At 41.9% G+C, this 55,806-nt stretch overlaps 4 protein-coding genes across 6 annotated transcripts; 1 reads left to right on the plus strand and 3 right to left on the minus strand.

Moving 5' to 3' along the window:
* The first annotated feature begins 2,897 nt into the window (after positions 1-2,897).
* On the plus strand, positions 2,898-18,969 carry vsig10l2 (V-set and immunoglobulin domain containing 10 like 2). The gene is made up of 15 exons (XM_030782995.1): positions 2,898-3,054; positions 8,831-9,057; positions 9,337-9,475; positions 9,816-10,082; positions 12,497-12,850; positions 13,139-13,414; positions 13,830-14,105; positions 15,110-15,367; positions 15,563-15,823; positions 16,056-16,346; positions 16,664-16,978; positions 17,636-17,758; positions 18,365-18,389; positions 18,611-18,717; positions 18,863-18,969. The coding sequence occupies exons 1-15, from the start codon at positions 2,898-2,900 to the stop codon at positions 18,967-18,969; spliced, it is 3,183 nt and encodes a 1,060-aa protein (XP_030638855.1).
* Positions 18,970-20,394: 1,425 nt separating this feature from the next.
* Positions 20,395-26,685, minus strand: chek1 (checkpoint kinase 1). Its single transcript, XM_030782161.1, has 13 exons — positions 26,597-26,685; positions 26,167-26,237; positions 25,668-25,891; positions 25,434-25,498; positions 24,500-24,569; positions 24,221-24,409; positions 23,661-23,765; positions 23,452-23,547; positions 23,060-23,138; positions 22,716-22,869; positions 21,048-21,179; positions 20,803-20,904; positions 20,395-20,584 (listed from the first exon to the last, which is right to left on the minus strand). Exons 2-13 carry the CDS (start codon positions 26,229-26,231, stop codon positions 20,489-20,491), a joined length of 1,377 nt encoding a protein of 458 aa, XP_030638021.1. The 5' UTR covers positions 26,232-26,237; positions 26,597-26,685; the 3' UTR covers positions 20,395-20,488.
* Positions 26,686-27,766: 1,081 nt separating this feature from the next.
* On the minus strand, positions 27,767-41,501 carry zw10 (zw10 kinetochore protein). Of its 3 annotated transcripts, none has more exons than XM_030781755.1 (16): positions 41,296-41,501; positions 39,972-40,106; positions 36,783-36,884; positions 35,003-35,080; positions 34,540-34,699; positions 34,108-34,260; positions 32,532-32,726; positions 32,295-32,431; positions 31,822-32,001; positions 31,040-31,260; positions 30,893-30,964; positions 30,395-30,558; positions 30,123-30,253; positions 28,832-28,963; positions 28,318-28,520; positions 27,767-27,992 (listed from the first exon to the last, which is right to left on the minus strand). In XM_030781755.1, exons 1-16 carry the CDS (start codon positions 41,398-41,400, stop codon positions 27,872-27,874), a joined length of 2,289 nt encoding a protein of 762 aa, XP_030637615.1. In that variant the 5' UTR covers positions 41,401-41,501; the 3' UTR covers positions 27,767-27,871. The 3 variants fall into 3 exon arrangements, with proteins under 3 accessions (XP_030637615.1, XP_030637614.1, XP_030637616.1); XM_030781754.1 differs by having other exon boundaries at positions 32,295-32,407; positions 32,478-32,726; XM_030781756.1 differs by lacking the exon at positions 36,783-36,884.
* A 3,357-nt stretch (positions 41,502-44,858) lies between these two features.
* On the minus strand, positions 44,859-49,732 carry LOC115819487 (G protein-activated inward rectifier potassium channel 3-like). Its single transcript, XM_030782996.1, has 3 exons — positions 49,547-49,732; positions 48,235-49,444; positions 44,859-45,055 (listed from the first exon to the last, which is right to left on the minus strand). Exons 1-3 carry the CDS (start codon positions 49,730-49,732, stop codon positions 44,859-44,861), a joined length of 1,593 nt encoding a protein of 530 aa, XP_030638856.1.
* Positions 49,733-55,806: the final 6,074 nt, after the last annotated feature.

Below are 55,806 nucleotides of genomic sequence, written 5' to 3' on the forward strand. Positions count from 1 at the left end.
TCTGCAGCAGACTTTGATTTCATCGGATAAGCCTGTGCCCATCTGGTGCAATAATCAATTATTACACATATATACTGATTCTGCTGGTCAGATTTGACCAACTTTCCAATTAGGTCCATTCCAACCAGTTCGAATGGAAGCTTGGTCTGTCAAAACAAACAAGAAGTTACAGTTATTAACACACTAATATTTTTACATTTGCAAATTAAATAAATGTATTTTATTATTTTAAAAAAGCCCAAAGTATGTAAGATATTAATAGATCTACAAGCCTGATATATACATTTGGAGTTGGAACCTTGATTGGTCTGTAGTCCGTCTCTTGCTTTATGTCTTTTTTATTTTTCTGACACACTGTACACTGTGATACCTGCAAACGTTTATTAAGTGGATTAATTGTATGTTATACGTTGTGATACGATAAAACTGTATTGAATTCATTAAGTAATTGGCAATGTGCACGGAGTACAAAGAAAGGGGCCATCCATAAATCCATAAATCCATAAACTGATTTTTGAGGATTTTTCGACGCCCCTCCACCCTACCGTGACTTACCGCGACACTTCGAGGGACCCCCCTCCCCCCTCCCCGGAGTCATGCGTTTCCGTAGCCCACTCTCTTTTACAGTATACAGTAGGCTAGTCACCTTATTATTTCGCGTTAATGTATTACTTAAATGTTAATATGTGTGCGAACTTTAGTAACAAAGTAAACACACATATTTCCATCATCCCCTGCGCATAGCACCTCTCTAGATCGTAAAGAGATAACCTTTTTCCCCACTCCCTTTTCGTTTCATTAAAATAACAGAATGTAAAAGACCAAAAGCGTTTAAATACTGCACTAAATACTAGAATTTAATGTGCAACCTATCCTAAAGAGTCGAGCGACCTAGTTAATGACCCCCCCCCCCCCCCCCCCCCCCCCCACCACCACCGTTTTTCAGTCGCGCGATTTATGGATGGGCCAAAATATGAATACAGCACATGAGCTTACATGAGCTTACCCATTTCTCTATATCTGCTGGCAAGCCAGGCCAGTAATAGCGCTGAGAAATGGCATCTCTTGTTTTCAGCTGTCCAAAGTGTGCTCCTATGTCGCTGTAATGAAACTCCTTAAACAGCGCGTCAGCCTCCGCTGCACTGCACACAACTTTGCATTTTCTCTCCTTGTCGGACCCCTTATTTCTAATGTAATACAGGTCGTCATCTGTAAAATATTATATAGAACTGATTATAATCATAAGAACATATTTTAAAACATAAGCAGATAGAAGCTTACGATTAAGCTGTTACGCAATAGTACCGTAAACCGAGCTATGTATTCAACACTATGAAAATTACCTTAGAATTACGTTACTAAATTACTAAATTAATGACGAGTGCGACTGCACAAAAGGTAAACAAGTCACATACTTCGAGTCCAAGTCGAGTCTCAAGTCTCCACTGCCTAAGTCCAAGTCCAAGTTCAAGTCCGTGTCAGTAGCATCCGAGTCCCTGTTGCCAAGTCCAAGCGCGAGTCACAGTATCAGAAATAAATGTTATCAAATTAAATTAATATGGAATAAAGAGAACAGAGAATTTTTTTTTTCAACCTTTTACACCATAAAGATTTTTAACAACTTCAGGCTTTTATTGATGGACTTCACTTTCAATGTATGTAAATACAGCTGTATGTCAATTAAGCAATAACATAACTTGAGAACGTGGTATACACGTATATATACAGGTATATACACTCCCCTCAATCTAACCCTTTTACCGCAAATGATTTTGTTGAATTTTTCTCGCAGAAAATAGACTTGATTCGGGGTGATATTCAAATTAGTCTATGAAATTAGCCTGCCTGCATGCCCTCCGTCACTGCACCAAAGATTAATCAGGATGTGCACCCTTTAACTCAATTTAACCCTGTCTCTCTAGATGTGCTGTCCAAATTGGTGCACTTTGCTAAACCAACCTTTTGCCTACTTGACCTATTACCAGCTTAACTTTAGATAGAGCTTTTCTCGGTCCTTGGCCCAAGAATACTTAACCTTCTAAATATGTCACCTAAATCTGGCGTTTTACCCTCTGCTTTTAAAATGGCTTTTAAAATAAAAATGATACGGCAACAGGGTTGAAATTACAGTAACAGGGTTGCGCAGAGCAAAAGGGTTGAATGGATTCATTACTTTTTATTGCAGATCATGACATAAGTGTGACAAATAAATGCTCAGGACCACAGGAATGTTGTTTAATAATATTTTATATATCTTTTTGATGAAGGATCAACAGGATTGCAAGGGTAACAGTAACAGGATTGCAGTTAAAGTAACAGGGTTACAAATCAATGCTAATGTTAGCTTTTTCTCAAGAGTAGATGCTAGCTGTGGAATGTAACATTACTGTCAAGGTCAAGGACAAACTTAGTTATATAAATAAAGAAAGAAAACTTCGAAATATCACTTCGAAACCTCATACCAGTAAAATTTTACCCTATGCTAATCACTTCTTTCAAGGGAATAAATTTCTCATACGACTTTAAAGATGGGGAATTGATGTGAAGTTTAAACGTTAATTTACATTAAATAGATGGATGGAAACCCAGCTAGTGTTGTGACAGCATTTTATTGTGCGTTTGTTATGACAGGGCATGTGTTTTACGCTACTTCTGGTTAAAGTGTGCTTGATGAATAGAAATGCGGCTGCATTTTGTGGTTTATTACATAATGGAAACAAAGAACGGAAGATTGGACTGGCTTGGTTATTAAGTATGCTACAGTTGCGATACGAGGGGTCTGTCATTCAGTTCAGCAATAGGTTAGAAAGAATGTGCAAGCTAGTGATGGACCGTGAAAGTCGTACCTGCTCACTTTTGCCATGGTCCGTCCGAAAATAAGTTTTTCGACCATAGAGATGCCTGTAAAGATGGATCTGCTCACAGACTCTTGCCCCCAAATGGGGAGTTGGATGCAGGAGTCTGTGACCAGCCGAAATGACACCAAAGCGCACTGCCTTGACGTCATTTTGATGTCTCTTTTGGCGCGCGCCACCATGTGCAAGGGTGGCAACGGCAAGTATAAACTAGGCTTTAGGAGGTGCTCAAGAGCTATTTGGTATTTTAAATATTTTGGGACCACTTTTTTTCTAGAATATACATTTTGTCTCAGGACAAGTATAATTTACACAGCAAGTGCATATTGTGTGAATTATTTGAAATTTCATGGGTGGGACAGAAAATGTCCTCCAGTTCTGGAATGTCCCTTAAACAATTATGTGCCAATCTCCAATTTCCTGTTTCTTTCAAAAATACTTTCAAAAACTGTAGCTGCTCAGCTTATAGTGCATATGTCCCCTAACAGTCTGTTTGAAATGTTTCAGGCAGGCTTCAGGTGTTTTCACTCTACTGAAACCACGCTTACTATAGTAACTAATGATCTTTTATTAGCCATGGACACTGGTGCTACCTCTATTCCTATTCTACTTGATCTGAGTTCAGCATTTTACATGGTCACTATATTGTTAAAGCACCTGAAAAATCAAATTGGCATTTGTGGCCTGGCGTTCTTTGTTTAAATCTTATCTCTCAGGGAGAAAGCATTGTGTCCACTATAATAATGTGACCACTGAGTACCATTAGCTTAACTATAGTGTTCCTCAGGGGTCAGCCCTTGGCTCTCTCCTATTTTTTCTATTTACATGCTCCCTTTGGATGGCATTATTCATAGTTACAACATTACATCTTTGTTACGTCCCAGATAGTGAGTTGGGTCTAGGGGTATGATGCAGGGACGTAGCATAAAGAAACCCACCACTAGTGCCGGGTTGGGACGGTGCGAGGAGGAAAAAACACACGGACACGGGAGCAATGCACAACAAAAAAAAGTGCAATGTATTAAAGATATTTACAAAGTGAACAAAGGGATATTTTCAAGAATATATATATATACACAGGAATATTTACAAACGAATACGGAGAGGGGAGAGAACGATAGACGGTGCCAAAGGAATGAACGAAATAGAACAAAAACCACCCTAAATGCCTACCGGAAACACACACTTAACTACGAAAAACAAAAAGGTGGCAGAGCCAAAATAAACCTAACTACACTCACTGACTACCAAAACAAAACATACAATAGTGGCACCCGCCTCTAACCTAACCCCTATACACAGTTAACTCCTAGCGTGGGGATCCCCCTCTTACCTGTTCCTCTCCCCACGCCAGTCGAAAACAACCAAAGCCAATCCGTAATCCAAAACCGTAGTCAAACAATACCAAAAGTCAAACACGATACACAGCGAGTAGTTACAACACATGAGAGCACAAGAGCGAACGCAACGAGACCGAAAATCTACCAACAGTTAAAAACCGGCATCTTTAAATTTCCGCGCCCCATCTCCGGTTGGCCATCCGACGAGGGGCACTCCATCTTTGGTTGGCTGGCCGGGAACACAGAGGTGGGACGCAACACCAGGCCAGGTGGGGAGTGGCAGCTGTTTCGCGCCTCCGCTGGATCCCTGAGTCAGGTGACAGGGGAGAGGAGAGAGAGAGAGAGAAAAAACAAGACACAGGGCGCAACAAGACGCAAACACACACACACAAATGCGCTGCACATAACAATCTTCCATTGTTGTGCTGACGATACTGAGATTTTCTTACCTGTCCAGCACAATGACTGCCCTAAACTGGCTAACCTTGAGGTGTGTCTTTGTGCTATTAAGGGTTGGATGTCTTCAAATTTCCTGATGCTTAACGCAGGCAAGACTGAATTGCTGGTCCTATGCATAAGCATCTTTTTAGTGATATATTACCCTAAATTTTGACAACTGCATAATTTCTCAAAACTCTACAGCTAAAAACCTTGGTGTTTTTTTACTCCAGTCTGTGGCTAGTCACTCATATCCAAAAACACAGCTAGAATTGCCTTTATCAGTTCCGTAATATCTCTAAAATTTGGCACTTTCTAAGTATGGCTGATGCAGAAACCATTGTTCACACATTTGTCACGTCTCGCCTCGATAACTGCAATGTTCTGTACTCTGGTCCACCTTCCTCTATTACCAAAAGTCTTCTGCTGGTCCAGAATGCTGCTGCCAGAACCCTGACCAAAACAAGGAAGTTTGACCACATTACACCTGTCCTAGCTTCCCTTCATTGGCTGCCAGTTCATGCTCGGGCAGATTTTACGGTCCTCTTATTGACATATAAAATTCTACATGGGTGTGTACCAGCCTACCTATCCGACTTAATTACAACCTTTAACCCCCCTGACTCCATGCGCTCTCAAGATTCTGGACTATTAGTCGTTCCAAGAGTTAAAAAGAAGTCTGCTGGCTACTGAGGCAAACTGTCCTCATACCTTTAAAACTAAACTAAAGACTTATCTATTATGGATAATATCATTTTGATAGAACTTTGTTGTTGACATGTATAGCCCTTTGAGACTGTAAATAGTGATACTGGGCTCTAAATAAACTTGTATTATTATTATTATTATTATTATTATTATTATTAAAACAAGTGGCATGGCAACATAATAAACAATAAAGTTGTTTTAATTTTTTTTATGGAAATAATGCAGTACAATACAAATATGATGAGAGCTTATACTGTGGTTATATATAAAGCTTAGAATGTCTCTTGGTACAATGAACAGTCATGTCAAACTGTTGTATAAAACAAAATGGAGGGAATCGCCTCAAACTTAATAACCATATCTATAACTTTTCACTCTTCTTGAAAACTTAAAAATGATTGAAAACATTAAGATATTGGTTTGTCAATCCTTAATACTTGCTCCTGCCTGCAACTGTTGCAGCTGCATTTGCACATTCCATTTAAAAAAAATTAGGTTAGACAGCATTGCACTGCATAGCCGTGCTCTGTGTGGTCTCACGAGAATGCCACCTTGACTAAATACTCTCTCTATGGGAGCACTGGAGAAAGGGACTGCAAGTGCCCTTGTGGCTACTTCATACAGTGAGGGGAACCTTTCTTTGTAATGGTACCAGAATGGAAGACAGTCATGATGATTTTTCTCTGCTTGAAATGATGTCCAGATATTTTGCAAACTGACTTTGGACTGATGTCTTCTGGCTTGTGTAGATGTTTTTTGATAAGGTGCAAACATTTTCATTTGTTTGCCTGGAGGAGAGTTTTGGACATCGCCCTCACTGCTTTCAGCATCAGGCAAGGCCTTTTCTTGCTTGTCTCTTTCAAATTCTGTCTTGTTGCACTCTGAAAAACAGAAACAGTGAAACTTTTAATGAACTGCACAAATGTTTAGCCACTGTGGCCCTTAGGATTCCACTTACAACATTCTTATTTAGTCCTCAAATTTCAAACCAGCCATTAACCAGCCCTCACATCTAATTTCAGCCTTTGCATACTCACATCATGTTCGAACCACTGGAACCCAAAGGTAGGGTCTAGAACTGATGCCATCAGATAAGCAGGACAGAAAGGGAAAATGATAATCCTCCTTCCTGTTGTGGACACTGATGTACCCATTTTCACAGCACAGAATACTTCTGAAAATCTTGTTCTCTAGGAGTTCTCTAATGCTTGTACAAGAGGCTGGCAGTAAGTTGCTGTTCTTCTCTCACTCTGAACATGACTGAGCAGGGTAGGTATTGAAGGCAGAACAATGCTGATTGTTAAACTTTGTCTCCCTGAGTGAGATCTTCAAAGGCATCTTTAAATGCACTGCTACTATGAAGGATTGAGGGTGTATGGGAGAGTTTGGTGAGTGTATTTGGATTCTTTGATACCATCTACAATGACAAGTTGCAAAGCATGTGAGAAGCAGGAGAGATGTTGATGTCTGAGGTTTGCATTTAGAGTTGAATTAACAATCTGGTTCTCCTCTTCAGGCAGATTTTCCCAAATCTGATCATCATCCAAGTCACAAGAGGCATTATGATCCTCAAAACTGTCTTCCCCATCTTCTGCAGGAAAAGAAGTGGTGAACACTTTTTTTCATGTTCTTTGCATTATCAGTTAAGATGAAGCAGTACTCATCAGTAGTGCCTTCAAACACTGCTCTGTTTTTTTCACTAGAGTGCTTTCCCTGGATCCTCTGGCAATAGAGATGGGAATCCAAAGCCATCGTTTGATTTTTTTTCATCAACTTGTGTAGCAGATTAATGTATCATTCCACTTGCCATGTAGTGTTTTTCTCTTTGAGCCTGAGACCCCGCCCCTCCTGCCTATGCAGACTTGGGAAGTAAAACCCCGCCCCTTCTTCCCAACCTGTAAACGATGTCACGGGGTAGGTTGAAAAGTTTAATCACCTGTTAATTTATTCAATCTAATGTGTCAAAGATCATATTTAAGTTATTTTCTTTATTATTCATAATACCTTATGTACTACCAAAGAACACGCTGATGAAGTGTAACGGTTTTTATCGAGTTTTCAATCTTCATTCAGCAGCGCATTTATACGTGAAGTGATTAGCATATTCATATCAGCTGTTTGACCAACTGTCACTAGGCAACGCAGCAAGCTTTTATAGTGTTTTCGTATGGTGTTTCAGTGTTACTAGTGAGCGAAGGTCCTGAAAATGTTTTTGTTATTGTCAGGGGAAACTGTAAATAAACGGCAGTGATCACAATTTTATCGACTCAGAGAGATTATTCAAAGAAAAAAATTCACAACGCAGAAATAGAAGTAGTAGAATTAAGACCGTTACAACTGGTGCACGTGACCCTCCTTCACTCGCTGGATGGACTACTAGAGGAGCGCTATCGCCTGTCTCCGAGTGCAAGTGGAGGTAGACTGGGTTGCTCTCTACTACTAGAGTTGGTATGACATCGCCGCATCCTGCAGAGACCGACGGAATGAATATGGTTGCATGATTAAACTGGTTTTGAGAAATAATACTGATAATATATAGAGTTTGTATAAATAGTAGAATAAGTTATTTACCTTTTTGAGTGTCATTTAAGTTCAAGTAAATTACACGATTGGCCTTGGTTGGAAATCATTTTGGTGATGTATTCAGTATTTTAATTTTGTTTTTGAGAGTCATATATATAACTCCAAGTAATTTACATGCACTAGTTTGATATACAGTGTTGCTATTGACTATACTGAGTTACTTTAATTCATTTTTGGTGAGAGTTACATCTAAGTATATATATATTTTTTTTCTTTCATTGATTTTTGATATTTCTATAACTGAGATCTAATCAGCTCTAGCTTCCCTTATGGTGTTGGTAGAGGGAGGGGTGTGCACATATTTACTCCTATGCCTTCTGTCAGTGGGTTTACTAGGGATGGGCCCATTACCTCCACACCCGTTGCTGAGTATGGGGGAGATACACAAACACACATTGTGAATCAGCCACATAATGCCACTGTAGATTCTGTGAGCTCTCCAGCCCATAACAATGTGACAATCGAACTGTGACATAGTGAAACAGATAGGGAGCAGTATTAGTGAAAATATTGTCAGTTGTCTCAAATCCAGAGGTTTGGGTGGTTCCAGTCAGAGTGAGCCAACGGTCAATGTGAATAACCTCAGACCTGTTGACCTGTCCAGAGTTTACCCCATAGATAAACCTGAAGTGAGAGAGCCAGTAGTCTTCAGAGGGGATGGCATGGAGGGGATATCCATATATGAGTGGGAGGAGTCTGTCAGAGGCTACCTGAGAAAGAGAGAGGTAATTCTACAAGACCAAGCTGATGAACTACTGAGCAGATTACAGGGGAGAGCCCGTGATGTTGTTAGAATTGGACTGAGAAGCAACCCCTTAGTTGTCCTTAGTGAAGGCCCCAGACCAATATTTGACATTCTCAAACAGCATTTTGGTGAGATAGTGTCCTCCTGCATGCCCCTGGCAGACTTCTACGCTACCCTTCCCTTTCACAACGAGCTCCCTTTTGACTACTGGATCCGGCTTAACAAAGCCATTGATACGGCAGAGGGAGCTTTGAAGAGGCAGGGTAAAATCCTCGACAACCCAGCTCGAGAGGTAACGGTGATGTTCATTCGCCATTGTCCTGACCCTTGGCTCGCCCTGGTGTTCAAGTGTAAGCCATTAGAAGAGTGGACTACAGGTGAAGTACAGGTGAGACTTGATGAATGTCAGAGAGAACATAGGCTCAAGCAGCATCAGCTCACACGACACTGGTAGTGTAACGTCTCCTGTTAGGCACACAGAGGTGTTGCACTCACATGCTCAGGCTGCAGAGCAACGGAATGGTCCACCACGTAGGCCCCAACAGAGGCCACGAGACGCTGATATATCACAAGGCCCATGTCAAATCTGTGGAGAAGCAAACCACAGCACAGTTGACCATTGTCACATCAATCGTCTGTGTTTTGTCTGTCATGCACCTGGCCACAGAGCTTCAGCATGTACAGCGACCCCTCAGCCCAGCTCACGGTCTGCTCAGCTGAGCAGCAGCATTCCTGGTCAGCAGTGAATCTAGATGGCCCACATGAGGAGGGGACAAGTGGAGGGCCGGAGAAAATGTCCCCAGAGTGTGATGATATTGATTTGGAATCTGTGTACTCTCAGTTTTGCGACTCAGTTAAAGATAAGTCTCAAATAATATTTCAGAACGCACAGAGGCTCGCATGACAACTTGTTCTACACTAACGTATTGGTACAGGGCATTGTAGAACTTAAAGACATGGTTGATAGTGGATCCATGGCCTGCACTTTAAGCTCACATGCACTGTCCTTGTTTGAAAAAGCTGATGTACTTACCCCTGATGCATTGTCTCCTACATCAGTCACCTTGGTTGGTTGCGGTGGATTGAAGACGAGCCCTGTTGGAGTGTGTGTTCTCCAGATGAAAGTGTTTGACTGCTGTGTCTCAGTTCCGACTCTTATTGTTGATGGACAAGGTGATGACCTTAAATTAGGTAGTAATGTCATCAAGCATCTAATTCATGTAAAAAAAGCGTCGGGAGACTACTCGGAAAAGATGCTGACCACAGACCAGAAACATACAGATGAGGAAAACCTACTGCAGCTATTGTCATGTGTAGAGAAGTGGAAAGGAGGAGCCATGCCTGAGAAGATGGGACCTGTCAAGGTCAAACATGCTGTCATGCTGGAGCCCATGCATGAGCATTTGGTGTGGGGTAAGCTATCCAGGGGCACGTACCTCTCTGCTGGTAACACAGTTATAGTCGAGCCAAGTAAAGCATGCACAGTGCCGAGAACTGTATTGGTAGGGAGAATTGCATATCATCATCATCTTCGTCATCATCATCATGGTCGTCTTTGTTGTCATCTCTATGAGAATTCTGTGCAGGGAGTGCTGTGGTGCATACACCTCTTTTTCTTAGCACTTGAGGCATCTGTGAGGGCGTTAAAACTCTTTTGTTTTAATTTCTTGTCCTTTCGCTCTTGAGAGTTAACATTGACACAGGACCACTAAATTTCATATGTGGTGGGCCAGAGAACTAGTTTCTCTGTAACCAGACTGGAGGCAAAACAACAACAAACATTAACAAAATATTTTAACACCCCTCCCCAGGGATCAGACTGCCCCACAACTTTATCAAAATACTTGAATCAAAATACAAATTCCTTGAGATTCCTGAAGAATCTTGTCTGAGAACTGCGGTCGGGTACAATGCCAGATATATTGCATCTGATTCATACATAAATGAGACTTTATTTCATTGGTCAGCAAATGCGCTAATTCACACCTCTCAAAATTACTGGGGAAGCACACTAGTGATTCAGAAAATAAAAATATGAGAAACATTTCACCAAGTGCAAATGAAGCTATATTAATAAAACGTTTAATTACTGTACAGTTGCAGTGCATTATATCTTTGATAAGGCAGGTAAAACCATGTTTCTGCCTCACTGTATATGCATTGTTCAGTATGACAGAGGTTACTACATTCAATTTACAGAAACCTGTGTGCGTGCGTGTGTGTGTGTGTGTGTGTACGTGAGTATGTCTGTGAGTGTGCTTGCATCATGGAGTATGTTTGCACACACTTCAGAGATGTGTAATACGAGAAAACTCATGAATGAATGTAGGGAATCTGCTCGGTTTTCTTTCCTTGGCAGAGCTGGTGAGTGCAGCCAATGGACACGATTCACACGCAGCCATTAAAACAACATTGGTACCTGCCACAAGGATCAGAGAACATGTAATTGTTTCAAGCTTTGAGTAACATCCAAAGCAGGTCATTCTGCACATGTATATTTAAAAATGTCTCCTATGAGTATTCTGCTCCTCAGGAGCAGTGTCAAATTGGGTGTCTTGGTTCTGAGCTGCAAAACATACTGTTGATTTTGGAGACAAGTACTAGAGAGCATTGGCCAAGCTGCCAACACCTGAACACCTTCAGGATCTTAAATATAGATGGGAATAATTAGTCTTCAAGTTATTCTAAACTGAAGGATCTCTCTTTGCTGCACAAACAGAACTAACTGCAAGGAATTCATTATTGTTTTGCAAGTCCTGTGAACTGAAGTATTTGAGGGTGTTTCTCTCCCAGCATGCACTTCCTGCTTGCCCAGTGATGGAATGTTTGATTGGTTCTCTTAGTCCTCCAGCGCTCAATAATAGATGAGGCACAGGTATCATTGTGTCATCCTAAACCACATCTCTGTGCTCTACTCTCCTGTGTCTCTGTGGACCTGTAAATAATTCAGGCCAAATCAGTTTTCAGGAACTCTACAAACTAGCCTTCTCACTTATCTACTGCCAAACGTGCTGTCTAAACGCAGACTGTTTTCTAGGATACACTCTGTGGTATTTTCTCCCTTTTTGGCTTTTCTGGTGATTTTCTCACTCCTGGGCTAGGCTATGGACATGTAAGTGTCATGGTACCATGGTCTGCAGATCTGTAGGGTTGCCTCACGTCTGCTTGATTTTTTTCACACTACCTGTCCTCCTGAACAGTAAGTTAAACATGACTATTTCATTAAGTCTCTGCTCTTTTAAATACATCTGTACTATTCACAGCTAGTTTACTAAAGTTGTTTGAATTACATGTTGTCCTGAAAATGAATCTGTCTTCCATGGTTCTATCACTGGTAATCGCTCCTCACAGATACTGGAATAGGACAGACTTTAGCACTCACTCACACTGCACAGGGACAAACATGCATGTAAGGAGATGATAACTAATTGATAACTAATAGTTTTGAGATTCTTTTGGATCTTACTTCGCTGATGTATAAGAAATCTCTTAAACAACACTAATTCATAAAACAGGTCCTTATTCCTGATGAGAGTCCAGTACTGTAAAGGGCCAGTTACATGTGAGCTAGTTACAGACTAATTTGCTCAGACTCAGTGGAAAATGAGGTCATTCTGATCTTAGCATGTATGCAGAAAACATCCATCCCTAATTCTGACCTCCAGGAAGACTCTGTAACCCACAGTAATCATAGTTGGGGATACTGATACTCCACTGTTTTAGGCCAAGGTGTGTCCATGGTGTGTGCACTTGTGTGTGTGTGTGTGTGTGTGTGTGTGTGAGGTGTATGCATGTTTCTTGGGTAAAGTTTACCCTTGTGTCCTCAGGTGTGGAGATCCTGGACCCTGGTGAGGTGGTCTATACAGAAACCAGGACTAATGGAGTAGTGGGGCGTGGTGTCATATTGGAGTGTGGCCCGACCCTTCCAGACGTCTATATCTGGGGTTTCACCCGCCCACGCACAGACACCATCCGAGCCATTGTCTATAACTTTGGCAAAGGACCCAAGCTACAGAAACTGGCTCAGGAACTGGGTGAACTGAGTGTCATTACCAACAGCGCGTCTCTGTCCATCGAGAAGCTTCCCCTGGTGGCTGAGGGGGTCTACACCTGCCAGGCTCTGTATGACACTGCTGAAGGAGCCAAGCTTTACTACTACTATGTTTATCTATCTGTTTTAGGTCAGTGGAAACAGCTGTGTTCATTCTCTAAGTGTAAAAACCACATACCTGCAACATACATTTTTCAGGTCTCAAGACATGATTACAGCCACTTTTGTGTAAGACAAGAGTGATAGATTTTTTTCACAAATATAGTAGATTTTTCACAAATGACATTCAGAGATAACTTACAAGAAGCTGCTGAGGGAGACAAAATGATCCACAACCAAAAACGTCAGCCTACAAACAAACAAACATTTAGGAAATGCAGAGAATATACCTAATACCTTTGTCTGTCCTTCCTTATAGTGCCAGTGTCCAAGCCCTACATCTTGATGAGTGACTCCTCTCCAGTAGAGGGCTCCACCCTATGGATGCGTTGTGGCTTGGAAAATGGCACCGGCCCCATTAAGTACATTTGGGAGCAGGAGAGCAGAAGCGGCATGCTAACCATGCTGGCAGAGGGTAACAGCAGCCTGGTCAACGTAACTGATATCAGCCGCAACCACACAGGCTGGTACCGCTGTCTCGCCAGTAATCAGGTTAATCAGCAACGCAGTGACCGCATCTGGCTGGACATAATCTGTGAGTGGGCAGCTGTCAATTTATTTTCATTTTCTGTTTACATTATCATGGGTTCACAACCGTATGAGTTTTACAGCTGTATATGCTCTTTTTATTCCTTAAATTGATATGCAGATGAAAACTCAGGAAAGGTTAAACAAAGTATACAGTAGCTGATGATGCATTTCTCATATTTCTACTTGTCTTTTGTTTATAAAGTTTCTGTTTTTTTTTAAGTGATTTTTACTGCAGCTGCTCTCCTGCCCAGGTCTCTAAGTGGGCCTTCCTAGTTAAATAAAACAAATCAAAGAATAAAACATTTGTTGATGTTGTCATTATTATATATCATTGGATCTAATGGACTTGTAGTCCATTGTTTTGTAATTGTTTGCATTTTCTAAAAATATGTTGTTGTTTTTTTTCTTTTTTGGTTCAGATGGTCCAGACCTGCCTCAGATTGATGTGACGCCCTACTCTGTGACTGAGCGGGGCTACTCAGCCCTAGAGAGAGAGACCGTTTCACTCCTCTGTCAGGCCTCCTCTAATCCTCCCAGCCAGTACGTCTGGTTCTACAACAACTCCCAGGTGTACAGTGGGCCTCAGTATACCATCACAAGAATTCTGCGTATGCATACTGGTCACTATGCGTGTCTGGCCCTGAACACATACCTCAACACCCGCTCCAAGAAAACCATCACCCTCACCGTCTACTGTGAGTCCTCTCAGAATACACGCCTACGGAAACAAAGCGCTCTGCTAGATTAGCTGTTCTCTCTCACTCTCGCTTGCTCGCTCATACTAACGTTGTCTTGTAGATCCTCTTTCCTGCATGTTTTTTTTTCCTTCAGTTTTCCTTGTGCCTGCACCCAATGAAATTCCACCTTCACTTCTCCCTACACTATTCCTCTTCTCATTCACCAACACACAAACACTTAGAAACACACAGTGAAAACTATCAGATCTCCTGTGTGGCCTGGACTTGAGGAGTGTGTCAAAATGTCGTCCACTCCCTTTCACGGATCATCTGGAGGAAGGGGGACGCCTGAACAGTTCTGAGTGAAGGTACACAGTGTGACTGCACCCCTGTGTCATGACAAACTCTGATTGGCCAAGATGCCTGCTCGACATGTCACCTTCCTCTTTTTTCATGCCTCAGATATGTGTCAACTCTATATTTTTTTAGTGTCTCTATCCTAGTTTACTTGCTGTGATATTCCACTACAGTACATATACTGAAGAATAGCAACCATGTCACAAATAACCTAGTATAAATACATCCACCATTAATACATATATATTTGTATATGTATAAACATATATATGATAAACATATGAACATATGTGTATGCGTGTGTGTGTGTGTATATATATATATAAATGTTTGTATGTATACACGCATACACATTTATATATGTATAAAGATTGACAACATTTGCAGTTTATTCCAAGATAATTAATAATTAATTAATAAGGTCTGATCCTCATCTGAGCCCCCAGCCCATAGGCTGTATAAATGCACAGAAAACTAGTGGTGTGGTGAGATATCCAGGAAACCTTGGTTCATCCTTCACAGCCTGTCAGCCTGATTTCTTTGCTTGGATCAGACTCAGTAGACTGACTATCGCTGCTGAGCTCCATCTTTTCTTTGGTTTGATTATAATTACCATGGCTCTGTTTCTCTGCTCAGTGGTTACACAGTGGTTTTCTTCCCCACAGATCCTCCTGATGGCAATCCCTCCTGTACCATCCTTCCGGCCAACAACCACACCGACCTGGCCCTATGGTGTCATTGGGCTGGGGGCTACCCTCCAGCCTCTCTACACTGGAATCCATTTGTATTTGGGGAAGAGGTAGAGAGTGGCTCCAACATCACCCAGATCCAGCCTGGCCCAGAAACAGCAAACAACTCTGTGTTCGTCTGCCAGGGCTCCCATGTGGCACTCAACATCACCAGACAGTGCAGCACACGCACCTGTGAGCGTCAGCTTTTTAGCAACCTATTCCAATGATACTTCACAGCAAGGTTCTTCTGAGTGTATTTTAAAAAAAACATCACTGGTTATACCATGTGAACTCAGAGAAACATTGCAAATACAGTTGTAAATGATTACAGTGTTATAAGTATGAACTGAAAGTCTCAGTGTATGATCATAAAGCTGTGGTTCCCAGGGCTGCCTGTCGGTGAACCCCAGTGCTCTGCCTATGCCACACGGAATAATGAGTACCTGATGCTGTCCTGCTCTTGGGAGGGGGGTTTTCCTCGAGCCCTGCTGTGGTGGGCATCTAGTTCTGGAGCATCACAAGGCACATCTGAGGAGAATGCCAACATCCTGGTCCTCCGCTCCAGTTACACCTACAGTGGGAAAGCTTTCGTGTGCCATGCCAAGCATCCCCTGGCAGGAGAGAGCAAGCAGTGTGTGCTCCGATTAGGTATGGAATGTATATTCACTAACAGTGATATTTGGTTGATACACTGACCCAAATCCTCAGTATAAAAGGGTCATTTATCATGGGCCAAATATCTTCTATGGTTCATCAAAGACATATCAAGGATTATCACATGCATAATACAAATTACATTTCTCCTGAAAACAAAAAGAACTTGAAAAAAAGCACAACAGTCGTGCTTTAAACATGAGTCTTGGTCCCATCTCTCCAATAGAGGCTCCAGTGCTGGTGGCACACCGTAGCCTGGTGACTGTCTATGAGGGCAGCGATGTCCAGCTCACCTGCGTAATGAGCGCCAACTACCCTGTAACGGAGATCACCTGGTACAACAACCTGAAGCAGCATGTAGACAACACACCCAAGAAGTACGTCCTGCAACGGGCGGCCAGCTGGTCCAATCTAACAGTGAGAGAGACGGATTGTGCCAGGGACAGTGGGCAGTACTGGTGCTCAGCCACAAACGCAGTGGGCGGTGCTGAGATTCCCATCACACTGCTGGTGAAGAGTGAGTATCAGATCAGCTGGGTGCAGCTCAGTCAGTGACTTCACATAACAGTTAAGACATCCAGCTATGCATACATACTCTTTTAGATTTGTACATTGTTGATAGGAACTGTACCCTTTTAAGCTCTCCCAGAATAAAACATTGTTTCATAAAATGACAGTAATGTGTCAATGAAGGACCAGCCCTTATACTTGTGGTCCAGTGAGTTGACCATTACCTAGACTTGTTGTTGCAGTCATTATTTAAACAGATTAGTACTCATGATTTGTTGGGTGTGGAGGTGTATGAAGCCTAATAGTGTAAATTGTCTAAACCAGGGTATCCCATGCCACCCAATGTGACAATCAACAAGATCGTCTACAGCAGCCATGTGCGCACAGACGTGGATATGGAGTGGTCCATCAGGACTGAACTGGACCTCACCAGCTTCTTCATTGAACGGCAGCTGCTCCCTGAACCTGTGGGGAAAAGGGCCAGCAACGTCTCCCTCTGGTACAAAGTCATAGTGGACCTGGAGTCTGATGTGCGCAGTTGTAAGATCAGTGGTCTGGATCCCACCCGAAACTACGCATTTCGCATTACAGCTGTCAATCATCGCACCATTGGACACCCCTCAGAGGTGAAGAGCCCAGGTGAGGACAGAGACAGCCAGTGATGCCAGTGAGACTGAGTGGACAGTGACGGGAAGAGGTGCTAGCATAGGAAAGATTAAAAGTTATGTGTAATTATGAGTGGTTTTGAGTTTAAAGATCTTTGAAATTACATGAGAGGGGCTAGCATGTTTGGGTGTGTGAGAGTGTGAATATTGGCAGTCACCGGGGAACCTAATCATATTTCTTTGTTTTGTCTTCCATTCAGCTGAACTGCACAAACACCATCCCAGTCCCCTGACAAACACACAAAATCTCTGTTCTACCTCTACCCCTGCACCCACTCCCTCCCTATCTTACTGTCAACTCAACTGCTTTTCAGCTCTGACCTCTCTTCCTTTTCCTGTTGACCTCTAAAACAGTTCTGTATGATGCTGAGCGATGACTGTATACATATTGTTATGCAATCATAACACAGAGTCTCTCCTCAAATAGACACCTTCTATATGAGATTATAAACATTCACCGTACAGGTGTATCAGAGGTTCTGTAATACACTAGTAGAAGTCATTTTGCAAAGACATTGCAAAATAATTAAAGCGCGCAAACACACACACACAATGTCTCATTAATTCAACAATACTGTTGAGAAGAAAAGTAATTTGAAGTGATTTACAAGACAGCTATGTCATCTTCCAGCGGATCCGCCCTTCAATGCTTACCCTGCTGTGATTGGATCTGCCATTGGAGGCATGATTTTGGCTACTGTGGCAACTGTCCTGTTCTTCCTGTATGTGGTGAGGAACAGACGCAGCAACCCACGTGAGTGATCCTTTACACACCCACATTAACACAGAATAGTGTTTTTTTTTTTCCAACACCACACCCACATTAACGCAGAATAGTGTTTTTTTCCAACACCACACCCACTTTAACACAGAATAGTGTTTTTTTCCAACACCACACTCACATTAACACAGAATAGTGTTTTTTCCCTAACACCACAGACACATTGACATAGAATAGTGTTTTCTTTTCTACACCCACATTAACAGAGAATACTCACTCACTCACTTTCAAAGCCACTTATCCTAACTAGGGTTGCAGGGGATGCTGGAGCCTATCCCAGCGTTCACTGGGCAGATAACACAGAATAGTGTTTTTTTTTTCCAACACCACATACACACATTGGTACTCGTTTACACAACACCATAAACACGCAACATTAATTTCCAAAACACCATAATCACACAACGAAATTCATTACACAACACTATGAACTAACAGAATGGGAACAGAATGGTGTAAAATGCCATAATGTTGTATGTGCTCTGTGTGTTAGTATGTCATCACAATCAGAACAGACATGTGTTATTTGTGTAACAGTGTGATAATCCTCATCTCATTTTCTCATGCTTGACTCTACAGGACTTCATGACTTGATATTTGGCTTGTAAGTATAGCAAACAGAAATGTCCTCTGTAAACACGTGACATGCTCAAGAGTGCAAAAATGATGTATTTCACAGACCACAGACTTTTATTCAGAGTGTGTGTGTGTGTATTTCAGTTGAGTAGCTTTCTGTAAAGATAGATTTTATTCTGTGTGTGTGTATTTCAGTTAAGTAGCTCTTTCTAAAGATAGATTTTATTTTGTGTATGTGTGTTCTTTAAGGCAGCACAGTCAGTCCAGAGAGAACATTAATTTTCCTGAGGATGAGGTTGTTGGAGGACTAGAGGACGAGGCAGGAGGAAGAGCGCCCAGTCGGTCGCCGAGTCCAGGTACTGTAGTCTCATTCACTACACCCTTACACATCACAGTGAAAACTTACACTGCACTCTACTGTAAGACCACTTAAATATTACCTGTAAACCCTTCAAATAACAGCAACATGGACAATATGAAAATAATCTGGTTCTTTATCAGGACCGTCCATGACATTGCCAAGACCCACAGCGGCTCCCAAAGGCTCGCCCATAGGAGAAGACAACGAACCTGTCAACGTCACCATCACTGTCATGGCAACAAGCTGAGGAGGGAGCACAGCTGAACAAAACGCTGGAATTTCACCCAAATTCTCTTTCAATGGATAGATGTTTTACAACTGCTTTTAACCACACATCACTTACACAGTGAAGAGCAAACAAAGTGACATTTAGACTTGCACTGTGCTGTTAATTTGCAGAAAAATTAGGGATCTGTCTAGTAATCTGTCTCACTTCCTCAAATTACATCAAATGCTATTACAACGCTAACTCAGTTGTCCCACAGTAAACTATTCACTTACATAATCACTCATTTTTATATTTACTTACATATTCCTTCATGTTTTTGTATTTATAGACAGGTCTGTAAACATTTTTAAATGCTCGTCAGTGACAGTGAGTTTGTCAGCCATTTCAGTTTGTAACACTAGGATAAATGTGTGTCCAGAAAAAGGGTTTTCAGAGACCTGGGCAAACTTTGGTCAGAACTGTCAGTCTTCTGTTTTTACATGATGTTCTCTTGTGTTGTCTTGTCGTATAGAAAACTGAGAAATGTAATAAACATATTGAGCGCACTGATCCATAAAAGACTGCGTCCTGATAATCACAGGCATGTGACCAACACCTCATTATATCGAAATGTCAAAGAGAAAAGTGAAGCATAAATCATGGTACAGGAAATCTTTTTTTTTTTAGACATTTATTTTACATTTATGATGCCACAACCCACTCCTTCACAAACAAGTCATGTTCATATTCAATTACAGCACTGCCACACTGGATGTCTTCTCTTCTCTCTCTCCTCTTTAAAATCATTCACTCAACTCAGAGTACTGTATGATGAAGGCATTCATCTGTGAGAGGAATGCAACCCAAATGTGTGATTACACACTGTCTAATAGAAAAAAGTCTGTGAGTCTGACTTAACTAACCAAACAACCAAACACTACCAAGTGTTCTGCAAAAAAGCACAGTTTTTGAGACCACTAACCAAACATTGCCAAGGGTTCTGCAAAACAGAGCTTTTTCAGTACGTAAACCCTGATAATGTAAACATTCAGTATGGAAACCCTGATAATGTAAACGTTCAGTACTGTAACTCTGATAATGTACACATTCAGTATGGTGACCTCCTGAACATTTTTGGGCAGTATTCACTGGGCATAACCCTCTAAGGCTGATTGTCAAACAAGCGCTCAGAACAGGGTGCACAGCAAATGACTCATGTGTGTGCATTTGTAGTGTGTGTGTGTGTGTGTGTGTGTGTGAATGGAAGCATATTTATGTTTGTGTGTCTGCGTGTTTGTATGTTGTGTCGGTGGCTGTAGTAGTAGCTGATGTCTTATCTCATGTGAGAAGCAGGGTGTGTGTGAGTGTGTGTGTGTGTGTCATGCGAAAGGCAGAGTGTGTGTGAGTCATGTGAAAGGCAGAGAGTGTGTGTGTGCATGTGTGTGTGTGTGTGTCATGCGAAAGGCAGAGAGAGCGCGAGTGTGTGTCATGCGAAAGGCAGAGAGAGCATGTGTGTGTGTCATGTGAAAGGCAGAGAGAGCGTGTGTGTGTGTGTCTCTTATGCGACAGGCAGTGGGAGCCTTTGGTTACTGATGATATCACCCAGTGTCTGTTTGAGTTTGAGGAAGATTCGTTTGAACTCCAAACCATCACCCTGCAAAACAGACCTGACATCTTAGCATACTAAAAAACTAAACTTTACACAAAAACATTTCTAAATATAAAGATGAAGTAAAATGAAGTATAAAGCTGGAGGAGTGACTGTCAGAAAATGGCGTTAATATGTAATATCTAGATGTTAATATTGATGGTCACCAGTCTACGTTAATATCAGTCTTGTGTTTACACAGGACGACTCCAGCATTGTATTACCTTTGACAGTCTGAAATCTATGAGGATGCGCTCCTCCATTTCCAAAAAGTGCACCTTGAAGATCAGTTTGTTATTGCGACGATCCATAGTGGACACAGTGGCCTACATGTCCAGAGGAAAAAACGAAACAACAATGAAAAACAACAAACCATGTCACTGAACATACTGCACTGATGACTGAGTATCAATAATGGATCTGAGCTAAAAACAGCGGATGGGGGTGTGGCAGCAGATGTCACAGTGACCTGATTGGTGCAGCTTTGTTTCCATGTATGTCCCATGGCGATGCATGTGTTGCGGAGGGCAGTACACGATGCCTCCACCCCCAGAGTGGTGAAGAACCTAGTCATCCTCCTCACCAAACGCTGCCAAGGGTTCTGCAAAAGAAAACAGAAAAAAAAAACAACTTTTTCTGATCACAGGAAAGCAGTAAGGCCAATGATTATTTCAGATGATGAAATCCACTCCAGTGGATATAACAGGACCATCCTACAGAAAAGACAGAGAAATTACATACTGGGTTAGGGTTAGGGTTAGGAAAATGGAGACAGAGATGGAGATATTGTTGAGGACCACCCTACATTAGCCCTGCTGGTTATTGATACTTGTATCAATATTGGTATTAAAACAAGTATTTGCATGATCTCACTCTCACTCATTATCTAAGCCGCTTATCCTAATTAGGGTCGCGGGGGATTCTGGAGCCTATCCCAGCGCTCATAGGGTGAAAGGCTGGGAAACACCCTGGACAGGTTGCCAGTCAATCGCAGGGCAGACACAGACAAACACACTCACACCTAGGGGCAATTTAGTGTCTCCAATTCACCTAACCTGCATGTCTTTGGACTGTGGGAGGAAACTGGAGCTCCTGGAGGAAACCCACACAGACACGGGCAGAACATGCAAACTCCACACAGAAAGGACCCTGGCCACCCAGCCAGGAATCAAACCCATGACCTTCTTGCTGTGAGGCAACAGCGCTACCCACTGCGCCACCATGCCGCCCTATGTTGTCTCAGCTTTTTTCAAAATTGCCATGAAGAATACTATTTTGCAGTAGGAATTATTAACGTTCAGTACGGTAACTCCACTAATGTAGACGCTCAGTACGGTAACCCTGTTCATATAAACACTCATTACGGCAACCCTGCTAATGTAAACATTCAGTACTGTAACTCTGCTAATGTACACATTCAGTACTGTAACTCTGCTAATGCACACATTCAGTATGGAAACCCTGATAATGTAAACGTTCAGTACTGTAACTCTGCTAATGTACACATTCAGTACTGTAACTCTGCTAATGCACACATTCAGTATGGAAACCCTGATAATGTAAACGTTCAGTACTGTAACTCTGCTAATGTACACATTCAGTATGGAAACCCTGATAATGTACACATTCAGTACTGTAACTCTGCTAATGCACACATTCAGTATGGAAACCCTGATAATGTAAATGTTCAGTACTGTAACTCTGCTAATGTACACATTCAGTATGGAAACCCTGATAATGTACACATTCAGTACTGTAACTCTGCTAATGTACACATTCAGTATGGTGAACCTGCTAATGTAAACGTTCCAAACACAGTTTCCTCCTGAACATTTTTGGGCAGTATTCACTGGGCATAACCCTCTAGGCTAACTGTCAAACAAGCGCTCAGAACAGGGTGCACAGCAAATACCGTACCTGTACTCAAACTGTCCAACATAAGAAACTGGGAACATTCCCTCCATTTTAAATAATTACTTAACAGAAGGTGAGTTTCCAGCATTGGAACTGAACAAATAAGATGGCTAGCAGTACAAGTCAACACATCTTGAGTGGATGCAAGTAAAGGTATATTTCATTAGAGGTTGTCTATAATGCGCAAGTGAAGTGTGTGTGTTTGTGTGTGTGTGTGAATTACCTGACTGGCCCCTGGTGTGCCTAGAAGCTGGCTGCCCAGGAGCATGTGGTCTGGACAGGCAGGCTGAGAGAAGCTGACCAGGGCATCGTCTCCCTTCATCTCCCACAGGGCCTGGGGCTCAGGCTGGGAGCTTGATATCTGAACACGGTCATCACTGACACAGGTGTGTCAGGACAGAGTGTGTCAGGAACCATGAACTGTTCCATTACTATTCTTCTGATTACTGATATACTCTAGTCATATGAATGTAAATAAATGAAAAAGCACAGATACAGGTATGTGTGGGATAAAGAGGGTAAATTATGGTTAATACAGGTATGTGTGGAGTGAGATGCTGGGCAGACCTGTTGGTCCGAGTCAGTGGGGAGTCAGAGCGAAGGATCTTGTTCACTGATCCATGAAGGTCGTTCTGTCTCTTCAGGCCTGCAGTCAGGACATTATTTTCGTTAAAACACTGACTAATGAATAATAATGAAAATGACTGCTACATGATTTGCTGAGAGTGGTGCAAAGAAACTCGAAGGAAACCACTTCACGCATTTTCAGCATGTTTTAAAATGCTTCAGTGGTACACACACACACAGCTTCATTACAACTACATAGTTATTCAGCGAGAAAGGCCGACTTTGAGAGATATGGTCCTGAAATAAGGGAACTGTACGGTGGACTGCTAATCACGGCGGACAAAGGTAGAGCTAATGGCAGACATGGGAGACAGAAGATGAACGGGTTTTACCTGATTTAAAGCTGTGAGAGAACCAGCGATGTTTCTTTATGTCAGTGATGGTGGTTCTGTCTTCAGGGCTCTGCTGGAGCATTCGACTGAGGAGACCTGATCCAAAAAAACACCACAGACCAGCAGGAAATGCAACAGGACCATGGAAGACCATTAAAGCTCTTTACTAACATCATATCCATTAACATTATCTGTCAAATACGGCTCACCAAGTGGTAAAGCATCAATTTTCCTCCAGGGTGTTAAGTATGTCTTCTTTTGCAACCATTCACAATACTCTTGACAGCTCTCACTCGGTTTGTCCCATGGTAACTCTGGGGGAAAAAATCCACACAACTATCCACATTCACACTGGCTCCTTTAGCAGAGTACATTTACAGGCCACAGACAGTAACACTGTACACCAACCACACTACTGCTTCCCTCACACATCCCTATACTAAAACTACCATGAAACTCTTATTTTCTCAATACACACAATCAACTTTACAAACACATCTTGTCTCCAACCCACGTTAGTTCTCCTCACCTCATACACTGCCTTGCAGTTATTCCAACCAAAGACTAAAGACGGAGCCTGTTTGGCGCCCCAGCAAAAATCATATAAAAATATAGGACCTAGGGTATAATTCCAATGTACCGTAGATTATTACTCTCTCAGTGGGCTTCCTCAATCATTTAACTACTACAGCATTACTGTATTAATACTGTCCTACACGCAATCACACACGTGTGCAAGTACACAGACATACACATACGCAGAACCTACCTCCTGCTAACATGGCGATGAGGACGATGCCACAGGCCCAGATGTCAGCGGGCTGGGCTCTGAACTCAGAGCGGGAGAGGAGCTCTGGTGCCACATACGGCAGGGTACCACACAGCCGTGTCAACAGCCGCTCACGACCACGGTGACGGAACATAGTGGCCAGCCCAAAATCAGAGATTTTCAGGTTATCTATCTCACACACACAAACACAAACATGAATACACACTCTATCCAAACAACCCTATGGGAAAGCAGAGTTATCAGGTGACCCTCCTGCACCTTTGTCATCCAACAGTATGTTCTCTGGTTTAATGTCGCGATGCGTGATTCCCACACTGTGCAGGTATTCCTGAGATGGAGAGGGGAGAATGTTACAATCAGGAGTGTGCATCAGCACAGTGAATTCTTACCATATATTTAGATATGAGAATACCACAAACAACATTTCAGCTAAATGCCTTCTTTCAGAAGTCAAATAACTTTTAGTTTCAAACAGCTAGTGTAGTGAGTCCAGTTTCAGTGATATTACTCCATATCATTTTGCATTAACACACCTACTGTACATTACACATCAGTCAAGTTTTGGAATACACTCCCGCTACATAAATAAGCCCGCTACTGAGGTTAAGTAAGAGTTTGTGATGGTGAAATCACTTAATTAAAGAAATAAAATTCCCATAGACCAGCAGCTATGGCAGACAACCAGACTACAAAAGCACAGTACAGCTATGTGTATGATTTGTCAAAATAATGGCTGTTATGAAACACAGTAGAACATTAGAGTCATTCCACCAGCTTAGCCAAAGTTGGTTTACGTACAATACTATCAGTCAAAGAGGGTTTACGTACAATACCATCAGTCACAGGGGCTTTGCAAGGCACATGTGTTTACCAGTCAGGTGACACGTTTAAAAAAAAAAAAAAAGAAAACAAACAAACAAACAAACAAAAAAAAACACACCAGGAAGAGAGCAGCAGACAATACTGTTTTCAAAAGCACATGCTAAGACTGAAAATGTGACATGTCTTGTATTAGTACATGTATTTGTTGCAGTATCACTGTAATTTAGCCTCTTCAATAATACTTATGCACAGTCATCTGTTCATGAACAGAGTGTCTTGGTCTTTAACCTCTCTCTGTGGTCTGTACTGCCAAGTCGCAACTGTAAGGGATCTAGGTCTAACGCAATACCCATAAACACACTGAACTTACCACTCCGTCTATTAACTGCTGAAAGAATCGGTGAGCCTCTTTCTCTGGCATTCCCACATCTGGCTCTATGAGGAACGAGCAAGATACAGTCATCAGCATTCATTTTTCAGTGTTTTCCTCTCGCTGAGTGCTTGTGTTCCACCACTCAAACATTCAGTGAGTGTTAAAAACAAATGGTTGACACCAACAAGGAGAGCCATTATAATCTGTGCGGACACACTGCCTCAGCCCTACCAATGCGGTCGAACAGTTCGCCTCCACTGCAGTACTCCAGGAAAATGTAATGGGTCTGGCCCTCACTCCTGTGGCCAAAGAAGCGAACAATATTGGCGTGGTTCAGCATCTTATGGATACACACTTCTTTCTTCACGTTCTCTGCACCGTCTTTGACACCGGACATGTCCACTACTTTCACAGCAACAGCTTCTTCAGTCTTTCTGTTGACCAGCAAACGTACCCTTGAAAGGAGAAGCAAAGTGAGAGGGATGAATGATGATGCAAACATTCACTGGGAAAACAGAACAGCATGTCAGAGTTGGGTTGGAGTGAGGGCAGTCAGGCTTCTTCATGGGGACTTTGTTCCTGCCCTACTTTCAAACATCCAGCAGCAGTAGTCAGAGGCGTTCAAAACCCTGATTAGCAAAATCATGTCCAGTACAGTAGGGGTGGAACAGAAGACTACAGGACGGTAGACACCCAGGAAAAGGCTGTCTACCCTTGGGGTAACACTCACTCGCCATAAGCTCCCTCTCCAAGGGTCTGCACCAGGTCCCAGTCCTGAACGAAAGGAACCGCCATGGTCCGCTAGGGGATAAAATGGAGTTAGCAGGTTGTGTTTCGTAATGATTATCCAGTAAGATACAGGAAGCTCTAACAAGCTGTAAATGCATCATCTCTGGTGATAAGACCACTGCCTTAATGCTGGCGTGTTTACTTTTCAGACGAAGTCATACTAATTCTAAAATCAAGCCCAAGAGCTGGAAAACTGTGTGGGTACTTCGGCTTGAAGAAAAAGACGCTAATGGCTTGCGCCTTTCCACAAAGCTGATTTCAGATACTTCACCCGAAATTTTCAAATGCAATGGAAGACATTTAACCCCGGTTTATCCGTCTTATACCCCAAACCCGTCTTTTACCACAAAATAGTTACAAGTTTCACTTACCAAATAAAACTGAGGTGAGAAGAAACCACGTAATCACAACTGCTGTTTCTATAAAACCAAATCTTTTAGATGTCAAGGTACTACTAAATGTTAACCAAGGTTGTACGAACAATTGGCTGTGATTACTTATTTTGCCAAGTGCAATTCATACAAAACTTTCGTTAAAGTCAGTCAGTTGGCTATCCAATAATGTGGACATAGTTCCGAGGTAGATCGCTCAGTAGCATAGTTTCGATTTATAGAACTGAACGTGTTGGTCTATTTTAATTTTCAATAGCGATATCACGCTTCAGTAGGCTCCAGACTTTGGCGCCTTCCACTCAACACCAGTGAGTATACTCCTGGTATGACGTCACTCTAACCTTATTTCAAAATAATAGTCCAATTGTGCTAAGGATCAACGGTCCATTTAACAGGTGGACAGGTAGTCGCTAAGTTATATCCGATAAGTATTTTCACACCGACTCTAGTAATGAATAGCAATGACTTAATTATTAGAAGTACATAAAACTAAAACAATAAAAAAAAAAACACCAAAAAACCCTGATGATAATGAACATGATTATCAAAATACAGTCGCTCCCATGTTACGACTGGCGTTTTATATTCATGCACGTGCCTCACAATGCATCGCACCACACAACGTGCACTCTGTTTATGTCTCTGAGCACTTAAATTTACGTGGGTTCCCTCAACCAAACATGGGGTTTAAGTCCTTATAGCAGGACTGCTCTAACCCTGCTGCTCCATCCGTGGGTAAAAACCTAACGTAGCTCTTTATGCTGCCATTAGCTTATCCAAGCGACCCATTTAAGAAATGGCCTAATTTTTTTCACCTTGCCTAGTACATAGCTATGTGGTCTGTTACCAATTAATTTCCTAATCTTTCTGGTGGACGTCTGAACTAAAAAAGACTTAGATTTGTACCATTGTTTAAGACTGGATGAAAGTACTCTAGCAGTTGATAGGACTTATCACCTCTGAAAGTCATTAAACTGTCTCATGTGCTGCTTTGAAATTAACTCATTGAAAAGCAACAGGGCCAACTGGAAACTGGCCCTGTTGGCCATCTAAGACAAAAATTAGCTTTTAGGACAGAACACAAATGATCAATCTTTATTAGAGATAGTGAAGAGAAATTAGGATTTATTTCATGGCATTATTTTTTTGGCTTTTTTTTTAATAGATATAAACAGAACTGTGAATCTTTGACATTTTGTCCAGACGGTCAAAGAAAAGGCACAGGAGTGAGGAGTACGCATTTCTTTTCAGAGTCTATTTGATTTTGGTGAGGGCCACAGCCCGTCTGTCTGTGTTCTGGAACAGAGCTCGGATCAAACTCTTCATCTCTGTGCTGGAGAACTCCAGTGCCAGGGGACCTTTTCCCTCTGCCCACCTACCAACAGGACACAAAAACATCCAATGAGAGGCCTTCATATTCAAACTTTCTCACATCACATTAATATACTCAACATGTCAACATCTACTACAACTCCCATATTTACTGCAGAAACTTCAAACCACAACCAGTTTAATAAGAGTCGTTTACACTTATGCACAAACTTCAAACCACAATTAGTTTAATTTAAGAGTCGTTTACACTTATGTGCAGACTGCTTCCTTCCTTCCTGCTTTTTCTTTTCTTTCTTTTTCTTTTTTAATTTAACTAAAAGTACCTAATTTGGAGTAAAAGGCAAATTTGAGTTTCCCTTGGTTGTTACCTGTCCACAATTTCCTGCAGGCTGGCTTTCAATGCAATGGAGAGCTCTTTGAAGGTCATCCACTTCTTAACATATACTGGCACTTCCTCTTGGTATTTCCTGTTCTTGCTTTCCTCAGGGAATGGTGTGAAAACCAGGGGGCCTTCCTCTATGATGGTCTGACACAGTGTGTGGAGGTGTTCACCATCCTTGGAAGAAATATCCTAAACAGAGCAGTGAGATGAATGTGGATGATGCACTTGGAAATAGACTGTGAGATCTAGCCAAGGTTACGGAGTATAAAAGAGGTTCCAAAGAAAAAGGCAAAAATTATTTAAAGAGATGAATGGAGGAAATAATGAACCATGTTTTCAATGAGGCCAAAAGATGACTGTACTTTGGGTTGCCACTCATTTCACAATATCCTGCCGAGACAAAATGATTTTACACTACATGGTTTACTGTAAATGTCACGCTACAGAAACTGTTTCCATCTGAGACTTTCCAGTCCTGCGACAGCAGAAGACTTACTCACCTCAAGCATCATGATCTTGGTAATCAGCTCAGTGATGGCTGTATTAAGAAGGGTGCCCATGGCTTTGCAGTAAATATTGACAGGTAAGACATCTTGCCAAACTTTCCCCAACCTCTTTAACTGGTGAATGACCTAAGACACAAACATTTGTCCAGTTAAATTAAGCACAGAGCTTCTGCCAGTTCTGCCATATCTTCACAAAACTAACCATATTACATTTCACTTCAAATAAAGCAGAACCTTTTTTAGATTACTAAACTAATGCTCTGTGATCGTGGCAACATCTGTGATGATGAATCACAGCAGCAGCTTTGCACACAAAGACTGATCAGATGCTGTTTTTCTCTCAGCAGATCAGTGGATCACAGGCCCTGTTTACACCTTGCATTAAGATCAAATTTTGGTGATCCAATCACAAGTGGACAGCTCAAACGTACAGGGGCAAACGCATCCAATGCGCACTGAAGTTGCATCGAGATCTGATCACTTAGACCACATTCGGAGGTGGTCAGGGCCGCATGTGACAACATTCTTATAGCAGTGTAAATGCAAATGCAAACTCGACCACATTGAACGACCGCCTACTCAACTGACGTCCTCTGCTTACGCAGAAATACAAACTCATTCATGTATGTACATATTCGCTGCCAACGGCATCATATTAAAGTGCGACAACAGACAACAGGCAAAATGGATATAGTTTTGATTTCTTCTTCTTCTTCTTTTGATTTCTGACAGACTAGTGCATGCCTCCCACTAATTAAAAACAACAACGTTTAACGTGAAAAAGCTTAACGTGGCTTAATGTTCCAAAACTACGATCAATGATCACCAAATTTCTCTCAGACATCTCTTGTTAGAAACGTCTCTCCCAGTCAAAAAAATCTAAATCTAAATCCTAGGAGTATGATCGTTATCTCACGTTAAGCGTTTTCCTCTCCAGTGATGCCCATTATAAGGAAACAGCTTAACTTGCCTTAATGTCCCAAAACAGCGATCAATGATCACAAAATTCGTCTGACATCTCACATGTTATAAGCACTATTTCTAATTAAAAAAAAAAGCAAAAGTGAAATTCAGTGAAAGGAGTAACGTGTTGGAAATGATTTAGGTGTAGATTTGCATGTAGAGCTGGGAAGTGAGATCCGATCTCAAGTGGTCATGCGAGACACGGATTCTAAAGCCAGGTGTAAACGGCCGTACTTAGAGTCGTCCACTTGTGATCGGATCACCAAAATCAGATCTTAATGCAAGGTCTAAACAGGGCCACAGTGGAAAGAGCTGTTCCTACCTGTCTGACTGCCTTGCTGGCTGCAGAGTAGTTCTCCTCATCGTCTAGATTAGAGAAGTTTCTAGCAGTGGACAACCTCTCCAGCATCTCTGCTTTCTGGACGTTCATTTGGGCCACAAAGCACTGAGCGCCTTGCATAATAAACGTATTATCATCAAAAAAACTAAGTCACAACAGAAAAATAACATAAAGCAAAATTCACAACTCATCATGGATAACACAGAATAAAATGAATGACAATTGACCGAATGGATGCATCAGTGGACTCATACCGAGTTTACGGAAGCCTGGAACCAAATCGACGAAGTAGCAGACTCCGTCTGTCAGAGGAAGGTGTGGTCTGAACTGGTGGCCCAGCGTCAGAAGATGATGAGCCAGGAACATGCAGTTGTTATGCTGGATGGCAGCCAGGTGAGGGAACCTCAGCAGGTTCTCCCTGTTTATGTGTGTACAGCACAAGTTACTGCAAACCGTAAAGGCTATGGCTATTTCACTTAGAGAGCAACATCTGGGTATCATCTCTCATAAGCCTCTTTAGTCTAACCAAAATGCAGTTTCAATCCTCCTACAGACACTGATGCTAAAATTACACTAAACTACATTTAGAGAACAAGAACGATGATGACATTAACTAGTAACAGGAAAGAAGGGCATCTTTAAGAATTAAAAATAATTAACACAAAGCCATTATGCACACACACACACACATATATGTACCTATCAGCCCATATTCAGAAACACGCGTCAGTGTAACATGAAATAAAACTCACCTGTGATATGTGGGCACAACATCGTAGAAGAGATGGAAGATGTTTCGTACTGTGTAGAAGAGCTGGACAGCACTGGGGAAAAACGAAGTTTTTCAATTTTCCCGAATAAACAAACAAATACACACAGAACAGAGATTAGTGCCTTACCACTTGTTGGAGCTGCCAACGGCCTCTGACAGCGTGCGGAGGGCCAGCTCCATCAGCTGCTGCACAGACTCACTGATACGGCACGCAGGCAGACACAGCGTCCTCTCGCCCAGCTGCTTCTCCTGCTGCAGACTGGGCTTCTCTGACTGACTGCCTCTCTTACCGTCCCCTCCACCCAAAATGGGCAGTTTGGGCATGGACAGCTTATAGTCGGGAGTGATCTACAAGAAAAACAGATCACTGTCAATTCAACTCTTTTCACTCACAGCTCTAACAAATTCTCCTCTGATACCCATTTTCCACCAACAGGGAATGGGTCCTTGAACCAGCCTGCGTTTCCACCAGTTCTGAGCGGAACCGTTGTAATTAAGGATGCGTCATCACGAACACTGCAAGTAAACAGTAGTAGCAAGATGGCGGATCGCATTGATTACCTGCAAGCTTTTTGACATGCCCACTGATGTCATCACAGTTCGCACTAGAGAAACCAGCTATCTTTTGGTTCCAGCTGGGAACCGACTTTTCAGGTTCCAAAACAATTTCTTATTGGTCAAAATGCTCTGACTGGTTCAAAATTTGGTGTGCGAACCAGAACAGAACCTGTTCCCTGTTGGTGGAAAAGGGGTATGACTGGCAGCATACGGGCCTGAGATTGCAGGCCAGTTTTTAAGTCCTCCCTCTAAATTGCAATTCCTCAGCACTTTTTTTGTTCGAAGTTTTACACAAATAAGGGCCAACTAAAAATTTACCAGTGTAAAAATGTAAATAAATACTGCACTCACTTTCACCGTGTTGTGCATCTCTGATGTCATCAGCTTCCGAGCTGCCACAATGACATCCTGGCATTTTTTATTGGCGAAATGACAGCTGACGTTTTTGGCATATTTTAACAGGTCTGAGTCTCCGCTGAGATAACACATCTCCCTCAGAGAGCGCTCAAAATCCTCTGTCTCCTTAATCACCTGAGAACACACATGCGTGTACACGCACGTGCACACACACACATTTAAATGAATGATTCTAGTAAAAACACATCTAGTAAAAAAAATATCAAACTGCGGACAAAATATTGATATATCCGAGAGCATGTGTTCACACTACACATAGCATTGCTATGTGTTCACACTACACATAGCATTGCTTGTGTTCACATTACACATAGCATTGCTTGTTCAAACAGTTCTGTGTGCAGAACCAGGCGCCCAGTTTGTTCCTCTCTTACCTGACAATGCTAATTCCCCATTAACCTGCTTACCGTGCCGTATTCTGGCAGCTGGCTGCTACTGGACGGTATGGAATACAGCAGACATTCCTGGATAATACAGTCACACATCTCCTCCCAAATCAGGTCTCCCAGGATCGCCGACACTTTTTTCTCACCCACAGACACATCTGCACAAGATCATTCACATTCACCCCATCAGCATCATTTTTAAACAAACCAGTGTTTGTCTGTTTGAAGAGTGTCCCATAGTGGATGTGCAGGTCATACCAAACAGATGTGTGTGAAGAGCTTTGAGTACGGTCAGGACTTTGGCATAGACCTGTGCGGGGGCTGAATGTTCTGTCTGACTCTCCTTATACTGCAGGCTGATTACACTGCCCTGCTCAGGCACGTCTCTCACCTCCACCAGCACACACGGGTAAACAATCAGGGGCCGCAGCATGTACCTCAGCAGCACCTGACCTGCAGTACACACACATTACACAAACTCGCCATTTGTCAGCTTCTCCTCCACTGACAGACTGGAAAATTAAGAACTTTGGTACAACTGGTACCAACACAGGTAGTTTGTGTGTAATGGACTAGGTACATCTTTAGTGAAACAACCCACATTTCTCAGAAGATTTACTGTAGCTCAGCTTCATCTGGTGTACTGTGACTGATTAAGAATCATTGTGCCAGACCAGCAGACTCAACACTACCTCAACATTCAACACGCTTTCAGTGACTGTACAATGCAACCCCTCCAATTTAACCACTTAGCTCCCATTTAAAACTAAGATGCTTGTTTTTTAAATAAGGAGTTATGATGCCTATCTGTAAGTGTTCTGCAGGCTCACAGCTTGCTGCCAGTTATAAAGCTGATCTCTGAGAAAACAATGAATATCAATGGGTTAAGTAGTCCTTTAGAACAGTCCTTCCTTCTCTAAAAGACGACAAACCAAAGAAAGGGGGGAAAGACAGGGTTCCCACAGCTCAAGGCAAGCTAGATTTATGACTTTTTAAATGCCACTTGAAATGAAATTTAAGACCAACTTTGCAACAACTAAAATATACATAAAATGTACTCTTCATAGTCAAGCTTAAAATATTAGTATGTTTTGTGTGGCGTAACTAATTTGCATAGACTCCTAACAGGTCCGACAAAAACTTGTACAACAAAATCTTATTTTTTCCCCCGTGTGTGTTCAGATTCTCATTCCTGTCTTAATGGCCTGGTACCATCCAGTAAAGATAACCTCCCTCTCATTGATAAAAGCAGCGGAAATGGACCAATTTATGACCGTCCTTCCGAGGAAAAACGGAAAGTCTTCGAAAATGAGATGTTGTCAATTAGTACATTTTTTATACGACTTTATCAATCTGAGAAATACTGCGACACTGTGGAAATATTATAGTGGCTGTTGAAAACACACCGCATTCATATTATTCATGGTCTGGACACATCACTGAGCAGCCAACAGGCATTCTGTGCATTCTTACACCTCTGTGTGTAGATGATAAGCCTGCTAGTTGACAATGGAGCGCATTTGAGATCAGGTCAATAATATCAGCTCATACAGGCTGCTTAGTTAATCTATGAAAAATACTTGAAACACAAATCATGAGTTTGATTTCTCATGTTATGCGAATAACGATTTGATCGTAATGGTAATAACTGAATAATTTAGAACGTCATATGTGTATCTTGTCCTCTAATGGAAATTGATATTCATTTCATTTGTGCGCAAATGGACAACATGGACGCACCAATGCGTCCCTTTAACATAAAGTTTATTAATGGTTGTTGCCTGGTACCAGTTTCAGCCACACTGCGAACCATGGAGAGAAAACTGTGTCGTACCAAACAGTTTGATCTTTTTGTGGAGCTCTCCCTGGATGGCAAGGGCTTGGAGAACACTGGCCAGGAGAGGATGAGTGCCTTCTTCCCTCTCAGGTGATGCACCAGTGTTCAGGTGGAGCTCTGTGGTCAGGAAAGACTCCATGCTGGTCAACTCTGACACAAACAAAAACACAAACAAATGGCAATGTTCAGTTTCATGTCATTAGTATTTTCAATGGCTAGTTACATATGCTACATGTTATGATGTCCATGACAACACCTAATATATAATTGTTAGTTCCATAGCAGTGTGGGTACACATCAACCATATTTTTTAAATAACAGTAAACTCTACTATTGTACATCTGTACATATCTTAATGGCTTGACTGGAGTTTTTACTGCCTACTGGATAACCCAGACTTTTGACGGACATGCTCCCTCTGTCCAGTACCTTTACTGGGAGGGAGCTTCCACACAGCCTGGTTCTGCCACTCCTCTCCCAGATGGTATGTGAGATTTTCCCTCTGGATGGTGAGTTCAGAGCCCAGAGCTTGAAATAAAGGGATGTCAGCACTTCTCCAAGCCTTCAGCGCATCCACACTGTTGCGAGCCTAAGCAAAAAAAAAAAAAAAAACCCCACAAAAAAACAACAATTGAATGACATCACACTTACACAGCCCAAACATAAAATAATGACATCACAAACATACTCTACCCTTGTACAAGACACAGCCGTTCTGACTGCTCCTTATGTCGAAGCTTTACTGTTCCTCTGGGGACATCCGTGATCCATTCAGATGCTCAGACACTTGTCTCCACATCGTGTTTTATAAATTAGTGTTGAATTCAAAGCAAGACACACAGTTTATCTGATTAAGAAGTACACTGAGATAGGACATTTTAGGGGTTCATACCTTTATGTACTGCTCAGCGGCAACGACATACTTCTGCTCCTGTAAGGCCTTCTGATACTCTCCTATCGCTGTGTCAAACTGAACAAACAGAAAAAGAGCAGAGACACACAGTGACGACACAACACACTCGTATCCATTCTATAACATCTGGCCTCCTCTTCAACCACTGAAGAGTTAAGTTTCAAGTTTACTGTTTACAGTCTCAAAGGGCTTTACAGGCCACAACAGTGAAAATCAAAACAGGACAGCACCCCCTGACTTAATCCTCATGGTGGGCAAGAAAAAAACTCCCCAAAAACCCAAAAGGGAAATGGGAAAATGGGAGAAATCTTGAGAAGGACCACAGAGAGAGGAGACCCCTTCTTGGCCAGACAAGTGTGCAATAGGTGCCGACACAGTGGGCAATTACGATTGCAAGTAAATTCAAAGCATGAACAAAGGGGATGGCGATGCAGACAGGAAGCTGACGGGGGATGAAAGATGATAACACCAGGATGGATCAGTCCAGAGAGCAGGAGGAGTCAGGATCACTGGTATCTCAAAGAGTTTTATCACCAGGAACAGACATGAGGACAATAATCATCTGAATGCCTGACTGTTCAGAAATGAACAGAAGGATCATTCTGTGGATGACTATATTCATCACACACAAACCTCACAACAAAAGTCCTCAGAGGGGTAAAAAAAAAAAAAGAGGGGTAAAAAAAAAACAGAGGGGAACACCCACCCCCTTGCATCTATTCTAGCCAAGAGTGCTCAGGGCACATTAGAAATCACTGCTGTAATCATGTGTTCGCAGTCTGTGTCCAAAACCATCCATGTAATTATGACACATTTCTACAGACAAATTTTGATTAAATTGGCCAGTTAAGAAAAACATCTTACTGTACATTCACACTGAGAGCGGCGAGAGCGTCAAAAGTCACCCAAACCTCCCTGCCAACAACGCTGTTGAACACTGTGGACGCTCTGACGTTGATGAAATAGGCGGGTACAAGTTCCTTCGGAAAGCTTGGTTATGCAAATGTTTTTTAAAGGGGCCATAAAGCAAACAAACAGGTCGAGCGGTATCTTTGTGCTGACTGACCACCAGTAGGCTATAAATTAACCTTATGATATATTTCAAATGTGAAGATGCGAAATCGACCGATGACAGAAATAAATAAACAATGCTAATTGCATATTTCGTAACAAAATAAACTAACGAAAAACACTACTTAAAAGCTTTTTTGTTGTGTCTTTTGTGTTTATGCTATGCTAGGTCAAATTCCAGCATGGAGTTTATAGGACACGTTTACTAGCCTTGGTCTTTAATTAACACTAACGTTTGTGCATAACCTACATTACAGTACAACATGGGGAAAACCACCACTGATATAATCAGTTTCTCCTCCATTTTGCTTAGGACCAAAAGTTTTGTGGGAACAATAGTTTATACTGTTGTGTTCTCTAAAATTCTCTAGAGCGGAGCACTTCCAAATTGCTATTGGTTGCCGCCAAACCGCGTCATATCTCATTACCATAAAGTTAACCGAACTTCAACTGTATTTTGACGCCCAAACCACCCTCGCCGCAACGCCCTTTGCCACGACGCTCTTCGGCGCTTAAAGACGCTGGCTCTCATTGAAAATGAATGACTTCCGGTCACTTTGACGCTCTCGCCGCTCTCAGTGTGAATGTACAGTTAGGCAGGTAGATTTTTTCTTCTCCATCTGCTCAGTCCCCCAGTCCCAGTTCCTTAAGTGAGAGAGCTGATTTGAGGGAGTGGGTGGGTGTGTACCTCCTGTAAGTGCTGAAGCATGCTGATGACTGTTGTGTTCTTCTCCAGTTGCTGTTTGAGCTTGGCGTACTCTGTCATGGCCTCATGAAGGTTCTGCTGAACCTGTGTGTGCAGTCAGGGGAGAACAGAATATGGGCAAAAAGATTTATTAGAACGACAGCCTCAGTCTACTGGACACTGAATTCAGTTTGGCTCCTCTGAATTCTGGCACTTCCTCTGCCTTGTCACGTACAGCAGAAATAGGACACTAATCTGTCTTATTCATTAAGGGATGTAAAACAATCATTTTCAGGCACTGGATACGTATCCAATCAGCCTTGGAGACTAATCCCCATCTGATCTGGCTAACACAGTTTACCACACAATGGAAACTGAAAGACAACTAGGTCATTCCATATGAACTGACTCAGAAAAGGATATTTGTACAGCCACCCAGAGTCCTGCATGGGTTCAGGTACCCGTTGGATGACCTGCAAGTTTTGATATATTAATTAATGTTGTTAAAATTTGATGCAAGAAAATATGACTAATTTAATTTTTAAATCGGTTAGGCTTACAAATGATGACCAGGCAAAAAGCTGCTGCTATATCTAAACACAATACAAACACTTAAAGGAGAAATAATTACGCGTTTTCAGATTTACCCGGGTTAGTGTGTAGAATGTTGGTATCAATAATGTTAAAATATCGTCGGTATCATCTAGGGCTGGCCCTGAATATTCGGCTATTCAGATATTTTTTCGTACGGTAGGTATTCGGTTTTCAATTTTGGGATTCGGATATTCGGGGTTTTTTTGCTAAATGTAGGCTATCAGTAAGGGTGAACTGCAAAATACATTTTGTCAGCACATTCTTGTACTATATTTATATGTTTTAATTGGACTTTTAAAATGTGGAAATAACGTAAGACTTCCAATAAAAACAAAATCGCAAACGCATGGGTGGAGCCATTTAAATCTGGTCGTTACAGGGGAGAGAAAGTCAAGACGAACTGGTTGGAACAGAATCCTTAAAAATTAATGCCTTTAATTAAACGAAAAGACAAGTGTTGCAGCACTATGCCGTCCATCTTACCTGAGAACGGAGAAATGTGTGGCTGAGTCCTTCTCGAGTCATGCACCCCCGCCCCCAGCCCACGAATATTCGCTGTTCATTACTACCGAAGCTTCGCAGCCTAAAAATGGTATTCGGGACAGCCCTAGTATCATCCATACATCACCACTGCGTAAGGTAAGACCAATGTGTTATCTTCATATCATATCGTTAATTTTATGCTTTGCTCTATGTGCTGAGACCAAACGAATCATAGTTGCATATTCTTTTAATTGATGCAGGAGCAGGCCCCCCCTACCGAGTACTCGAGTTTTTCAGTAAACGAGTACTTGAGTAGTAAAATTATGCACTCGTGTACGGATGCAGTCGGAAATTAATAGGCCACGGGTGGCCCGTGGGTCAAAGTGGCAACGCTGTTTTAAAAACGGAATTTTTGAAAATGCTAAAAAAGAAAAAAAAAGTATTTACACATCCATAGCCCTAAGCCCACATTTCAAATTGATAATAATCGCTTTTTTTAAATAATGTAGGGTATTCCCGCACGCACCCTCCCAGAACTGTCTGCTTGAAAACACATCCACTTACAGTTAGCTTTCGTTAAAATGGACCCAGAGGAATTGAGAAGAACAGCTAGTGGAGATTTCAAAGTTTTCGAAAATACGTCATCTAAAATCAAGTCTGGTGTCTGGGAGAAATTTGGAGTAATTATAGATAGCGAAAACAACACCGTCAAAGGCTTCGCTGCATGCAAAAGCTGTCTTAAAGTTTTAGTCTTAAAGTATGATAGGGAAGAAGTCCCATACTTGAGGCTAAGGAAGCATATCGATAGCTGTGGTATTTTGAAACCTGGCGGTGCTATCGAACAGTATCTCACAAGGACTACAGAGCTAAAGGTGCCCCGACGAGAGGATAAGGATACTATAACCAAGCTGTCTGTGAACTTTGCAAGCAATGATCTTTCGAGACAGTACATGGCGAAGGATTTTTTGCATTAGCAGAAAAGATGTCGGTGCTCGGGCTAGCCGTGTGGATGCTACACAGCTCCTGCTTGAGCAAACGACGGTTTCTCGTGGAGTTACCAAATATGCGGAGGAGGTTCGTCAAAAAGTCATCCCAAAGCTGACAACGCAGCTTGGGGAAAGCAATGGAGTAGTTACCTTGGACACATGAGTCAGTAAATATTTTTCTGTCCAACTGATGTAGTAGATAGATTTTAATTCCGCTGCGGTTCAGGTCTCAGAATTTATCTGAAGCGGGTCGGGCCGGGTAAGGAATTAAATTAGTGCTACTGTCGGATAACGGGTCGGATGCGGGTACGGGTGGGTGCAGGTTTACACAACAGGACCCGTGCAGCCACCTGCTGACACTGTTCTCTAATCATTGCTACCTGCTACCTGTAACATGAGTCATTATGTATCTATATTTGTGTTTTCTCAGCCTTTCCAGTGGTATCTAATGGCATTAATGATGACTGGGCCACATAAGCACATACTTATGTGTAGTACAAGAGTGTTGGAGAAAACAGGAAAGGCACTAAAAACACTTAAGATATGTGCAAACTGCCAGTGTTTACAATATAAAAACATCTGGCAAATGTCTAACAACTCTTAAACATATTCATTAATTAGGCCTATGACTGTCTTCATCAATAACACAACTAGCTCACAGAGAACCTGAAATTAACAGAACATGAAATGTCTATCTCCTATTGCTGGGCAACAAATAAGAAGAAAAGGAGAGCACTCAGACAAACATCTAAATAAAGAGAGCCAGAGGAGTATGTTTTCTTCAGACTTTCTCATGTATTGCCAGAGAGGATGCCGACGACACAGATTAATGAGTCTATAAAGAGAACTACTGCATGGGTGTTCGGTGGGGGTGAGTCATGAATGAAGCTGGACTGAGTGTTTGGATTCAGTGGGGAAGTACTTATCCAGTGTCATTGTACCTATCCATAACACCAGGGAACAATCTGAGGTGTCATAGCGTGTGTGTGTGTTTGAGTGTGCGCTTCAGACAGAATGGCTCAAATTCATCAACTAGTTCTGACTGAAACCACTTACAAACAGAGAGCTGGACAGAGAGAAGAGTGGTTATGATCAATCATGTAAACTGTAGACAGTGGGCTGAGCTTACCTCATTTTCAATACAACTTTTCAACAGATCAATGTCTTTAGAAACCGTCTCCACCTGGTCCATAAGCTCCTCGGCTGCTTGCATGCTGGGCAGAAAGTCACTGTACTTCTTATTCAGCATGTCAAACACCTCCTCCTGATGAGAGACAGAGAAACACCTGCACTCTCAAATACACCTCTTTAAATATTTTCCCATGCTTAGTAAGGAGAGGATTAAAGTATCCCTCCTGAATATTAAGCATTAACTATCCAGAAAGGTTTCAGACTTGCCAATCTGATCCATACTAATGGTTCAGTAATGAGATTATTATTTTCTGAGAACTCGTATGGAATTCAGGTGTACAGTTTTAACTGTACTCTGTCGCCTATGTTTGGGTAAAGGTTCGTTGGCTGAGAATTTGTGACCAGACAATATTATTTAACAATAATAACGCAGCAAAAGGACCACCGGTAAATAAGAGACATATTCAGCAATTAATAGACATTCGATAACTGCATCACAATGTCAGTTCTTGAGATCCGTTGTATATACTGATGTAACTGATACAGAAAAGGAAACATGACTCGAGACCTCTGGAGTAAATATGTCTAAATACGAAGTAGTTGCCTAGATTTGATTAAACACATTGACGTGTCAAATCAAAGGCGTGTGTAAAACGCAATTTCCCACTTACAAATAGTTCAGCAAAGTTAGCCCAATACCGGCGTTGATCACTTAAACAACGTGTGTAAGGTGTTTAATGTGCGACTGGTGTGATCATCAAACTCTGCAGAGGCCCTTTCTTCAACAGTTACACAGACTGGTAGCAAAATCTCTGTGGCATAGCCAGGCTAACAGCTGTGAAACCATGTCATTATGAGATAACAATATCGTGGCATGCTCCTCACTTCAGCACCCTGACAGAGGTAGTAAAAATTCGATCTTAGAAGTTCATGATTGGAATGTTATACAAAAGCAAACTAGTCCATTTGAACTGGCTGAATTCCTCTGGTGTCAACGTAGCGAGCTAGCTACGTAGAGGCCACTTAACATTACAACATATTGGCGAGGGTCTGCCAGGCTAACGTAAACGACCGCGTCAGCAGTCCCTTCAGATTGTTGTAGTGGTTGGTACTGAGTGCATCTTGTTTTAAAGACAAACATTCTACCACATTTTTGTACAATTTAACGTCGTAAGTTACTTTTTCAGCAGATAAAAAGTTCGCTAGCTACCAAGTCAAATGAACCTATCCAGATAAACGCTGTTTTGACAGCTAACGTCAGTTTGTATTTCAAATCTAGCAAACCAGTAAAACTCATTAGGAGATGAAGATAATGAACTTACCTTAGTTTCCTCCACTTTCCGTGACAGCTTAGATATTTTGGAAGCGAGGTCATCTTTTTCTAGTTTCCCTGAACTGGCAAGTACTTCGGTTACAAAAGAGGTCATGTCTTATTAAAACCGTGACAGAGACCGTTCTACAAATTTATTAACAGAAACTGCTTCTCATGCTCTTCTCTGCACTGTCCCGCCTAAACGAGCTTTGTAGACGTTCGTATGTCTCCTCATCTGTTATGGCCCGTAGAGTTCTTCTTCTTCTTTGTGTTGTATAGCCGAGCTATACCAATGAAAACTGTATTACTGCCACCCTCTGTATTAAACTGAGTACTACATCTTATATTCATACAGCGGCCACTCACCTGTCCCAAATATGCGTGCAAAGTCGAGACACTATGATATTACACCCATCATCGTATTCCAAAACATCCTAAACTCAACCAGTGCACTCTCCATATTAACAAACTAAAACAATCTTTCAGGCTCAAAAGCAGGCTTGTCAGACACTAACACATTTTCCTCTGTTTCAGGAACCATGGCCCTCATAACTAACTTAACCCACTGTCATGATTTCCCATAACAAACAGTGATGAATTTAATAGGCTACTGTGTGTCCGTGCCATGACCTGTTTAGCATTCTAATTCTTCACACACACACACACACACACAACCATCTATTAGCTTCAAGCTTCAAACTAGATTGCACATTAAACATAGGAATAAATGCTCTCAGCCCCATGCTTCTAGCTACAGGACCATTAGAATCACTGGTATATATTACAAAAATGAACAAATCCCTTCCTTAAGCAATACATCGTCCTCCATTCAATATGTTTTATCTTGTTCTTCCCTCATTTCCATTAAACTAAAATTCAAAATCTTTTGTATACCGCCCAATCCTTCAAACAAAAATATTTCTACCATCACAATGATAAACTTCACCCCCACCCCCCTTCAGAGAAACACTGGGCTGATTGTTAAAAGAAAGGATAGGTTTTTGAACCAGTTTGTTGTTCTAGGGGTGTAACAGGGTGGCTCATGTGTTTTGCACCAGTGCTAGTGCTGTCCCTGGTCACTGTAGAGCCGCCCAAATTGCAGCGCATTTCATGACCTCCATTGACGTGGCTCTCTGCTCCGGTTTGGCAATGGTCTGGTGAGGCTATTTGGTGGAGAAATCACTACTATAAAATAGGGGTGGCGATATTTCAAATATCCTCAATGTATCACGGCTTGTTGTGGCTAGATATAGTAAATGACTATGCCGCAAACATCGAGTACAAAATGTCACGTACTTTTCCTAAGCCGCCGACATGAAACTCGTTTCTCTCTCTCTGTAAGTATGGCTCTCTCCCTCTCATGGACGCACAAAAAAAACCCCAAATAAATACATACATCACACACACACACACACACACACACACACACACACACACTCACCCGCCCATCCAGACCACTCTCCTGGGCGAGTGTGTGTGAAGTATATAGGTGAGACGTGTTTTTGTCTCTGGAGGTAACAGGGAAAGCGAAAAAAAGTGAAGCACCAAAGCGAAGTCTATACGTGTTGAGTTCGGAAACGGGAATAGAAGGTGGAGACGGACGAATTGGTTCTGAAAAGAAACAGCACTGCATCCATCGTCTGGCAGTGGTTTGGGTATTGCAAGGAAGACATTGAACAAATACTGTTTTTTTAAATTTGACTTGGTTGTGATTTCCCCCTTTTTGCATGCAAGTTTAAAATTGTTCCAATAGAAACCACTGATCAATATAATCAAGAGTGTTTTAATGCAGACATATGTTGCAGGGACTACTAGAATGATCATACTGGTATGATTGTATGCATCAAAGGGTTAAATCAAAATTAAATCAAAATATTGAGACATATATCGTGTATCGTGAAATGGCATAAAAATATCATGTTATTATTTATAGGCCATATCACCCAGCCCTACCATAAAATAGAGGTTTCCAGCTTGAAGGCATGTATATGTTCTGTATGTGACCACCTGGTACCTTTGCCGGATGGGAATGTTCTGTTTGTCCGTTCTGAACGGTGCATAGATCACAGTTGTAAAAACAGAGCTCACTGTTGTGTCAGCTGCTACCCCTTAGACATTCTAAGTCTTCATAACCACAAAGCATGCCACCCCCATCATTCCATATACTGCTTGAAGTACTCGTGTGTGAAGAATTCCAGGTACCATACAAAAGTGACATGCTTTTACTTGCCAAATACCACCATGGCTGTACGGTGCATGTAATGGCTCCATAACCTTTGACCCAATCATCTACCCAAACCTTAACACACTGACCTCTTTCTTTTCAGAAGATTGGAGCAGCAGTGCCTGTGTGGCTGGAATGTTGTATAAAGCCAGTCTGCCTAGAGTCCTAAATCCTGGCAGAAAAGGTTACCGCAAACTCTAATGCTTCCAACAATGCATGCTCAGGTCCAGCCCTTCTTTGCTTGTTCAGTTTGTTGAAAGTCTCCTCTAAGAGCTTCAGTGTCTGAGCCAATGTTGGAATTGAGCTCTGCGTGACAGATTCCAAAATGCCAATCTCAAAATATCCTCTTGGCTTATGCCACAGTCAAGTGTGCTGCAAAAGGAACCTGTCAGAGCTCATTAGGGATGAGTGCCCACAGGAACTGCTTGTGAACTGCCAGCAGAGTCAGGGGGGTGTAGGTAACCAAGTCTTACAAAAAACCTCAAGAGAATGTAACAAGAGGGCCTGTCTCTGCTGTCATTTACATGCTTTTAGGAGAGATAGTGAAACAGCTGCTTCTCTTTGCCCTATTCTCAATTGTAGCAGAACTCCAAAAGTCCCTCTGCACAGGATATCTCAAACCCGCTTTTTGCAGTTTTCAGTGATCAAATAGACAAATGAGTCACAATACGAAGCCAGAGAAATAGTGGGTCTCTTGACATCCAGTCACATTATGGATCAAAATCAATTGGGAATTCGACAATAGCAGTGACCAAAGCAAGAGATCATCCTGTGCCAGTATTTCACCTGCCCCAGCACAGGAGTCAAGATGAAGCAAGTATTACCCCATCTCTTCCTGTGCCAGGCAACACTCCACAAATCATCTTTGTGCTTAGACTGTCAGCCACAATTTATTCTGATGCAAGAGTCAGAATATGCAAGACACCCTGTTAAGAAAGTCATGACTCAAACCACAGCAACTGAATTTCAGTAATTACAGAATATGAATGATGGCCAGAGTATATCAGAATTAAGTCTGACTTATGTAAGAAATGCTCTTAAATGGTGTAAGAACATATTTGGAACTTTTTTCCATCAGATAAAATACTCCTGAAATTATTTACATACTTAATTTACATACTTTTCAGTGGAAAAGGTTGCCAGATGCAAACAGTCAAGATAGAAACACAATATTCACCCAACAGTAAACACATACTCCATCTGTCTCATATATGTGGACCATCCAGCCATTGGCTGCAAACACCACCTTACATAGAACACAAACAAAACAAAAGTTTAATCTTTACCTGTAACTGTACGGTTTATTGAGTTTTTTCTGTATATTGTAAACTAGACAGCTTTTCACGCAATTAAAAGAGAACCTCTCCATCTTTTTCCTCAGACCTTTCTTTGGCACTTTGAGGGGAGGTCTGTACTTCAAATGTCTTGTCAAATGTGCTGTAGTCCACACGGAAAGCGCCCTCCTCCAAAGACATGCATGACTCAAAGCGACGGCCCCACAGAATTTCATCTTCAGCATAAGATGTCCTGGCTTGACATGTCATACCTAAACCAGATGGAAAGAAGACCTTACGATGAAGAGTACATTCTAAGAGATAGGAAACTGCAAACAACTTACTGAAAGATATGCTATGTACAAGTGATTATATATTTTTATGTGATTGCGTCAGCACTAAACTCTGCTGTGATTGGTTGTTTCGCCGTCAGTCAACTGATCATACTCGGCGTTCCAAACAGTTAAGGTTGGGGTTAGCTTTAGCAATTTAGCTTGAAAGTTAGCTAGCTAATTTGATTTAAGCCCCTTTGGTTACTACACTTCAGCTGGAGACACATCGAGTATTTCTACAGTTACGATTTGGCAAGATTCATCTCGCGAAGTACACCTAATCGTCAGTTTCGCATTTCAGGTGAGTCAAGACAGTTTGGGTTAACTAACAGAAGAAATCTCGCAGTGCTGTTGTAGCTAAACTGCTTGTGTTGTTGACATGCTAAACTAGTAATTCGTTCTCGCTGTATGATTGTTGACTGGTGTTTGTTAGATCGGTCCACTCGTTTCTTTGTATTGCCGTTTTTAATCGCTTCTTTCCCCATTGAAATGAATGAACAGTTGGATTCAATGGTCTTTTGCTCCGCGAAACAATTGATTATATTTTATTTAGAGGTATTAATGCGATTGTTGAATGTACGTAGGCTGACGACTGTCAGCAACCTCACTTAGCCAGTGAGTCGATGTCTGTGGCTGAGAATCACTGGTTCTTTACAATAGGAATATTGCTCTCGTTTTAAATATTATGATTGTTGACTGGTGTTTGTTTGCTCGGTCCACTGGTTTCCTTTTATTGCCGTTTTTAATCGCTTCTTTTCCCATTGAAATGAATGGGGAAAGTTTTACGGCTCTGGTACGACGAGGGTTTGCACACAGCGGCAGTCAAGACTGGGATTCGATGATCTTTTGCTCGCGAAACGACTAATTATGTTTTATTTAGATGTGTTAATGTGATTGCTGAACGTAAGGAGTCTGACGATTGTGTAGGGCCTACCCTGTCCGTAGCCTAATACCCACAATTCTTTGCAACACTTCACGAACTGTCTCCACCCAGCTCCTCACCTTTCAGAGTAACGGTATTGGACACAGTTGAGCTGTAAAAACTATGACGCAACTGCGCCCTTAAAACCCGCGCCCAGAATGAAATTCTTTCTCTCTGGCGGTGGATAACACTGGTTAAAGAGATACCGTTACTTTGCAAAGACCATCCAAGAACAACCACGTGAGCCATTGGTACAAACTTCTGGCCAAAGTTGAGACGTACCCTTTTTTTTTCGCATAGTTGTTATAATTAGTTTTAAACCGGTAACTAAAACTGCAGCCCACGCAGTTTATCAGAAAGGAAAGGCAACCGGATCCCTTTTCGTTCTCCAAGACGTCGACAAGCAACCTTTTCTAAATCCTCGGACGACCAGCAGGCTTCGAAGATTTTCAGCTGACGAGCTGGGATAAAAGGACTGTTTTCCCTGGACCTGTGCTACGCGCTGTACACCGGACAACAGGAGACGCACCTCCGATCACCAAGCAAGAGCGATCTCAAGTAAGGCTGGCATCTGGGCAGTGTTAGTTTTATTTGTGTTTAGAGAAGTGAAGAAAGTGTTTTTATTTGAATTCATTCATGGTTTAAATATCTGCATTGTGTTTCACTTTGATTCGGTCTTAGACCGTATGTAGTAGCTGTTTTATTGTGTAGTATCCTTATTAGATAGACCGTGCATGCGTTCTTTCTCTTTTATATCTCTAACTCTCTTCGCTGCACCACACACACCTCAGCATTGGGATTTCAGGCGTAGCTTAGGGTTGAACTGTGGTTTGGGTTTAGGGCCTAGTCAAGACTAAATCTTGATCCTTTGTCCCTCTCCCGTGCACGCGCTCTTGCCACCCATCCCCCCTCTTCGTTGGGGCCTAGCACAAACGCTCACACACGACACTCCTTTACCACGCCTATTTCTAGCTGTGCGCCTGCGCGCAGTTTCTCTCCCTCGCTCCTCCTTCTCTCCCCTTTTCTCCTCCCTCTTCCTCTGTGCGCCTGCGTGCAGACTCTCTCCCTCGCTCCTCCTCGGTCTGTAATGCGCAACTGCGCACTTCCTCACACACATCCCCACGCTCACGCACGCTCTCCCACACATACACACACACACACACACACACCTTTGTCTTTTTCCCAACATTGTTTACTCATACATTCACCCAGTTCCACACAGTAAACTTGCACATAGTCTTACCATTTACAATGCATTTGAGTCTTGATGGTTATTCTGCTGCTGATTGTTGATTGTATCCAATCAGTGTTAAGTGGTTAAGTAGTGCAGATTACTTTAATAAATTGTATCTTGTCAATAACCTGTGCCTTGTTTGTTTTGTCACAACAACCATTGAATGCCAACCTCTGACAATCAAGAATTCCTATTGCCTTCAACAATTTGGTTATTTCATGTGTGTCATTAGTTAAGTAGTAATTGCAGTATATTTATATTGCAATACTTGCTAGTGGTGTGACATAGTGTTATAACTATTGTATTTCATTAAGATTAATATTTAATTAATGGATTAAATACCAACTGTTATTAATAAATTTTATGAGACTGATTTATTAAACCAATTGTACCTACAATTGTCAGCAAAGCCGGTGATCTGCTGCGTAAACAACCTGACTTAGCCAGCGCGCCGCTGTCTGTGGCTGAGAATCACTGGTTCTCTGCAAAAGTTACAGAGCTTTTAATAGGAATATTGCTCTCGTTTTAGGATTGTTGACTAGTGCTTGTTTGAATCACTTAATTTTCCCGTTGGAAGTGAATGGAGAAAGTTTCAGTTGAGCGCGTTCTGCTTACGGTAGTGCAGCGGGTAACGCTGCAGCCTCCCAGCAGGAAGGTTTCGGGTGCGATTCTCGGCCGTGTGCCCAATTCTTTTCTGTGTGGATGATGCAGTGCCGCAATCACATTCGCATTTTGTCGCGGAAATGCATCTCTAGTTTTAAAAAGCAATGCCCTCAATAATCAACAAAGCTATCATAGTGCCTTCAATTATAATGTCTTTAATTGTAAACAAACCCTGTTATAGCTGAGTGTTTGAACTGAGCTTACATGAGCCGCATTTACTGTAATGAACTCCATTTTTACTGTGCACACTGAGAAATGCAGTTTTAGTTATGAGAGAATAAACATTGAAATATCACAAACCTGATGCCTCTACTATGCCCTCAAGGATGACAATGATCTCAAATTTTTCTCTTTTCAAAGATTCTGCTCCTATCTCCCAGAAGGGGCTGTTTTCATTGATAACATGAGTGATAGTTTGAGGCTCCACCAACAGAAGTCGGTCTCCACCTGTGTCATATCCCAAATTAATCTCAGATTGCTCCAACGGGATGAACTCTCCCTCTGCAGTTTGTCTGGACTTGATCAGCTTGGCTCTGATCTTGGCATCAACCATGTGACTTTCCCTGAGGTCCCCTATGCGGAAGAGCAGGCAAAGCTTTCCATCACGTTCTGATATCACGCAGTACTTACTGAAGATCAAGGTCTGGGCCCTCTTCTGAGGTCTTGAGATTTTAACAAACATACAACCAACCATAAGAGCATCAATGATGGAGCCAAGGATGGACTGCACCATGATTAACACTACACCCTCCACGCAGTTGGCAGTCACCATTCTAGAGCCATACCCAATGGTTCTCTGGCTCTCCACAGACAGGAGCAAAGCAGAAAGGAAACCATCAACATTTTCAAAGCAGCATTTCCACTGAGGATCATTCACATGGTTCACGTCATCCCTTAACCATGCATCCAACAAATAAATCTCTGCAAATGCCACCCATGTAACGATGTAACACATAGTGAAGACAAACAGGAACCAGCGGTATTTCAGGTCCACCAGTGTAGTGAAGATATCTGACAAGAACCTGCTCTTGTCTTCGATGGGCCCCAGGTTGACCCTGCACTTGCCCTCTTTAGTGATGTACCTCTGCCGCTGCTTGCCTGTTGTGAAGTGCGCCCGCTGCTCATCACCCAAGAGTTTGCACTGCTTCTTTTGGAATTTTTCCTGACTTAGATTCCCTGGAAACTGTGTGAGAGTTTGGTTGGTACTAAAAGAGCTGGGATGCCATCGGGAACTGAAGCGTTTGAGATGGTGGCCTCGATGGGAGCGATGTGGCTTGGATTGTTCCAGCTCCTCAACGGTGTCACTGTCTTGTACTGCTGGAGGAGGTGTATACATGCAAATGTTCATCTCCGAGAAGTCCAGCTGCAGATTTGCAGCTTGTGGCTGAGGAGGGGTCAGCTGGGATGGGGTTGCTACAGCAGCTTCTTCATGGTTACAGTTGAGGCTGGGGAGTCCAAAGGCCTTTTTGAAGTTCTGCTCTGCTGAAGCCATGGAGGGTTTGAATCCAACCTGTGATGCACATGGAAATATGTATCATCTGTATTTAGACTTGATGTTAATAGAATAATCAGCTGAACCCTACAATAGTTGGCTGATCTTTGGCTGGAATACCTTTTTCCAGGGTGTATGGAGAGTAGATTCTGGGGGTGGTCTTGGAAGGTAGGCGAGGAGGTGCTTGGCTCTCAGAGTCTGAGCTGGTGGGACTGATTTCCTGCGGGGATTTACTCTCACAGGACCCCCAGCCTCTCTGTGCAGGACCTTTAGTATCTCTCCTCTGCACGTGACAGTGGTGGCCATCAGAGCTGAGATTCCCTGGTAAATATGCAAGATATTACTGCTGCAAAGTGTTGTCTCCCTGGGGGTACAAAGGCAGATTTTAGTTACAGCTCTTAAATAAATTAACCAAGAAGTAATGAAACTTGATCATAACATGGTGATGTGGCTTGAGCTCTTGAGAAAAACAGTGAAATTCCACCCTCTTATTGTGTTGGAATACCATAAACATCCCTGAATTGCATCAGCAATAAGCATAATAATGTTAGACAGAATAAACACTGGCTAAAACAAAAGGTTACTGCATTTCAGTGTAAGAAGGTAAACTCCTGTTTTAGCTGCACTGCATTGGCTCCCTGTATCTAGAATTTAGAATTGATTTTAAAGTCCTTCTACTTGTATACAAAGCTCTTAATGGTTTAGCACCCTCTTACATTACCGATTCTCTGTCGTTTTATGTTCCTTCATGAGCCCTTAGGTCCTCTACGGCAGGTCTTTTAAACATTCCAAAAGTCCCCAAAAATAAAATTGGGGAAGCTGCTTTTATCCACTATGCACCTAAACTGTGGAACACCCTACCAAGAAGTATTAGAGAGGCAGGCTCAGTGGACAGTTTTAAACGGCAACTAACATACCTTTTTAGTCTAGCATAGTATTAGCAATTTTCTCTTTTGTTTTTCTCTTTTTTTGTTTTAATGGTTTTCATTCATTTTATCCATTCCTCATTTTTTTTATTTCATTTAATCTATTCTTTTAATTATTTTACTCTAAACTGTTTTATTTATTAATTTTGACAATCTCTCCTGTTTTATGTCCCTTGAATTGTGTGGTTTATCCCTGCTTTTTTATTGTGTGGTGTATTTACTACCATTTTATTTATTTTATTACTTTTTATTATTATCATTATTATTGGTATTTTCTTTCTGCTGATATGTAAAAGCACTTTGAGCTACATTCTTTGTATGAAAAGTGCTATACAAATAAAGTATTATTATTATTATTATTATTATTATTTGTTTTTACCTACACTTTGAGCATGAGAAAATGTTGGTTCTCTTGTTACTGCATAACTATGAGCTGTGCTTCTATTGTCTTCTTTGAAGCCGTTAGATACGATATAGTCTCGCTGTTTTTATGTCTTAGGAGCTAAGTATGGGTTTCATCAGTGACACAAATCTATCAGCCCCTGTACCAGATGTCCCATCCTCCCCTAAGCCTTTCTCATGCTCCCTCTAAACGGCATGTTTCTCTACAATCCTGTCATATCAGGATTGTAGAGAATCTTGCTGGCATTCAAAGTCTAATTAAACTCAAGAGATTACGCCTTAAATTAATCTGACCAGAGGGATGGGGTGATGAAAAGGATTGAAGGGGATTACAAACTCGCATGGGCTACAATAACTGTCTTGATCAGATTGAAATGAAAATGAAAAAAGCAAAGAGAAAAAAGACTGTGGTCTCCTTCACCCCTTGGTGCTCCTTGGTGTGTTACTGTTTTTATGTACGTCCTTCTTCACTGTTCTGTAATGTTGTACAATGTTATGGTGGGCAGTGTACAACTACTCTGCCCTCCACCAGATCATGGCAGACATATATTCATGCAGTACTATAAAGAGGCCACAGTTCGTTTCACATTGTGAAACAAGTGTTAATCAAACATGGAAATATTAATTAAACACCTCACACACAGCCTACAGGTTTGGTTCTATGCCTAATGCTAGCCAAGATGGATTCGTTGTGATGGTCAGTGAGGTAAGCCCAGGTTGGAGGAACCTGCCTCGCTGCTTACACTGAGCATGCAGATTCCTCTTTTCCTTTAAAAATGAAAACACAAGGCAAATGAGCCATTTGTGATTAGTAGTACAAACTAACATGTTTTATCACATTAAGAAACATCGGAATAACTGTTTTTCATTCAGTTCTCCACAGTACCAGAAACACACACTGTGATGTAAATGCTGCAGTGTGAAGTGAACTGTGTGTTTAGAAACTGTATCTCCTCTGGACCTCACCTTTTTTTTTGGCAATAACTGGTTAATCCACGTGCTGCCGATATGACGTCCACAGGTAATATGGACAACCAGCATTATCACAGGGCTGATTTTCATTATCACTACACACATGGTAACACTATTTTTGAATTTTCATATCTGTTTTCATCTTGCTTGAAACACTATCCCAATAATACTTACATTAAAATTTGCATTTTCAAAAGTTCTCAGATCAAAAGAACCGTGTAAGTGAAACAAACATGAAGAGAACTACTGTGTGAAATACTTATGTTAGGACATTTTAACTTATTTGTGGACTCAAGCTTAGCAGGTGAAGTTAAACTCCAACATATCTTAGGAGTGTAAAGACGTTTAAGAGAATGTGCAGAGGGACTGATAGACTATAGCACAGAGATTGTCAAGGCTTGTATACAGAGTCGGAGGTTTAAGAGAGTTCACAAAATAAAACCATAGACTCAGCCACTGTCATTTTTTTGTCTTTTAAGACTTATATCTGCAGCACACCTTTGAGCCACATTGGTTTTCTACCACACTCACGGTTTCTGCCATTTAGCCAAACTACTGCCCATGAAGGAGGCCAGCATGAGGATGGGCTTATGAAAGGCTAGCATACGTTCTGTTTGTTTTACTGATGAGAGGAAAAAACGAGAGCCTGTTTACTCTGCCGTGCACTTATTTTATCTTATTTATAAGGTATTTTAAATGTGTATCTGTTTTCAATAACACATAAATAAAATGAAGTTGTTATTTATCAAACGTATATCTCTTTGAAATGGCTGGTTTACCTATTCAAGATAATATAAGGTGATGCAGAAATGGCAGTAAAGATGGTCAGGAATGTTCATTTATGCACAAATTCCTTCTTCTCACCATCTATAGATAAGGCTTACTGTGCATTGAGTCGCGATCGTTTGTCATTTTTAAAAAGTTGGTCCCCAGAAAAAAAGTTTGGGAAACACCGGTGAAAGATAAACAAACTCTGAGCGTCACCTCCAAGGTATTCACAGGATAGTAAAACATTTTACTGAGGTGACAAAGAAACAAAAGGTGAGAGATAAGAGGAAGAGAGGGAAGAGAGAGAGAGAGACAGAGACAGAGAGAGAGATGTAGAGTGTATATGAGTAATTGTATGGGTGTGTGTGTGTGTGAGGAGGGGGGTGAACAAGATGTGTCTAACCTCTATGTAGGTTGTCTGTATATGAGCAGAAGAGAAGAGAGTAAAATGGTTGCTAAACTTAGGCAGAAACAGGCACAAGATAGAAATAACACAATAATCTACCACTTTAGAAACAGTCCAATCCATTGATCTGTTACTGGAAATCTGAAAATCATGTTTCACACACTTATATAAAATTTACATTAATTAAGCACACTCAGCTGTGTAGGTTAAAGGTTTGACATACTGTCAAAAAAAGGCAAAACCTCCTAGCCCAAACAACAATAACAAATGAAAAATGGTACTTACAAAACAAGAGTTCAAAAGATATCTATTGCTCAGGGCTATATTCAGAGGTCTGTGTTCCTCTTCTGCAGTGTAAAAGATGTGACTGAACCAGCTGGGGGAACTTGTAAGAAAGCATTCCCAAGCAATCTAATCCTACTAGAGTCAAGACCATGTGGTCATCTGGCCATGTCAAGGCAGACTGCGAAGAACCAAACTGATTAGAGTCCAGTCTGATGATCAAGTTCAAGTCAAGTTTCAAGTTTAAGTTTATTTAGAGCCCAATATCACTGTTTACAGTCTCAAAGGGCTTTACATGCCCACAGGATTACAACAAAACAGAGCAGGGTGGCACCCCCTGACTTGATCCTCATAGCGGGCAAGAAAAAACTCCTCAAAAAACCCAGACGTTAGGGAAAAATAGGAGAAATCTTGAGAAGGACCACAAAGAGAGGAGACCCTTTCTAGGCCAGCCAGGCGTGCAGTAGGTGCCAGCCCAGAGGGCAAATTACAAAACAACACAGTGATAATAAAATGAAAACACAACTAGTTGGTAGTATGAAGAATGACAAGACAGCATGGGGCTCGGTTGGGGTGGACGGCACAGCTGTAGCAGCGCAGGAGGACACGAAGCCGCAGCGGCCATCGGGATGACGGTGAGGAGAGATGACATGGAGGGTGAGGGGGGGGGGCACACCTAAGAGAAGTAGCCACATTCAAACCAGACACTCATGCTCAAACAGATGAGCCACAGCCATGCAGGAGATGAGGGAGGGAAGGAGAGCATTATTGGAGTAGCGGGACTTAATAGATGAAATAAGAAAAATAATTTTGTAGATAATTTTGTATTGAAAGTTGCAAGAGTAGTGGCTGAGGAGGGCGCAGGAGGAGCAGGGCCACGCGGGGGGAGCAGGGCCAGGGGCAGCAGGGCACAAAGTCATTCAGCTGGCCATGGGGGGGTGCCACATCCAGGAAGGAGGCGCAGACATTGACCACTCACAGAAGAGAGAAGAGAGCAGGTTAATGACAGAAACTGACCAGGTTAAGATAAGAGCAGAGGAGAGGGAGGAAAGAGAGAAGATGAGAGGTATCTAAGCCGGCAGCTACTAAGCTAAACTATGCCAGGAGAGACTACAGCAGAGACTGAGCTTTACCGGAAGATTAGTTTGAGATTATGCTATCATACGACACAGAGAATAAATGAGTCTTAAGTTTGGTTTTAAAGGTAGCAAGAGAGTTTGCCTCTTTAATATCTATAGGTAGGCTGTTCCAGAGAAAGGGTGCGTGGTAGGCAAAGGCACGATGGCCAGCAGACTTCTTTTTAACTTTTGGAACAACTAATAATTTAGCAGCCTGAGAGCGCAGGGTGCGGGGGGGGGGTCGTAGAGTGTAATTAAATCAGAAAGATAGGCCGGTGCAAGCCCATGGAGAATTTTAAATGTTAATAGGAGGACTTTAAAATCAGCCCTCATGTGAACTGGGAGCCAGTGAAGGGAAGCCAGGACGGGAGTGATGTGATCGAACTTCCTAGTTCGGGTCAGGATTCTGGCAGCAGCATTCTGGACGAGCTGAAGACTTCTGGTGCTAGAGGCGGGCAAACCAGAGTACAGAACATTACAGTAGTCGAGGCGAGACGTGACAAATGCATGGACAATGATTTCTGCATCAGCTAAACATAGTAGGGGCCTAATTTTGGCGATATTGCGGAGATGATAAAAGGCCGTTTTGGTAGTATTCTTGATATGAGTGACAAGCGAGAGACTAGAGTCAAAGTTCACACCAAGGTTTTTAGCTGTAGAATTTTGCGAGAGAATGCAGTTGTCAAATTTTAATGTAAGATTATTAAAAAGATGCTTATGCGCAGGGGGTCCAATGACTAGCATTTCTGTCTTACCTGCGTTAAGCATCAGGAAGTTCGAGGACATCCAATTTTTAATGGCACAGAGACACGCCTCAAGATGGAGTCCAAATGACAGTCACGCAATGACACTAACATGAATGATACAGTGCACATTAGAACAAAGACATTTGGAAGTCTGAGTGGTTGTGTGTCTAGATGCAAATCTCTGACATAAAGACACAGATACAAACACACACTCACAAAACTGTCCATTCCAAAGTGGAATTTTTAATGGTCAGTAATCTCTCTAACTGGTTAGTCTGAGAAGTACATGAGGACAGTAGTCACAGGTGGTCAGGATGTACCCAAACTGTATGTGATGAGATATAGGACAGCTGCTGGATAGGTTCCCTGTGGACACCAAGGAAAACACTACAGGTGCTAAAGCAGTCAAGGGTAGCTGATTAGACAAGATCTAAATGGTTAGCAACAGAGCTGGGTGTTGGATGGAAGCTGGTGCAATAATGAAGGATAAAATCATATATGTTTTTCGCTTCAAGAGTTTTGGTTTTCGACTTGAATGACAGAAACATTATTCTGGACACTTAAAATTTTGTTATTAAAATTATTAATGTTTAACTTTAGAGCCAGATCATCTTAGCACAGCCTCTCTCAGTATCAATACACATGAATATCTAGAACAGTTTGACCAATCAGAATGAAGAGAGATGGAGCAAACAGAAAAGCAGGAATGACAGTACCTCCAAAGGACAGATACAGCACAGGGAGAAAAAATGGAATTTAT

The sequence above is a fragment of the Chanos chanos genome, chromosome 8, assembly GCF_902362185.1.
Source record: "Chanos chanos chromosome 8, fChaCha1.1, whole genome shotgun sequence".
In the NCBI taxonomy this organism is placed as follows: domain Eukaryota; kingdom Metazoa; phylum Chordata; class Actinopteri; order Gonorynchiformes; family Chanidae; genus Chanos; species Chanos chanos.

Excerpts from the sequence above, each read along its gene's own strand:
- vsig10l2 (XM_030782995.1), top strand. The coding sequence starts at position 2,898 with ATGCCTGTAAAGATGGATCTGCTCACAGACTCTTGCCCCCAAATGGGG. Across the intron at positions 9,476-9,815 it reads GGAGAAAATGTCCCCAGAGT|TTCCGACTCTTATTGTTGAT; the intron begins GTGATGATATTG and ends GCTGTGTCTCAG. Across the intron at positions 15,368-15,562 it reads ACAGTGCAGCACACGCACCT|GGCTGCCTGTCGGTGAACCC; the intron begins GTGAGCGTCAGC and ends TGTGGTTCCCAG.
- chek1 (XM_030782161.1), bottom strand. The coding sequence starts at position 26,231 with ATGGCGGTTCCTTTCGTTCAGGACTGGGACCTGGTGCAGACCCTTGGA. Across the intron at positions 25,892-26,166 it reads GGAGAGGGAGCTTATGGCGA|GGTACGTTTGCTGGTCAACA; the intron begins GTGAGTGTTACC and ends TCTCCTTTCAAG. Across the intron at positions 20,585-20,802 it reads TAGATTTCAGACTGTCAAAG|GGTGATGGTTTGGAGTTCAA; the intron begins GTAATACAATGC and ends TCTGTTTTGCAG.
- zw10 (XM_030781754.1), bottom strand. The coding sequence starts at position 41,400 with ATGACCTCTTTTGTAACCGAAGTACTTGCCAGTTCAGGGAAACTAGAA. Across the intron at positions 40,107-41,295 it reads GGAAAGTGGAGGAAACTAAG|GAGGAGGTGTTTGACATGCT; the intron begins GTAAGTTCATTA and ends GTCTCTCATCAG. Across the intron at positions 34,261-34,539 it reads GAAGCTCCCTCCCAGTAAAG|AGTTGACCAGCATGGAGTCT; the intron begins GTACTGGACAGA and ends TGTTTGTGTCAG.
- LOC115819487 (XM_030782996.1), bottom strand. The coding sequence starts at position 49,732 with ATGGCCACCACTGTCACGTGCAGAGGAGAGATACTAAAGGTCCTGCAC. Across the intron at positions 49,445-49,546 it reads TCCATACACCCTGGAAAAAG|GTTGGATTCAAACCCTCCAT; the intron begins GTATTCCAGCCA and ends TGTGCATCACAG. Across the intron at positions 45,056-48,234 it reads GGGCATAGTAGAGGCATCAG|GTATGACATGTCAAGCCAGG; the intron begins GTTTGTGATATT and ends CATCTGGTTTAG.